Source organism: Apodemus sylvaticus, chromosome 13 (genome assembly GCF_947179515.1).
Source record: "Apodemus sylvaticus chromosome 13, mApoSyl1.1, whole genome shotgun sequence".
Classification (NCBI taxonomy): Eukaryota; Metazoa; Chordata; class Mammalia; order Rodentia; family Muridae; genus Apodemus; species Apodemus sylvaticus.
In genome coordinates, this window is record NC_067484.1 from 69,446,835 (window position 1) to 69,517,179 (window position 70,345).

General features: G+C 47.7%; 2 protein-coding genes across 2 annotated transcripts; one reads left to right on the forward strand and one right to left on the reverse strand.

Annotated features, from left to right (window-relative positions):
- Positions 1-7,459: 7,459 nt before the first annotated feature.
- On the reverse strand, positions 7,460-23,745 carry Slc4a9 (solute carrier family 4 member 9). The gene is made up of 22 exons (XM_052155913.1): positions 23,528-23,745; positions 23,126-23,286; positions 22,650-22,763; positions 21,863-21,912; positions 21,568-21,725; positions 21,240-21,327; positions 20,825-20,979; positions 20,474-20,590; positions 20,149-20,323; positions 19,866-19,999; positions 19,445-19,707; positions 18,293-18,354; positions 17,879-18,067; positions 17,632-17,745; positions 15,728-15,889; positions 15,444-15,622; positions 14,141-14,213; positions 12,607-12,675; positions 12,209-12,382; positions 11,031-11,186; positions 10,592-10,684; positions 7,460-7,686 (listed from the first exon to the last, which is right to left on the reverse strand). Exons 1-21 carry the CDS (start codon positions 23,743-23,745, stop codon positions 10,631-10,633), a joined length of 2,865 nt encoding a protein of 954 aa, XP_052011873.1. The 3' UTR covers positions 7,460-7,686; positions 10,592-10,630.
- A 12,929-nt stretch (positions 23,746-36,674) lies between these two features.
- Positions 36,675-46,731, forward strand: Hbegf (heparin binding EGF like growth factor). The gene is made up of 6 exons (XM_052155817.1): positions 36,675-37,001; positions 37,210-37,383; positions 39,858-40,035; positions 44,823-44,978; positions 45,737-45,827; positions 46,170-46,731. Exons 1-5 carry the CDS (start codon positions 36,956-36,958, stop codon positions 45,807-45,809), a joined length of 627 nt encoding a protein of 208 aa, XP_052011777.1. The 5' UTR covers positions 36,675-36,955; the 3' UTR covers positions 45,810-45,827; positions 46,170-46,731.
- The last annotated feature ends 23,614 nt before the right edge of the window (positions 46,732-70,345 follow it).

A 70,345-nucleotide genomic window follows, 5' to 3' on the forward strand; every position in this document is an offset into this window, starting at 1 on the left:
CGCAGCAAGGCGTTCACCTGCAGGGCAAGGAGACAGTGCCGCCTACCAGGTGTTCTTCCTTAAAGAAATGGCATGGTACCTACAGGGCCCCAGGAGCACATGTATAGAAAGCCTGGTTGAGCCCTGAGTCTGATAGGAACTCCGGAAAAGAAAAATAGTCAGGGCTCTACTGTAACTTTTCATCTAAAAGGCCTGCATTGTCAATGCTAGTAGCACTGAAGGAGGGGAAAAAACAATATTGAACTTTATCAGAGATTTAGATATAAAAGTTTGTCGGTTAAAGAGAAATACTTCGCCATTACAGTGGTATACAGAACCCATCTGAGAAGTGAGCATGCTTGTCGGTGGCCTCTCAAAAATCTCTGTTGAGAAGTTGTCAGTTTTAAATCAAGACTGAGCCATACTAGAGAGTCCAAAGAAAATAGCAGTACTGTCCTATGCACCCAGCATTTCATGTGAATGTGAGGATTTCTGGAGAATGACAAAAGAACTCAGAAACATTTAAAACAAAACTGGTTAGACCACTACTTAGAGCCTTGTAATCACATGTCCAATAATTGGCCTCATACGTTCTCTAGTGTGTTCCCATGCGCCGCTAGCACCAGAGCAGACCGACAGAATCTCAGAGAGAGAGAGAGAGAGAGAGAGAGAGAGAGAGAGAGAGAGAGAGAGAGACTGAGTGAGTGAGTGAGCGCGCACAGGTGTGCCTATGGAAGTCAGTTCTCTTCCTTCTGCAGTGCTGAAGCACTGTCTATGCCACTGGGATTACAGATAATTGCTACTGCATGCAGCTTTTTATTATTCTTTCTAAGGTGGGTTGAACTCAGGACTTCAGGCGTGCACAGTGACTGACCTATCCCACTGACCCATGTTTGTGAGTTTTGTTGTTGTTGTTGTGGTGGTGGTGGTGGGTTGTTGGGTTTTTTTTGTTTTTTAGATTTATAAGTATAGATGTTTTGCCTGCATGTAATCTGTGTACCATGTGCATGCAGTGCCCACAGAGGCAAGAAGAGGGCATCAAATCCCCTGAAACAAAAGTTACAGACGTGACCTACTATGTGGGTGGTGGAGATCAGACCTGGATCCTCTGGAAGGGCAGCTAGTCCTCTTAGCAACAACACCCACATCATCTCTCCAGCCATACCCCAGATTTTTAATTTATATACCTTTTCCATTAGCAAGCCTATTTAAATTATGGGAGGAGGTGATGCAAAAATATATATGAGCCAAGGTGTTTGTGTGTGCGTGAATACATAATATTCATTCAAACTTTATTCATCCATCAGTGAGGAAATGGTAAATAAATGATGATACAACTATAATATCACCTGATTCTATATATACTTGTCTAAAACAAAAAGAAGAAATCACTAAGAAAATCTATGCTATGTGTAATGGCTATTCCTGGTTGTCAACTTGACTATATCTGGAATGAACTCTGATCTGGATCTTGGCTTGAGACATAGTGGTTATAAATCCCAGAAGATTAAGACAGGGAGATCTCTGAGTTCTAGGTCATCTGGGACAAAGCAAGTCCCAGATTCAGGCGTGGTGGCACACACCTTCTGCTGGAGACCTACATAAGGACATTGGAAGAAGGAAGAATCACGCTCTCCTTCATCTGCTTGCCTTGTGGGACTGAGCAACTGCTAGATCCGTGGACTTCCATCCACAGCTGCTGCTGACCATTGTTGGGAGTTAGACTACAGACTGTAAGTCATCACCAAATTACCTTACTATATAGAGACTACCCATAAGTTCTGTGACTCTGGAGAACCCTGACTAATACACTATGCTTCTGGAAGAGTCTGTAACCCAGGCTAGACTGGGTTCTGATCTACCACCTCCTACTTGTCTTTTCTAAAAGACAACACTTTACCTTTATATGTACTATTTTAATTTGTTTATAAAACATGGTAGTTTTATAGTAATCTCTAAAGTTACAAGGTCATCACCCCAAAATATGGAGTGCAGGGGGATTGCAGAGGTCGCTCAGTGATTAGGAGGATGCACTGTGGCTCTTTCAAAAGACCCAGTTTCAGTTTCCAGCACCCACATCAAGCAACTCACAGCCACATGTAACACTATTTCCAGGGACTCTGATGCGCTCTCTCTCTCTCTCTCTCTCTCTCTCTCTCTCTCTCTTTTCTTCTGGCCTCCAAGGGTACTTGTATGTACATGTACACATACTAACAAACATAAATTAAAACTTAAAATCTTTAAAAATAATATCCCAGCATGCTGGAGGTAAAGGCAGGTAGGTCTCTGAATTCAAGGCCAATCTGGTCTATAGACCAAGTTCCAGGTTAACCACGGCTATACAAAAAAATCCTCTGTAGTGGTTTGAATAAGTTTGGCCTAGGAAGTGGCACTATTTGGAGGTGTGGCATTGAGGTAGGTGTGTCACTGTGGGTGTGGGCTTTAAGACCCTCTTCCTAGCTGCCTGGATGCTAGTCTTCTAGCGGCCTTTAGATGAAGATGTAGAAGTCTCAGCTCTGCGTGCACCTTGCCTATCTGGATGCTGCCATGTTCCTGCCTTAATGATAATGGACTGAACCTCTGAACCTGTAAGCCAACCCCAATTAAATGCTGTCCTTATAAGAGCTGCCTCAGTCATGATGTCTGTTCACAGCAGTAAAACCCTAACTAAGACACCATCTCTCGAGGGGAAAAAAAAAAACAGTAACAAAAAAAAAATGTAGCTCAGGTTAGTTAGCCTCGAACTCACTGTTTTCATGGATGTCCTTGAACTCCCGATCCTCCTAACTTTAACTCAGATATCTGCTACCACTTCCCATTTTATGTGGTGCTGGGATCAAACCCAGGGCCTTGTGTATGCTAAGCAAGCACTGTACATCTGTAGCCCCCCTAATTTTCTTAGCAATATTGGAATTGACCCTGTGAGCACCAAGTATGGAAAAGCAAGCCCTATACCAACAAAGTGCACCCTAAACCTAAAGAAACCTCACATAGATGCCCAGAGGGTCTTAAAAGTGACATCTTCCTGCCTCAACCCTAGGGTAGCTGAGGACCGACAGACGCACACCACCAGACACCTGACAGGAAGTAATCCTACTACCTCTTCTGTAACGACTCCTATTCCACTGTTTGTTCGTTTGTTACAGGATCTCACTCGACAGCCTGGGCAACTTGGGACTCACTGTGTGACCCAGGCTGGCCTCAGACAAGCAGCAATCCTCCTGCCTTTCAAGTGCTGGATTTACAAGCTTGGGCCACATGCCCAACCCTCAAATCTACAAAATACACCTAACTTAGAAAAGTGGGAACTTACAGAAGTTTGATAAAAATGCGCAGTTTTATCCCCATGATTCTCAAAAGTATGATCTGTGTATGTCCAGAGGTCTGAAGGCCTTCGAGGGAGCCCGTGAGGTAGTGAGGCCAGGCATAGTGCTGCATACCTGTAATCCCAACGCTTGGGAAACTGAAGTAGGCTAGTCTGAGGTACCTTGAAACCTTGGCACAAGGAGAAGGAGCGGAGAGAAGAAAGAAAGGGAGGGAGGGAGGGAGGGAGGAAGGGAGGGAAGGAAAGAAGGAGACATTTAATCAGAAGATGCATAAATGGACTAGAAGCATAAAAGACCTTCATCATTATTAAGTATTATGAAAATTAAAATAAAAACCATAATGAGATATCACTTAAGCTCAATAACAAAAAGGGACAGATACTAGCTAGTCTACCACTAAGGGAAGCCAGGGCTGGAACTGAAGGTGGGAACCAGAAAGCAAGAACTGAAACACCACAGAGGAGCGCTGCCTACCAGCTCCTCCTCCTGAGCCAGCCTGCTTTATCACACTTCACACAACTGCTCAGGGGCAGCACCATCCACAAGGACAACAATTATTGAGACATAACTCCCACAGACTTGCCAACAGGCCAATCTTATTCAGGTGTTGTCTCAATTAATATTCCCTCTTCCGGGCTGGAGAGCTGTCTCAGCGGTTAAGAGCACTGACTGATTGCTCTTCCAGAGGTCCTGAGTTCAGTTCCCAGCAGCCACATGATGCCTCACAACCATCTGTAATGGGATCTAATACTCTCTGAAGACAGCTACAATGTGCTCATATAAATGAAATAAATAAATCTTTAAAAGAAAAAAATAAAGATTCCCTCTTCCAAGTCCAGTGTGGTAGCACATGACTTTAATCCCAGCACTCAGAGGCAGAGGCAGTGGATCTGAGTTCGAAGCCAGCCTGGTCTATAGAGCAAAGCACCGGGACAGCTAGGGCTATCAGATATGTCTAAGTGTGCATCAAGTTGAGAGAAACAAAAACAAAAAAACAACCAGCACATTCAAGTACACTCATCCTTTTCCAAAGGGGGAAAAAATGTTAAGTATCAAGAAGAATGAGGCACTAGACAAAAGGACAGGAAAAAAAAAAAAACTAAGAATTTAGAACCTGGGGGTAAATCAGAACCACAGGAGAGGCCAGGGATTCACATGGCAACTCTGGATTTTAATGCCCACAAAAGTTTGGGAACCATTATTCCACAGGTTCAGACTGGAGACAAGAAGTCTTAAATGGCTGATATGAAGGGTTTCCCTGGGAGCTTGGGAGGCCCTAATAACTCTATATATAGTTGCAGGTCTTTCATCTGAAGATTTCAAACAATGTTATAGGCATTCATTAATTTTTGCAGCACACAAGACTAAAATTCCATGCTCTTGGCCCTGTTTTATTGACAGAAAATGGTAGTTTCTGTCGTACAATTCTTTGGCTAAGAATGATGTGGGAGTGGAGGCTGGTCCTGAGTGTGTGAAGTGCTGAGTGAATGTGGTGGTTACCATGAGCCCTAGCCTCAGACTCAGAGGGAAACAGCCAAGCCTCTTTCTGCCCTACTGGGGCGAGGCCCAGAGAAATGCCTTCCTAGTGGACCCAAGGTTAGACAGCGTGTGCAGAGCCTGTCCATCATCGCTCTCTCCTTCCACATATTTTATAGCCTGCAGACTGGTCCCCTACCGAGTCCGCTCCTAAGAATATTAGCTAAATCCATCTCCCTGGTCCATCCGTATTCCATAAACATTCACTTCCTTGTCTTCTCGTTTATCTTTAGGTAATAAGCCATCTCACATTCAACTCTGTATAAGCACACTGAGCCTCTGGGATGCTGTAGTTTCTCCGTCAAGGAACCTACCCAAACCCATCTTTTCTGTGTGTCCTGTCATTGTCTTTTCTTCATACCCTAGCTGCCCCTAGTCAGACTGGTCCATCCCTGGAGCTGTACAGGGTGACGCCAACACTGACCTCAAATATCTTTCCCCCAAAGCAAAGAGTGTGTATGTGTGTACATGTATATATGTGTACAAACACCTTAGTACATATGTGGGTTGTTTGTTTTTTGTTTTGTTTGTTTTGTTTTGTTTTTTTTGAGGCAGGATTTCACACTTTACCTTTGGCTGGCTGTGAACTCCTAGTCCTCAGCTAAGTTTAAGACCAGTTTAGGCTATAACAATATGACCTTGTCTGTTTTCTTGGTTTTGTTTTTTTATTTTTAGGTAGGGTTTCTCTGTGTAACAACTCTTGCTGTCCTAGAACTCACTTTGTAGACCAGGCAGGCCTTAAACTCACAGAGATCCTATTGCTTCTGCCTTCCCAGCACTGAGATTAAAGGCATGAACCACCATACCTGGCTTCTCTTTAAAAAAAAAAAAAATGTATGTATGTTTATGGGGCTGGGGTGGGGGCAGGTCTGGAGGTATAGCTCAATGGTAGAGTGTTTGCCTAGTGTCCAAATCTCAGTCCTGTAAATCTGCCTGTATTCCTTGTAATAGTGCTTAGCTTTGGGTTTTTGTTTTTGCTTTTTCATTAAAAACAAGGAAACAAATACTTTTCAGAGGCTAGAGAGGAAGTTGGAGAAGTGGCTCAGCAGTTTACCATGTGGGTTTGAGGGATCCACTGCTTCATGGCAAGCACGGTCACCTGCTTAGCTCACTTACCTGGCCTGGTGTTGTTGTTGTTGTTGTTAATGTGTAGGTGCTTTGCTTGCAAATATGTCGGTGAACAACCATATGTCAGGTAACCTCCAAGGCCAGAAGAGGGTGTTACACTCCCTGGGTCTGGAGTTACAGTTGTCTGTAAGCTACTGGGAATCACACCCATGTCCTCTGGAAGATTGGCCAGTTGGCTGCTTTTTTTTTTTTTTTTTTTGATGTGGTTACATTTATTTAATGTGCGTGTTGGGGGGGGGTGCATGTGCATGCACAATCGTACAAAAGCACGTGTGCCAGGGGACTTGGTTCTCTCATTCTTACATATAGGTCCAGTGGATTAAACTCAGGTACCTGCCAAGCATTTGCTAACCCTTTTGAAGGTTTAGTTGGTTGGTTGGTTGGTTTTTGTATTGTTTAGTTGTTTTATTATTAATTAAGTAAAATTTTTGTCTTTTGAAACAAGATCTCTCTATAGTCCTGGATGTCCTAGCGCTCACTGTGTAGACTAGGGTGATCTCGAACTCACAGAAATCCTCCTGCTTCTGCCTCCTGAGTGCTGGGATCAAAGACTTGCACCACCACATCAACCAAGATAAGAAATCTCTTTGCCACCCTGCTCACCACCTACTAGAGAATGTCACCTGTGCCCTGTGGAGGGGGAGTGAACATGGGACGCCCATCCCTGTGATAGTCTACCATATTTCACTTCAGGGAGATTTGTATCTTGGGGAATTATCTACACAACTATCTTTCTTTCCATGAAAGAAAGCTGAGACTCTTCATCAAGAACCCTTCATCAAGAACCCTTCATCAAGAACCCTTCATCAAGGCTCTTCATCAAGAACACCCAAGAAGTCAGTGGCAGCACCAGAAGGAGAACCAGGCCTTTGCACTCCAGGGCGCACACCCAGGACAGCTCCTTAGACACAGCATGCCTTCCCCGGGCCTGACTAGAAGACCAAAGGCTGCCCCGGGTTCCTAGGCAGCTAACCTGCCATGCTCTGAGCGCCCAGGCTCAGAGGTTGAAATGAGGTCCGAGGAGCAGGTACAGTGGTCCCAGTCCTTTTTCAGTTTTTGAAACAGGGTCTTGTATGGCCCAAGCTAGTCTCGAACTCACTATGTAGATAAACTCCTAATTCTCCTGCCACTGCCTCTAGTGCTAAAATTACAGACGTGTACCACTAGCCCAAGCTTAAAAATATCTTATGTTTAACATAAAAGTATCTTGTTGTTGCTACTCTATTTGAGAAGGGCAGGAATCTCTGGGGATCATGTGTTCTCTAAGTAAGAGCTCTACCATTGAGCCACGCCCTCATCCTAGTCATTGTTACTAGCTGCTCTTCTTTGATTTGGGTGTTTTGAGTCTTGCTATGCTGCCAAGGCTAGCCAAAACCTACCCTGTGGCCTAGGCTAGCACAAACCTAAAATCCTTGTACTTCAGTCTAGGATTTCAGGTGTACATTACCATACCTAACTCATTGTCTCTTTTCCCCCTAATTATCCAAAAGTATTTTTTAAAGATTTATTTATTTTTACTTTATGCATATGAGTATTTTGCCCAGATGTATTTAAGGGTACTTTGTGCATGCCTGGTGCTCAAGGAAGATAACAGAGAGTGCTGGATCCCCTTGATGTTAGGGATGGTTCTAAGCTGCCATCTAGGTGTTGGACATCATAATTAGGTCCTCTGGAAGACTTGCAAGTGCTCTTGATTGCTTCATCATCTCTCTGGTACCTAAAAAAATACATATTCTTTAAATTCTTAAATTTGCATACAATATGATGGGTTTTATTATGATATTTTCATATACCAAACTACCTTTAATTCTACTCCTAGGTATATACACTATAGAAATTCTTGTACTTGCAGAAGATATTTTGTATACTCTTTATCTTTTTCAACTTATAAAATTATTTTTGATATGCAACTGTGGTGATTTGAATGAGAGTAGCTCATAGGCTCATATATTGAATACTCGGTTTCCAGTTGGTAGAACTGTTAGGATTAGGAGCTCTGGCCTTGTTGGAGGGGGTGTGTCACTAGGGGCAGGCTTTAAGGTTTCAAAAACCTGGGCCTCTCTCTCTCTCTCTCTCTCTCTGCTTGTGAATCAAGGTGAGCTACTGTTCCACTGCTGTGCCTTTGTGCTTGTTGCCATGCTCCCCATTGTGACAGCCATGAACTCTCTCTGAAACTGCAAATTAAATTAAATATTTCTTTTATAACTTGTTCTGATCATGGTAGTTTTTTTTTTTTTTTTGTAATCACAGCAATAGAAAAGCAACTAAGATAACAAATAATAAAAAAAATGATATAACTTGGGAGGCAGAGGCAGGCAGATTTCTGAGTTCAAGGTCAGCCTGGGGTACAGAGTGAGTCCAGGACATCCAGGGCTATACAAAGAAACCCTGTCTCAAAAAAGAAAATGATATAGCTATATATGTTGAGAAAATATCCAATAAATATTAATAGGTATGTTATGAAGCCCTATAGTATAATTCAATTTAATAAACATTTTTTTCATTGAAGTAATTCTTAATATCAAGCACAAAAGTATGGGCAGTAGTCATATCTGGTCAATTTCAATTTCAAAATTATAAATTTCTGTAATGTTTCAGTACTTTCCAGTAACATCATTTACTTTGTAATAAATAAGACAATAAAGGTTACTTCACAAGCACAAGAAACTGTCAGGTAGAGAATACCTATTCTGGAAAAAAAAAAAAGACTTTTGTATTTTTGAGACAGTGTCTTTCCACATAGTCTTGGCTATCCTGGACCTCCATGTAGACCAGGCTAGCTTTGAGCTCATAGCAACCGACTTGTCTACTGGGTCAAAGATGTGTGCCACCATGCCCACCCCCATCCCTCTTTTTTTGAGACAAAGTCTAGACCAGCCTGGAATCTGTGACTGTCTTCCTGACTAGTATGCTGGGATTACGATGTGAACCATGCACCTGATATTTTTTCCTCCCTATGACAAGTAGAAAAGGTGATCCCTACAAGCTATAAAAAAAGGATTTGTGAGTACTTAAAGTAAAAGGACTTCTTAGCTGGGCATTGGTGACGCATGCCTTTAGTCCCAGCACTCAGGAGGCAGAGGCAGGTGGATTTCTGAGTTTGAGGTCAGCCTGGTCTATTTTCAGGACAGTCAGGGCTACAACAGAGAAACCCTGTTTCCAAAAAAAGAAAAAAAGAAAAACAAAAGTCCCTTTTCTATGTAGAAACTGAGTGAATGGTGCCTGGTTTGGTCCCACTGGTTTGTCTGTCTTTCCTAAGCAGCAGCAAACCAATGGCTCCCAGCCACTTCCACCCCCAGCTCCAGAGGTAACCTAGGTCCTTGTCATCTGCCCTTCAATCCTGTCAGTATCCCACATCCCCAGCCAACGCCATCTGGTAGTGAAGCCAAAGGCTACAAAAGTTCTGCTGCCTTCCTGAATAAAACTTAACCTGTGAAGTGACAGAAGACACAGCAATACCAAAGCAAGTGCACAGGGACACAGCAGGGCAAGGAGCAGGATCTGGGAAGCCTGAGAAGGCTGTTCTGGTTAGCCAGTGGCTTGCCCGTTTTTATTTCTAGCCTCTCCCATCCATGCCCCCAAAGATGCAGAGCCAGACATCATGGAACACACTCATAATCTTGGCACTCAGGATATACAGGAGGGTGGCAAGTTGGAGAGTGGCTTGGGTTATAGAGTAATGCCCTCTCAGTTAAAACAAGAAAGAAAAGGTCCACATCATGTGATGGAGGCTCTGGAACAGGTAGAGGTGTGAAGATGTGTTCTGTTACCAAAGGAACGTTCTAGGCTCACGCACGTAATGTAGCTTCTAGTTGGAATATTTCCCCTCCATCTTATCCTGGCTCACTTCTGTTCACTCTTCAGTTTTCAAATTATGGGCTACTTTTGATGCCAACACCTCCTTACTCCTCTCCCGCCTCCATGCAAGGGATCTCTGCTCTGCTCTGCTCTGCTCTCATGGCTTGTATCTCTTCCCTATCCAGCACTCCCCTGAGGAGAGTTCCTCACCTGTCTGTCTCCCACCACAGCTGAAGCATCCTGAGATCAGAGGCTATGTTGATATGAGTCAGAAGTGTTACATGGGTAAATAAAATGAAAGGCAGAAATCCCAGCACTAGGGAGGGAGGCAGAGGCAGGTGGAGTTCGAGGCCAGCCTGGTCTACAGAGTGAGTTCCAGGACAGCCAGGGCTACACAGAGAAACACTGTCTCAAAAAAAAAAAGAAAAAAAAAAGGAAGGAAGGAAGGAAAGAAGGAAGGCAGGCAGAGAGCCAGGGACAGAAGCCTCCTCTTGTCTAGAGGAGCGTGGTTCTTACCAGGGAGGTTTCTGGGCAGAGGAAGGGAGCATGGGCTTTATTCTCCTTTCCTCCCATCTCTGCCCCTCCATCTCTTGGGGTCTGTGTGGAATAAGCTTGAACTCCCTCTGCTGGCCAAAACTCAGAACTGCCCCCTGGGAGTTCGTTCTTGCCTGTGGAAGTTCCTCCTACTCCCTCCACAGCTGTAGAGTTGGTGAGGGACCAGAATAGAAAACAAGGCTATCCTTGCAGCAAACGGGGTCTCGAGGTCTGACCCCACGCCCCTCCTCCCTCAACGCCAGCTCTGCTTACTTGCCTCAGCCCCTCACCTGTGTCTGTTTCCTGAGGTCTCCACTCTGGGACTCCAGCTAATTCACAGAGATGTTGATTTCTGGAGCCTTTGGCTGATACATCAATTCTGACTGTGGAAGAAACATCCAAAAAATGTTGGTGGGGGAGAGAGAAAGAGGGACTGACAGACAGACATAAATAAATAAATGAGACTGAGGAACTGGATCTGAATCTACATTCAAAACCAAATAGGTTTGAGAACAGCTCATGGAGCTGTGTGCCTAGCTTTGTCTCCATGAGCTCACAAACCAGAACCCTGACTGTGGAGGAGGATTCCCTTAAGCCCTTCATTCTACCTATAGTAATACAAAGACAAAGGGCCTTCAGGTTGAATGGAGATATCAGACTTTAGGGACAGCTCAGAACAAGTCTCTTAACCCCTCCCCATTCCTTAGAAGGACTCAGTTTAGAGCTTACATCTTCACTGTCGTTTCCACGGAACAAGTGCTCTGGTTCTGGCCGGTTCTCAGGGACGTTCTGCTCCTCCTCTGGCATGAGCTCATCTAGCCAGAGGAGTTCCTGTGGTGAAAAGACCCACTCCAGTGCCTTCCGGACTGCCACCAGGCCCAGTAACTGCAGGAACAGAAGCAAACCCTGGAGCTCTGAGCAGCAGCAGCTGGACGAGCAGTCTCACACTTCCTGTTATTTCACTGAGTGCTAACACATTTCTATGAAGTAGATCCCTTTTTGTTTGATATTGCTTTGTTTTGGGATGAGGTTTTATATAGCTCAGGTTATCCTTGAACTTACCTTGTGTGTGATGATAATCTTGAGCTCCTGATCTTCCACCTCTCAACTGTAAGTGCTGGGATTAAAGTGCGCACCGTCGTGCCCAAGACTGATTTGACTTTTTTTTCTGAGACATATATTCTCACTTTGTAGCTTAATGTATAGCTCTGGCTGGCTTGGAATTAGCTATGTAGACCAGGCTGAACTTGATCCCCCTGCCTTTGTCCCCCGAATGCTGAAATTACAGATGTTCACCACTACATCTGCCTTTGTTTTGATTTTTAAGACAGGATCTCACTTTGAGGTCCAAGCTGGCATCAAATACAACATGATCTGTCTCTGCTTCATAAGTTCTGGGGTTACAGACAAAAAAAAAAAAATGTATTCCTTGAGTTTGAAGCCAGCCTGGTCTACAGAGTGAGTTCCAGGACAGCCAGGGTTACACAGAGAAACCCCGTCTTGGGAAAAAAAAAGCAAACAAAAAATGTATTCCTGTTATACATTAAAGGTAATTGAAGTCTCGAAAGCTTAATAACTTCCCTGAGGCCACACACCTGGCATGTGGTAACCAGATTGGTCCTGTTCCAGTCTGTGGTTCTTAACTTTCCCCTCTGGTAAGCCTCCCTAAGTAACAAAAGTCAGCAATGCCCTTCCAGGATCTCAGTTATTTGGGGGTTTGTAGACCAGCCCCAATGAGTTAGGAGAGCTGGTGAACCGACTATCCTAGGATCAGTTAGTTCATCTCCCCCCAGGCACGTTAAGATTTCCAACCTGGCAGAGCTGAAGTGAGAAGTCAGAGGTGTTCTTCAGCCACCCTCCCAAGCTCGGAATCTCCCAGAACCACTCAACACCCGCCTCCAAGTTACCATGAGTGGGAAGACAATGGCTGCAGGGGTAGACTTGATTACCCAGAGCAGACCAAGGCAGGCCAGCTGGGTGCCTGTGAATAGGTGGACTCTGCTCAGAGGTACGTGCCGCAGGAGCAGCATGTCTGGCTGGTGTTTCCTCGGTATCAACAACAGCTGCACTCTCTTCATGAACTGAAAGAGTGTGGGGAAAGAAAGCAGGATGTTGGGTAATTTGGAGGGTGTCACTGTTAGCTATAAGTCCTGCAGCCGGGAAGGAAGACAGCTCCCTCGACCTAACCATCTAGAGCATGGCAGCATAGATTCTATGCCCAGGAGGAGCAGGGTAATGGATATGAGAGGGGCCGGCAAGTGTGGGAATGAGGACTGGGCTTGCTAGCTGCTTGTGGTGGGCTCACCTGGATGCTGCTGAGTGCCGCTACCCCCATGTACAGGAAGAGGCCATAGAGCACAGGCATCGGGATGAACTAGAAGGAAGAAGAGAGCACAGGAGCTACCTTCCGGCCTCCCAGAGGCCCCACCGCGCCTTTCTCCTCCTGTCACATTCTGTGTGCCTGACTTCATCAAGACTTTGCATGTCAATCACATGAGGTAAAATTACCATTGTCTGCATTTTACATATAAGGACATTGAGAGACAAAGTAACTTGCCCATAGCTCTACAGTTTTTGTCTCCCATCATGGTATTTAGTGCTCGTCTACAACGCTGCATTCCCCTGCTCTGGCCTCCTGGTGCCGTGATTATGATTCTGTGCCACCAGGGCTGGTCTTATTCATCACATTGCTCGCCCGCTGCTCTACGTGCTCCCGTATACTGTCCTCCCTCCATTCACAGGCTGGCATTTGTTCCTGACCCTGTCAAAGCCCTTTGCTTTACTATTCTTTCCTCCAAAAAGTTCCTCTCTCCTGGGCATGGTGGCACCCAGCTGTGATCCCAGCATTTGGGAGGCAGAGTCAGGAAGAGGGCAGTACATTTAAAGCCAGCCGGGTCTATGTAGCAAAGTCCAGGCTAGTCAGGGCTACAAAGTGAGACTCTATTTCAACCAATCAATCAATGAATCAAATACTCCAAAGGTCTTCTCTGACAGCTCGATCTGAAGTGGCCCTGGAACTGTTGGCAAAATTTTTAAATATCTATTCACTACTGTTATTCTATGTGTGCCACAGCTTGCATGTAGAGGTCAAAGGTCACCTTGTGGAGTGGGTCTTCCCCTCCACCATAGGTTCTGGGGACTGCACTCCGGCAAGTGCGTTTGCCTGCTGAGCCATCTCACCGGGCGTTCCCAGGGCTCTTCATTGCCTTGTCTGCCTTCATTTCCTCATAAATGCCATCAGCTGAAGTTAGGGTATTGCTCTAACTTTTAAAAATCTCTCTCACCAGACAGGAGGGCAGACACATGCTTATGCTGTCACTGCTGTATCTCTGTAGTTCCTGGAACAATGGCTAGTATACCATTTATGACAGTTAACCTACTCAGCAAGTGGTTAGTCCTGTCTGGCAGGCTCTCCTACTGCAATACTCTTACCCAGCCTCCATGACCTTGGCCCTGCCTAACCTCCTGTCTCCTGCCAGTAACTCTTGTCTGACATTTCCATAGCCTCCAAGACTGCTTTGCTGTCTTGGCAAGCCTCCTGCCTCAACCTCCTGGTTCTAGGATCACAGGCATAAACCACCATGCTCTGGAAGTCCGGGTATTTTGTTGTTGATGTTTTTTTATCTGAGAAATGGGTCTCTTGGTGGGCACTTATAAATTACATCTTTAACCTCCAGGTTCCTCATTTGTACGGTATGTGTGTCTCTCAGGGTTAATCAGCACAAAGATTAATGTACCCATGTGAGAAGAAACGCAATTCCTGGCACACTGTAAGTGTTCAGTCAGCATCAGTTCTATTGAAACTGCTGCTCTGGCCCCGATGCTGGCCAAGCACGTACCTTGAGCACAGGTGCCAGGAAGATGGAGACACCTGTGAGGACGAACACTACCAAGCCCGTCAGCCTCTGCTCCCTGTGGGGAGAAGGAGGAATTAGCTGGGTCGGAATGTGCTCCTGGAACACCCAGGCTGGAGACCTTACCAGGCCTGTTATACACCTGGCAGCCAGAGAAGAAGAGGGTCACCTCCATAGGTCACCTCCATAGGTTACCTGGCGAAGGGCCCTTGCCTGCTTGAGAAACTGAAAGGAAAGGCAGAGCATGCCAACCTGGAGCCCTTGGCCTCTCCATCAGTCCAGGCTCAACGTTGTTCTGTTTCAGTTTTGTTTGTTTGTTTGTTTTTTAAATATTGTATTACATCTCATTTATACGGTGTTTGTGCAAGCATGTATGGCGGCATGTGCCTGTCTTGGTGTATATGTGATGGTCGGAGGACAACTTGCAGGAATCAGTTCTTTCCTTTACCACCCAGGTCCCAGGAATGGAACTCAAGTCATGAGACACGGATGAAAGAGGCTTTGCCCACTGAGCCACCTCACTAGCCATTGGGTTTGTTTGCCTGTTCATTTGATTATTTTAGTGGTTCTGGGATTCGAACCTAGGACCTCATATATACTAGGTAAGATGGGGTTCCATCCCAGCTCCTTAGTAGTTCTTCAGGGTTTTTTTTTTTTTTTTTTTTTTTTTTTTTTTTTGGTTTTGTTTTTTGTGGGGGGCATTGTTTGTTTGCTTCTTTGATTTGTTTTGTTTTTGTAGCCCTAGCTGTCCTGGAACTTGCTCTGTAGACCAGGCTGGCCTCAAACTCACAGAGATCTGCTTCCCTCTTCCTCCCGAGTACTGGGTGAGATTAAAGGTGTGCACCACTGCGCCTAGCCTCTGTCTTTAATTTTTTTTTATTAAGATGGAAAATTAACAATTTTCAGTGCCATAAAGACCTACATTTCATAATTTACAGGGTTAGTCGACTTTATGTATTTTAGGTAGCCTGTTTCTAAGTTACAAAATTGTTTTGTCATGAATTCCTTTGTAACTCCATGATATGCTTCTACGGTGAGTGGGGACTGAAAGGTGGTATCTCCTCCCCTCCCCCACTTTAGCCCAGGCTACCTTCTCCCTTCCCTTTGGTTTATAATGCTCTTCTTGAAGCCCCTCACCCGTCACAGAGTGGAGAATCTGCCACCCACTTACCCCACTGAAGTTCTTAGGGCACACAAGCTGAGAATTCAAGCTGCCCAGATAACTCGCACATCCCATAACCATTTTGCCACATCCCTCCCACCCAAGCCTACTCCTCACAGGCTTCACCTGATGCCCAGGAAGTCGGGGGCTTCTCCAGGGACGCAGGCTTTGCTCTCTCTCCGAAGACTGTCCATGTGGGCCAAGGAGATGACAGTGGCCGAGACATACCACGGCAGCCCGAGTGCTGACGTGAACAGCATCAAAATGGCCACACAGAAGAGGTCCAGGTGGAAACCAGCGCCCTTCTGGGGGGGGGAGGGGAGGGGGGAGGGGGAGGGGCGTGGTTTTGAAGCTAGAAGTAGAGTCCGGACCCCACCGCCACCCTGGCGTTCCTTACCCAGCAGCCTTACCCGCAGTCTGTATTCTGCACGGTTGAGGATGACTGCTGTGATCTGCTGGTCCATGAAGATGAGGATAGACAGCAGCAGAGCAGGCAAGGCGGCGGCCACACTCAGCCACCAGGGGTTAGCTCCAAAAGGAGACACCAGCCAGCCACGCCCAGGGAGTGTAGGCTGAGGGGACATTCCATGGGCAGGGTAGAAATGCCTCCCAAGAGCACCTTCCCAGCACACCTCAACCACTACTGTCTGTACCTCATCCCACATCCTGCCCCCAAGACCTTGGATTCTAGGTGAGAGCACTGTCACACAGATAGAGACGTGCACACGCACATGTACACACACACACACACACACACACAACTCTCCTTCAGTGTGTCCCAGTGCCTTAAAAGAGAGCAGAAAGAAGAGCTCTGGGCAGGCTGTAGAGATGACACTGACTGCTCTTCCAGAGGTCCTGAGTTCAATTCCCAGCAACCACCACATGGTGGCTCACAATCATCTGTAATGGGATTGGATGCCCTCTTCTGGTGTGTCTGAAGACAGCTACAGTGTGCGCAATTACATTAAAGAACAAGAAAGAAAGAAAGAAAGAAAGAAAGAAAGAAAGAAAGAAAGAAAGAAAGAAAGAAAGAAAGAAAGAAAGAAAGAAGGAAGGAAGGAAGGAAGGAAGGAAGGAAGGAAGGAAGGAAAGAAGGAAAGAAGGAAAGAAGGAAAGAAGGAAAGAAGGAAAGAAGGAAAGAAGGAAAGAAGGAAAGAAGGAAAGAAGGAAAGAAGGAAAGAAAGAAAGAAGGAAAGAAAGAAAGAAGGAAAGAAAGAAGGAAAGAAGGAAGGAAAGAAGGAAGGAAAGAAAGAAGGAAAGAAGGAAGGAAAGAAGGAAGGAAGGAAGGAAGGAAGAGGAAGGAAGAAAGGGAAGGAGGGAGGGAGGAAGAAGAAGGAAGGAAGGAAGGAAGGAGCAGGCTCTGTACTTTGGTGGGTATGTGTGGGGAGATCTCTCTCTCTGTCTCTCTCTCTCTGTCTCTGTCTCTCTCTCTTCCCCCTCTCTCCCACACTGCTTTGTCCGTCTTCACAGCCTTCCTTCCTCCTTAGACTCACCTTCCCCAGCCCCCACCCCCAGAACAGGGAGGCTCAGGTTCAGACCTGCCTCAGTTTGGGGCAGGGCTAGGTGTGTCTGTGTCTGCTCTGATTTATCAGCGTCTGTGGTGGGAAGGGGGCCCACGTGGTTGGCTGGGGTTCTGCGCTCTGAAGCCACCCCGGGAGAGGGCCCTTACTGTTCTGCCCTCCACAAGGTGCTCCAGCTTCACGGTCCTTTACCCTCCTTCACAGTGAGGAGGGTAAAGGAGCGTGGGGTGCGTGGAAGAAAGTGGGGCGGGTGGCAGGGAGAAGCCGCAGCAGCCGCGTTTCCTGAGTGTGCGGTGTGTGCCAGGCACTGTAGTAACTATTACACGGCGATATGTGAACCCCAAAGCAACCTATGGGAGAACTGCTGTTGATTATTCCCTTTTATGGACTAAGATCTCCTCAGGAGAGGTATGCTGATGTGTGTCTCTAACTACAGGGCATGGGGGCTAAAGCAGGAGGATAATGAGTTCGAGGCCAGCCTCAGCTGTGTTCGGAGTTTGAGGCTAACTTGGTATACGTGAAACTCTGCCTTTTAAAAAGGAGGTGCCTGGAGCCTGCCCTCCAACACCTGCCCTAGATAATAGGTATACAGCATTCCTCATGCACCGACGTGCCTATCAAAATACCTCCTTTTATCACTCAGCGGCTCTGTGAGGCCATTGTTACTGTCTCTATCGTGAGTGAAGGAAGAAGCTCAGAGGGAAAGAAGTATAGAATTTATGAATCTTATTCCTCCAAGTTGCTGGCCCCACTCTCCACGTACTCCCCAACCCCTCACCCTCTCCGGCTCTCACCTTGAATTCCGTGGGCACCAAGAGCTTCGGCGTGGCCAGGCCCAGGAAGGCGTCAAGGCCACAGCCCAGCAGGATGGCCAGGACCGAGGAAAAGTCGCTCAGCGCCTTGCGCACCTGGCCATAGAGGGGTGCTTTAGTCTGGGCCTGCCACCCCGTTTCCGGTTTTACCTTTCCCTGTTGGCAGACAGGTCCAAGGCCAAACAAAACCCAACCTTCCGCGCAGAAAGGAAAAAAAAATGGCACTTACCACAGAGGGGAAGAAGCGGCTGTTCCTCACATGCTTGAGAACAATGGCACAGAGGAAAGAGGTAAAGAAGAGGAGAAGGGAGAAGAAGGCCATGTCGGGCGCCGTGTGACAGCTCGGGCCACGAGGGGAGCCTCCTTGCAGGATGCACTCGGATGGAGGCAGGAAGGAAGCGTTGACCAGACCTGGGCGCTGAATAGAGGAGTGGTCACCTCCGGGACCATGGGCCACAGAGGACACGTCCCACTCTCTTAGACCCACCTCAAAGGAAGGGGAGCCCACAGTGACACCAGGGACTCAGGATGGGCCATAGGCCAAACCAAAGTGACCAATGAAGCCGTCTTTCCTCTGAGGGTGGGGAGAGCCGAGAGCACTAGCTCTCTTCTCTCTCAGACATTTTGAGGACCAAGCTCTCACCACGCCTAAGACAGAGTCCTCTGTGTCTTTGAGCTTTGCGCTTGTCCATTCAGACGTGTTTCCTGGGAAGCAGAGAATTCAGGCGTAAGCCCTCCTTCCTTGGGAAACTCTTCTCCACAGGGGCCTAACTTGTTCCACTGAAACTAGAAAGGTCTTAATTCCAACCATGCTTCTGATTCTGTCACACTTAAGCGTGTCCTCGGTTACTACTTTGTACCCCCTGTGTCTGTCTCTGGTACGGAACACAAAACTGAGCATCAAACATCAAACATTGGCTACCTTTTTTTTTTTTTTTTTTTTTTTTTGGTTTTTTGGATTTGTTTTTTTCCAGACAGGGTTTCTCTGTGTAGCCCTGGCTGTCCTGGAACTCACTCTGTAGACCAGGCTGGCCTGGAACTCAGGATTCTGCCTGCCTCTGCCTCCCAGAGTGCTGGGATTACAGTGCACCACCACTGCCCGGCTCATCAGCTACATTCTTGAGCTCCCAAAACTGTATGTACCAGAGAAAGAGCTGGTCTCACTCAGGACTAGTAAAATTGGGCACACTTCAAAAAAGATGGGTTTTTAGTTAGTTAGGCACTTGGTGGCTCCTGCTTACATCCCCAACAGTTGGAGATGGAGGCCGGAGGATCAGGAGTTCAAGGTCACCTTCAGTTCCATAGTGAGTTGGAGACCATATTACGTACACTACATGAGACCTCATTTCAGCCAGGACCATCACCTCCTGCAGAGGACGCTTTCCCCCGTGCCCAGTGCTGTCCTCCGTGTGAGGCGTTACACGCCAACCCTCTCCTCGGGGTTGTCTGTTCTCAGCTATGAGTTGCAATTAGGGAACAAGCGAGGCGCACCTGGTCCCGCCCTCCCTCTCCTGTTTCTCTGGAGTCAGCTGCCTGGTTGGTGTACTTAGGTCTGCTCTTCTTGGGGGGGACACAACCAAGTCCCCCCCCAAGCCAATGCTTCCATGCTTGGTTGGGTATACCCGATTTTGGCTTCACCCTTAGGAAGCCCACTAACCCCACACTCTTCTGTCAGGGCTGTCAGAAGTACAGACAACCCCGGGCACTCCCAAAATTTGCTTTGTAACTGTTTCAGAGCCAGAAGCGAGACTGCATCTTTCTTCACCTGGCCAGGGCACCAGTTTCCCTCACCTACCTCCTGTGCCTGGGTATTGACAGAAGCAACCGTAGGCAGGAGATCCTGGCCTCTGGATTGGATTGGCACGGATCAAGTTCAGCATCTTCCCCACGGCATCATAAATGAAGATGAGGCTGATGAGGGCACAGAATCCTTCCTCTGTGAATCTGGTGAAGTAGCGTACCAGCAAGCTGGCCTCTGTAGCCACCAGTGCCAGGCAAAATGTGGCCACCCAGATGCCGACCCACAGGCGGAAGGGCAGGTAGTCCAGGCTGTAATCTCTGGGAGAGCGAGAGGCGGTCACAGCTGTCTCCTCCTTACCTAACCCCGGTCAAGTGCCCCTCAAGCCAGGGACAGTCCCACCTTCTCCCTTCACCCAGTTAGGACCAAAGGAGAATGTGCCCACCAACGGGCTGGTGAGGTGGGAGAGGTCTCCTACCTGCTGAAAGCGAAGAGTAGACGCTCAAATACCAGCACTGGCCCTGTGCTGCTGAGGATAGTGAGGGGCTGGCCCGCCATCAGGCAGAAGGCAGCTCCAGCCACCGCTGTGCCCAGGAAACTCTCCAGCACTCCCTGGCAGTGGACAGACCTCATCACAGGATCCAGGCATCCCCACATAGGAGCCGGGCTTCTGTGGAGCCTCAGCCCCCCTCCCAGTGCCAAGAGGTCAGGCAAGCGGGACACCAGAGCTTACGCCAGTCCCATCAGACAAACCCATATACCTGGGCACCTTCAGTGGCATCTCCCAGAAGACCCCCAAAAGTGATGGCGTTTGTGACTGTGGCCAGGTAAATGTAGAACACAGCTGAGAAACACTGGGGGTGTAGGGCGTCCAGGAAATCACTGGAGTACCAACATGCCTTCCGGCGCACGTCCTGAATAAGACCCCCAAAGAGCCTCCCGCCCGCGGGTCGTCAGTGATCCAGGTTTCCACACCCCACACCCCATCCTGATTTTCTCTGTATCCTCCCACACTGCCTGCACATTCTGACGCCCCGTGACTCTTCCACAGGGTCCCAGCCCTTGTCCCCACCCAGCTCCCCTCACCTGCCTGTCCTTTGCAATTCTGGGATGGGTGCGTGTGGCCCACGGCGGCGCTTGTCTTCTGCCAGGGCAGCACTCCGGCGGGAAAGGCTGGTGACCTCCTGCAGTTTCGAGGGGAGTCTGGGCAGAATGGGAACCTCAGGTGGGCTGACATCTCCAGCCAGCCTGAGATTTGACTTTAGAGGGTGTGACGCCCCGCCCCCTGGACCCTACGGAGGGGAGGTGGCGTGGCCACTGAGCCCCTTCGAACTGGTAAGAAGTTGGATCCCACCCTGTGAATGCCATGCCTGGCTGGGGGGGGGCGTGGTAGACCCATAACCAAGAAGATCAGCGTGGAATTAGGACTCCAGGTACCTTTTGTGCTGAGAGGGTAGGCATTTGGGCGGGGGAATCCGGGCTGTCGGGTCCCACCGACCTGGGGGTAGGGCTGTCACCTCCTGCAGGAAGGCATCCAGGGCTGCCAGAAGGTCATGAAGATTGCTTGCCCGACGAGCTGACCACTGGAATTGCTGCATTTAAGGCCACAGAATGGGCAGTAAATGCATATTAGGGACTCTTTTTTTGTTTGTTTATTTGTTTTGGTTTTTCAAAACAGGGTTTCTCGGTATAGCTCCGGCTGTCCTGGAACTTACTCTGTAGATCAGGCTGGCCTCGAACTCAGATATCCGCCTGCCTCTGCCTCCCAAGAGCTGGGATTAAAGGGTGCGCGCACACGCGCACACACACACACACGCACACACACACACACACACAACCCTGCCCCTCTCACCGGGTCACTGAGGAGGACAGCCGCTGCCCGTCCCATCTCATGGTAGCTCCTTCCCGGGGTGGGAGGACCCAAAAGGAGGCAGAAAAACCTGAGGAGGGAATGGGGGCGTGGCGGCGGGAGCTCCGGGCTGCCTTCTCATAGGACAGCACTGCCTGCTGCTAAGAGCAGCCTCTGACTAACTTGATGCTGCTCAAGGATTCACTAGCTCTGCAGAATGACTGCTGGAGAACATTTCCCAGACACTCTTGGGGGACCGTATCCAAAGACCCCACCCTCCTCAGCAGGGGCCCTTCTTGTGGGCCCCAGAGCCCTGACTCAGTCACCTCACCTGCTGGGCAAGATCACCTCTGTAAGAGACTCCAGCACCACCGGATCCCTCAGTCTTACGAAGGCCCCTAGTGGCTGTTCCAGGAAGCCCAATTCTCCTGCCAACACTGCCGCAGCCTCAGCTCCCGGAGGCAGCTTCCGTCTCAAGGGGTTCTGGTGCTAGATGGCAGAGGAAGAGAGGTTATGTAGGGACAGGGATATTGGCAGAAACTCAGCAACCGAGGAGCCTGGCGGAGGGTGGGTGTCTGTTAATTTCTGATCTTCCTCCTAGCTTTTCCCAAGGAAAGGCCACAAACCTTCAGCGGGGTGTCCTCATCCCAAGAAGCCTTTCTGGAAGCATTAGACCCTGCAGATCAGGAATGCATCGCGGTTAAGAGGACAAGCTTTGGGGGCAGGCCACCAGGGCTTCCTAACCCGGGGATAACTGATACAGTTCTCCATGGAAACTAAAGATTAGCCGGGCAGTGGTGGCGCATGCCTTTAATCCTAGCACTTGGGAGGCAAAGGCAGGCTGATTTCTGAGTTCGAGGCCAGCCTGGTCTATAGGGTAGGTTCCAGGACAGCCAGGGCTACACAGAAAAACCCTAAAACAAAAAACAAAAAAAACAAACAAAAAAACAAAAAAAAAGAAAGAAACTAACGATTAGATGAGAAGATACGGCATGCAGAACTAGCACAGTGCCTGCCAAGCACACCCCTTTGGAAAGCCCTTGCTGTCTTACCGCTGGCACTCTCCCCTCCCCTGTCCTCTCCCGTAACCACCAGTTTTCTCTTGCCCTGAGGATTGGGCCAAAGCTAGGCCATTCCCGGCTCAGGAAAACAGAAGATTCCTGGGACCCTCCTATCCCAGAATCTTTTTTAAAAATATTTATTTATTTTTATGTTTGTGAGTACACTGCCGCTGTCTTCAGACACACCAGAAGTGGGCATCAGATCACATTGCAGATGGTTGTGAGCCACCATGTAGTTGCTGGGAATTGAACTCAGGACCTCTGGAAGAGGAGTCAGTGTTCTTAACCGCTGAGCCATCTCTCCAGCCCCAGAATCTTGATCTTAGGCCCAAAGAGGGATCTCTCATCTCACCTCTGCAGGGCCTGATGCCCGTGGCCTGGATATGGTGCTGGGGTCTCTGCAGGAGCAAGGCCTGAAGCTGTCCTCTCAGCTCTGGGCTCAGTGACTCCCCACTGACTACCTGCTCTGAAGAACAGATACAAAGTTCAACCCCACTCCTGTCCCCCACTGACTCCCTTCCCTGCTTCTCAATCCACACGTCCTTCCTCCCACCAGACTCAGAAATGTAAGGATCAGTGAGCCCCACCCCACCCCCCAGCCCCCACACTGTTGATTCGAGACAAGGTAAACGGAGCTGCCCAATCTGCCTCCGCCTGCCACGTGCTGAGATTACAGACGCGCGCCACGGCGCCCAGCTGCCTCAGCATCACTATCTCAGAGACAGAAATGGGCAGTCCCTGGGATAAGATGGGGTGGGATGGGCTCTGGAAGATTCTAAGACTTTGGGGGGAAATTCCCAGGAAATGGAATGTTTTTCCTCAGCCTACCCACAAGCTCCAGGAGGCTCTGAGCTTGACAGTCTAGCAATACAATGCCCTCGGCCAACAGACTGCGAAGCTTCTGGAGGCTGGGTAGTGCCAGGACAGGCACGTGGGGGGCACTCCACCGGCCCGCGCCTATATCTAGCTTCTCCTCAAACAGCAGCCACCTGTGACGAGGGGACAGGCAGTGTCACTGGGAGACTCTGGTCTAGGACATAGGTAGGGCAGTGCGGCTACCGTTGACCCAGCTGGGCAGAGGCTCTCCCTCCCTGAGCAGCTACTCCTCGTTAGGTCGGGAGAACTCGAAGCCATATTGTCGAGGAAGCTGGGTCTCGTGGCCAGAACACAAAGGGAACGTCCTAATTTGAGGTAGGAAGGATGCTCTAGAACTAACCAGGACCCACTCACCTGCCTGTCTCTCGCCACTCCAGCGCCTGGGGCCAGCCCAGCAGCTCATTTAGCTGAATGAAGAGCAGAGGGTCCTTGGGTACCTGAGATTCCCCATGGTCTATGTCTGAGGGTCCATCAAGGCCAGAGCCAGGGCCTAGGCCGCTGTCCAGTTCCTCTGAGCGAACATTTTCATGAGCATCAGAGCCTTCAAAATCCTGTTGGCCTGGCAGCTTCATCTTGGAAAGCCTTGCACAAACTGTGGGAGCTGTGTGTCCTAGGGGCCCCCCGGGCTGGCTGCATTTATACCCTTCTCCACAGCATGAACAAAGCTAAGCCTGTCGGCTCCAGAAAATACCAGCCTTCTCCCCCTCTGCTTGGTCTCCGACCCCTGCTGGCCAGTTTGTAAAACTAATCTAACCTTTCCTAAACCTTTCAGAAGTACCTAACTTGTGAATATGCACAAGTCTGACCTCACTATGTTTTGTGTAAATATACAGGATTAGCCCCAGATTCTGCTGCTCTTGGTTGTCCTGTGTCAAATATTAACACCACAAATCCAGGACTGTTTGGGTGTCAACAAGCTAGCGTAGGGGCCACGGAGACACATTCGGACAAACAAGGAACTAATAACTAACTAAGCTTGTGGAAGCCAGGCAGGGAAAGGGAGACAGAAGAAGGGAGAGGCCGGCCTGTTAAAAGGACTCATTTGGAAAAGTGAAGACAGGCCATGGAGAACGCAGTACCTAGACCTTAAAAAGTCTTCTGTTCAGTGTCTGGAAACATCAATTTAGCTATGTGCCCCTTTAACTGAGACCCTCACTGAAGGTGGTAGAGATGTGTGTGTGAGAGAGACAGAGACAGAGACAGACAGAGAGAGACAGAGAAAGAGAGACAGAGAAAGAGAGAGAGAAAGACAGAGACAGAGATCCTGGAGCCAATAGAGAATGCGGCCCTTCTTCTATCACACTCCATTGAGCCTACCTTGCAGACCTACCCAGAATGCAGTCATGTTCCCCAGCTTCAGCATTACTGCTTTGATCCAAGCCACCTGAACTATTTCAGTAGCTCCCAAGGCCTTTACCATAATCTCTCTGGCTTCGATTTATCCTCCTTTTCCAAAGTTCACCTTCTATACAGCAGTCATAAAGATTTTCTTTCTTTCTTTCTTTCTTTCTTTCTTTCTTTCTTTCTTTCTTTCTTTCTTTCTTTCTTTCTTTCTTTCTTTCGAGACAGAGGCTCATCACTAAGTATCCCTGGCTGGCCTGGAATTTGTCACAAAGGCTAGGCTTGTCTTGAGTTCTTAGAGATCTGCCTGCTTCTGCCTCCTGCCTGCTAGGCTTAAAGGTATGTGCCACTACCCCTAGCTAAGGGTTTTGTTTTGTTTTGTTTTGTTTTTTTAAAGAAAAAATCTGCCTGGCAGTGGTGTCACACACCTTTAATCCCAGCACTTGGGAGGCAGAGGCAGGTGGATTTCTGAGTTTGAGGCCAGCCTGGTCTACAGAGTGAGTTCCAGGACAGCCAGGGCTACACAGAGAAACCCTGTCTCGAAAAACCAATATATATATATATGTGTGTGTGTTTAGAGAGATGGCGCGGTGGTTAAGAACGTTTACTGCTCTTTCAGAAGTCCCAGGTTGATTCCCAGCTCCCACATGGTGGCTCACAACCATCCGTGACTCTAGTTGCTAGGGATATGATGCCCCTTCCTCTGGTCTTCTCAGGTGCAAGGCACACACATGATGGACAGACATGTATGTAGGCAAAGCACTCATATAAACACACACACACACACACACACACGCACACGCACACGCACACACACACACACGCTCTCTCTCTCTCTCTCTAACCTGACCCTGGTGGTACAGGTTTGTAATCTCAGCTGCTTGGGAGGCTGGAGCACTAAATAAAGTCTCTACCTCTCCTTCTCCCTCTCCCTCTCCCTTTCCCTCCCCCCCTCCTCTCCCTCTCCTACTTCTCCCTCTCCCTCTGCCACACACACACACACACACACACACACACTAATGAGCTATACCTCGAGTCCAACCCCCTTCTGACTAGCATATAAGAGCACCCCCTTCTCCAGCTGGAAGACTACAAAAGGTCTCCTCCTCCAAGACAAAATCCATGGATAAGAAAAAGGAAGACATCAGCACACAGTCTCCCTGCATAGAGGACCTGAGTATTTAGGGGAACGCTTCAGGCTGCCTAGCTGGTATCTTTTTCTGCTGGTGACAGCACCACCTCACCTCCTGAACACATCTCCACCTTCCTCTGCTGCCTTCCTTCTAACCCCCTACCCTCTAGCTCTCAGCCCCCCTTCTATGTAATGGAAAAGGCCTGATGCCTATTGTCTGCAAGGAACTGTTCTCCCTGGGACTTCAACTCCTGGATCCTCACACCCAGGTCCCATCTCAAATATGGTTTTACTCAAGGAACCTTTCCTCTGCACTCATTCTATGACATTTTTGGTTTTTTTTTTTTTTTGGTTTTTAGAGACAGGGTTTCTCTGTATAGCCCTGGCTGTCCTGAACTCAGGCTGTAGACCAGGCTGGCCTCAAACTCAGAAATCTGCCTGCCTCTGCCTCCCAAGTGCTGGGATTACAGGCGTGCGCCACCACTGCCCGGCTCTGTTTTGTTTTCTTACCTAGCAGTTATCACTACTAGTAACCTTATTTATTTTTTGTTTATGGTTTATTGCCTGCATCACTATACACATCTGTACAACCCTTGAGGCGGTATCTTACTTGACTTGGCCCCTGAGCCTGGCACAGAGTGGCTCTCAATAAATTCTTGATCCATGAACGCATAGAAAGGAAGGGGTTGGGCCAAGAGCCGCGCTTCTTCTGGTGGCCACACGGTGGCGCTGCTCCCCACGGCCTGAATCGCTAGAGCCGCTCCCTAAGACCAAGCGGTTACGTTTTTTGTTTTGTTTTGTTTTGTTTTGTTTTGTTTTTCTGCCAGAGCTCAGGAAAAGGCAAGATGGCAGGGGGGAGTATTTGAATCTCTGCCTAGGCCTGGTCCAAGGCAGACTGGCCCCGAGGGATGACGCGTGGAGGAGCAACTAAGGACAGGAAAGGAAAGGACAATAGGGTTCGTCTGAATAGGAATTGAACCGCTTATTAGAACCAGGATTAAGGTGTCTCCTGGTTTTAGGAGGCTGGTCCAAGGCAGAGGGAGGAGTCACATGTTACCTGTGTGGAGGGGAGAGGTGGTTTCAGTCCCCAGAGGAGCAGAAACTGGCCTAAGGACTGAATCCCGGTGACCATTCCTTCAAGAATGTGTCCGAACCTTGGGGGGCAAATGACTCAAGAAAACTTGAAGGGATAGAATCATGAGTTTGGCATGAATAACCCCAGACACACATGCAGACTCCCCTCTATCACTTCTGCCAAAGGTCGGAAGGTCTGTCCTTAACCGTCTCTGTGGCCTCGATCCAAGAGTGCTTTAAAATCACTGAAGCCACCATACCTGCTCCCTGGACCTCATTTCAACCTCTGAGCCTGGGCGCTCAGAGCATGGCAGGTTAGCTGCCTAGGAACCCGGGGCAGCCTTTGGTCTTCTAGCCAGGCCCGGGGAAGGCATGCTGTGTCTAAGAAGCTGTCCTGGAGTGCAAAGGCCTGGTTCTCCTGGTGCTGCCACAGTTCTTGCATGTTCTTGATGAAGGGCCTTGCCTCATTGTCTCAGCTTTCTTTCATGGAAACAAAGCAAGATACACATCTTCTTGAGCAAGCTATGAAAGGCTGTCATAGGGAAGGGGTCCTGTGTGTGTGTGTGTGTGTGTGTGTGTGAGTGTCGTTGTCGTCCTTGTCCTAGCGTGTGTGAAGTTTTGTTTTCAATCCTCACCACTGAATAAACTGGATTGGCGGTGCATGCCTACAGTCGCAGCGTTTGGGAGCAGGAAATTTACAACTTCAAAATCATCTTTGGAGCCACCTTATAACACATGAAACCCTGTCTCAAAACAAACAAACAAATAAACAAAAAAGCCAGGCTGACCACATGCCTTTAACCCCAGGAGGCAGAGGCAGAGGCAGGAAGATTGCTATGAGTTCAAAGCCAGTCTGTTCTATAGAGCTAATTCTAGGACATTCAGGAATCTGTTACAGAGAACCTCTATCTTGAATTTTTTTTTCATACTTTATTTTTGTAAAATCTGTTAACACTCTTTTACTATCCTGGAAATGAAGTTCAAAGATAATACTCCACCTGTACATTTAGTCTCAAAACAAAATCAACACCTGGAGGCAGGCACATTGGAATCTCTCTCTCTCTCTCTCTCTCTCTCTCTCTCTCTCTCTCTCTCTCTCTTTTTCAAGACAGGGTTTCTCAATATAGCCCCAACTGTCCTGGAACTCACTCTGAATGCTAGGCTAGCCTCAAACTCAGAAATCCATCTTTTTTTCTCTTTCTTTCTTTCTTTCTTTCTTTCTTTCTTTCTTTCTTTCTTTCTTTCTTTCTTTCTTTCTCTCTCTCTCTCTCTCTCTCTCTCTCTCTCTCTCTCTCTCTCTCTCTCTCTCTCTCTTTCTTCCTTCCTTCCTTCCTTCCTTTATTTTCTACTTTTTATTTCTTTTTAGTTTTTCTAGCCCCACTTGCTCCAGCCATATTTATTTCGTATATATGGGTACGCTGTCTCTGTCTTCAGACACACCAGAAGATGGCATCAGATCCAATTACAGATGGTCATGAACCACCATGTGGTTGCTGGGAATTGAACTCAGGACTTCTGGAAGAGCAGTTGGCACTCCTAACCACTGAGCCACCTCTCCAGCCCACATTGGAACATCTTTATTTCCAGCTACCCAGAGGTAGAGGCAAAAGGAATGCTTGAGGCCAGGAGTTCAAGATCAGCCTGGGCATGATAGCAAGACACCCCTCATCTCAAAGCAAAAACCATTTCAATGTGCAAATCCTTCAGTCAAGACTATTCTAGAAATGGCATTGCATACATTCACACGGGCTTCTTAAGGAATGTGACAGCTATGAGCCCTGGCGAAGGCGAGCATCACCAACATGAACACTCCATTCTAATGTCCTTCCTGGAAAAGCTTAAGGAAAACTCTTTGTATTCTGTATACGGTAGAAATGCGTTCGAGATCAAGTAGTCAGGTTCTCATGCAAGAAGACTCCAGCTGGAGTTTAAAAGAGGAACTAAATGCACAGCAATGCAGTTATTTCCTATTTTATGCATTTTCAGAATTTTTTTTCTCTTTTTGCATGAGTATGCACTGTTCATGCAGTGCCCTTGTAGGCCAGAAGACAATACTAGATCCTCCGGCACTAGAATCATAGACAGTCGTGAGCTGCCATGTGGGTGCTGGGAATTAAACCCAGGCCTCTTGAAGAACAGCCAGTGCCCTTAACCACTGAGACATCTCTCCAGCCCTTTCTTTTTGTTTTGCTTTTGTTTGTTTGTTGGGGTGGGGTTGGTTTGGGGATTTTTTTTTTGTAATTTTTCATTCTTTGAGAATTTCCATACAATGTATTTTGCTCATATTTACTCCCCTCCCCTCTCCCTCACCTCCTTCCAGGCCTTCCCTAACATCCCCACCTACCCAACTTTCTTGTCTGTCTCTTTTTTTGAACATGTCCATTTGTGTTGATCTATTAATCACTCTGGGCTTGGGGTCTGCCCTAGATATGCCAGGTGTCACAGCATTAGAGAAAACAGACACTCCCTTTCCCAGAACCCCCCAGACACCCAAAACTCCTCAGCTACGGCCGGGACCTGGTGCCCACCTCCTCTCCTCTATGCTGGGATTTTGTCTGGCTTGAGATTACACAGGTTCTGTGTGTTCTTTCAAAATTACCAAGTTCATATATGTATGTGTCCTGTTACGTCTAGAAAACATTGTTGCCTTGAAGTCATTTATAGCCCCTGGCCCTTACCAATCTTTATGGCCCCTCTTCTGCATCGGTCCTGAGCCTTGGGGGGGACATATGCTCTAGACATCCCATTCAGGGCTGAGGGCTCCCATTTTTTGTTTGTTTGGTTGGTTGGTTAGACAGATTTCACTATGTACTCTTGCCCAGGCCGGGATTCACTGTGAAGATCAGGATGGCTTTGAACTCAACAGAGATCTGTCTGCCTCCCCCTTGCATGTGCTGAGATTACAGTATACTTGTACATCACTATACCATGGCTGTGTAGACCTGACCCCCTCTTTTTCACAGATTCCTTCTTAAAAACAAACAAACAAACAAAAAACCCCTCTCCCTTAATTTCCTAGAGTGTCCTGTAGGGGGCAGCATCTCTTCCTTCCTAAACCATTGTCTTAGACCAGCCGTTGCTGTAAATGGCTGTTAAATTGTTAAACTGCTGCCTGCCCTGTAACTGCATACCAATGAGGAACTGAACATACACACTTCTGGCACAGAGTACGGTCTGACTGCATTCTAAGGTTAAGCATTGGAAAAATTAACAAGAGTATTGACTTATTCACACGGAGCTCTGAGTTTTCCTAAGCAGCACTCCAGAAACTGTCTCCTTCCATTGTCCCAAGAACACAGTAAGCAGATTATTGTCCTCACTACTTACAAGCATAGAGGCTGATTCCCAGATGAAAGCTATCATGCCAGTCGACTGGCCACTGTACGCACTCCAGAGATTGTCTCAGCAAGTCTTTGGAAGCACCTGACAGAAAATAACACACGATGGACCTCTGTGGGCAATGCCTGGACGCGGCGTGGTTGTTTGAACCCCTCATTTTTCCTACATGAGGAATCTACTGAGGAGGGGGATGGGTTGTTTGAAGGAGGAGGAATCTTTTGCTCCCTTTCTGCCAGCAGAAAGCCATCTGTGTCAGGGAATGGCTGACAGATAAAGTCACAGAAATGCCGTCGGAAATAGAAACGGACGGGAGGGGATGGGGAATATTATAAATGTCCTTTCCTGGCTGAGCATCGTGGATTTCTGGACATGTCTACCAAAGCCTCTTTCTCCCTACCACCTCCATTTCTATCTAGCATATTCAAATCCTGGCCCCGGGTCAGATGCCAGAACACATCTATGGCCAGGTGTGTGTAGAGTACTCATTACCAGATGCCTCAGGACAGCATAAAGAGGTGCAAGGGACCCCAAAGACAGGCCAGACTCCAACATTTAAAAATTCAGAACATTCTAAAATTGCTTGACCAGCTGATTCCGATGGGATAGGAGAATCCGTGCCAAGACAGGGAACAGTGACCCTTCAGCCTGACCTTGAGTTTGAGTGATTCCAACCTCTTGACTGCTAAAGCATCCCCTAGAAGAGGTGCCCTCCGGAATCACTGTCCCCCACACTGCAGAGCCCCGGGGCTGCTTAGCATGCACTTCCAAATCCTCTGCCCACAAGCTTCTGGACAAGTGAGCGCTGAGCCAGAGCTGCTGTTCTTAGGTTGAGGTTCCCCAACCTCTCTAGATTTCCTACCTCAATATAATGCGAAGCCATCGCTGGAACTCCATCTCCGGGGAAAGGCTGGTCCAGGATAAAGTAGTATTTTCAGATTACTATTCTCGATAGTCACAGAACTGCCTCAGTAAACCTTTTTGATAGCAGCATGGCAAGATTTTTTTTTTTTTTTTTTTTAACAAAAAGCATGATTCCTCTCCCAGGCCATAGACAGGAGACTGTTTTAACCCTTTATCATTTCCAGTGAGCAACCGAGGGCTCAAAGCGAGGCAAGGCACAGGGCACGTTGAGTGAGTGGATGTGGATCAAATCCTCCCTTTGGGAAGAAAAAGGGAGGAAGAAAAGGAGGAACTGAGTTTGTTCGTAGCAGCAGCTATCTGCCTACAGTAACCACCTACTGTATGTCAGTCACCATAGTCTGTTCATATCTATACACATGATCTGATTTATTCACCACAAGAGCCCTGTGGTAGTTGCTGTCCTTGCCCTGTTTCAGATGTATACGTTACATAGAAGAAGACACTGAATGACTTGCTGCAGGTTAGAAAGGAGCGCAAAGGGGCTTGGGAGATGGCTTGTCAGGTGAGGGCGTCTGTCCGCTGCCAAACCCGATGGCCTGAGTCTGGTATCTAGGACCCACGTGGAGGAGGGAAGGACTTCACACAACTAACAAGTGAAGCAGAAAAAATAAATGTAACAAGAAAGCCGAAAACGAAACCCAAACAAACAGCAGCTACAAAGAATCGTGAAAATTTGAACTCACAACTGCCCGATTCCTGCTTGCATCCATTTCACTAGACTCTGCTGCCCTCGTCCAAGCCACCGCTCAGTTCAGCCCAGTTAGGCAGTGGCGACTATAGTCGCACTGCTCCAGGACTCCCTCAGCAAAGCTGCTGATGTTATTGTGTGTAGAGGCAAAAGGGATGGAAGCTGCTGTCTTCTCAGGTATCCTGAGCTAGATATCCTAGCCGGTTGACCTTGGGCTGTTCCGCACATCTTTGAGCTCTAACTCTTTAAAATAAGGGTAAATGATACTAGCATATTTAATGCACACGAACACATATCAGATTCCCTCTGCTCCTACCCCGGAGGTTCCAATTCCAAAGGGTTTCTGGTTTTGTTGTCTGTTTGTCTGTTGGTCGGTCTATCAGTCGGTCTTTCGGTCTGAGACAGTGTCTCACATACCCCTTGCCTTCCTCAAAATCTTGATAATTCTGTCTTGGTCTGAAGTGCTGAGATTATATGCATATATCACTATGCCTGACTTACATAACCCCTTGTTTGTTTGTTTATTTGGTTGGTTGGTGGGTTGGGTTTATAGTATGGGGTCCTGTACATGCTAGGCATGTGAACTTCCAATGAGCTACACTCCCAACCTGGAGTTTGGGTTCTTTTTTATTTGTTTGTTTTGTTTCTCAGAACAGGGTTTCTCTCTGTAGTTCTAGCTGTCCCGGAGCTCTCTCTGTAGACCGTGTTGACCTCAAACACAGATATCTACCTGCCTCTGCCTTCAAGTGATGGAACCAAAGGTGTGCACTGCCACATCTGGCTGGACCTTTTTTTTTTTTTTTTAATATTTATTTCGTGTATGTGAGTACACTGTTGCTGTTGCTGTCTTCAGACCCACCAGAAGAGGGCATCATATCCCATTACAGATGGTTGTGAGCCACCATGTGGTTGCTGGGAATTGAACTCAGGACCTCTGAAAGAGCAGTCAGTGCTTTTTTTTTTAATTAATTAATTAATTAATTTTGTTGTTGTTGTTGTTTTTGTTTTTTGGATTTGGCTTTTTCGAGATAGGTTTCTCTGTATAGCCCTGGCTGTCCTTGAACTCAGAAATACACCTGCCTCTGCCTCTCAGAGTGCTGGGATTACAGGTGTGCGCCACCACCACCTGGCTGCTCTTAACCACTGAGCCATCTCTCCAGTCCTGGCTGGGCCTTTTTATCTTTACTGTGTTTCCTGGTGATTCTGATGCACAGGCAGGTTTGGAGGAACCCATTTACAGGTATGTGTAGCAGATGCAGAGAGGAAAGGAAAGGGTCATGGAAGGTCCCTCTCCGAGTGCCCCAGCTCCCCAACCCCCACTCCTTGTAGGACTCCCCTCCCCGCTCCTTCACACTGGCGTGTGCAAGAGTTCCCTTCAAATCAAAACTGGGTGCTTTAGCAGTGAGTCAGCAGACCTCGGAGCCCGCCTTTCCAGCCGCCCAGGAACCTGGCCTGAGCTGGGAAACAGGATGCCACGGGTTCTGCTCTACATTAGCTCCGTTTGACTCACTATAGCACATGGCTAGTCAGAGCAGCCTCGGTTTGCTCATGCTCAGTCAATAGCTGAGGACAGCAGACTTGCCCATTGGAGCGCTACCTAGGAGTGAGTCCTTGGCTCGTGACAGCCAGAGCAGGTAGAGGAACACGCCATATGGACCAATCTTACACAACTCCGATTTCCCATCCTTATCTCCTTTGATTGTCCTCAGTCCTCTGCCCTCATCTTGTCCCCTGGTCGTTTTACTTGCTCCCTGTCTGGTCTTCCTGCTACCCTAGCAATAAGCTAGTTTCTACAACCTACCCTTTGCACTACCGGCGAGACTCCGAACGCTCTGCCACAAACGATCACAAATTTGCTTTCTTCTCACCCAGGCCTCCGCCTGCCCATCGTCTTTTCAGAAAAGGCTTTGTTAATCCATCATCAAGTCTAAGGTGTGAGGAGGGGCACCAGAACACATGCTCTTCTACCAGGCTCTTGAGGTCTCTCCCCACAGCACACACTTACTCTGACAGCGTAGCTGCGAGTGTCTAGGGAATAAGCCCACTAGTGGGGCCACTCGAGGATGCATTATGATTGAGATGTTCGTTTTTTTGAGATCTATCCTTAGGTAGTCCAGATAGGACTCAAAGTCAATATATTAATGAGGATAGCCTTGAACTTATGACCCTATTCCCTCTACCTTCTAGGTGCTAGGATCAAGCATAAGGATTTTCCTAACAGTGGGTCCCATTCCACAAAGATACAGACTTTCTTGTCAAGCAGCGATGGACATGCAGTCACCAGAACGTCTCTGCTGAACTGTAGACAGCCTGAGGTTCTTTCTACGAAGCTGTTGTTTCTCCCACGTCCAACGTCTAACCTACCCTCTGCTGCCGGGATTTCAATGGCCAGAAAACAAGTGCAAAGTTTCTTAGACACGCTGTTTCTTTCCTTTCTGTCCCCCCTCCCTCTTTCTCATGGTGCTGGGGTTCACATCCATGGGGACCACATGCTGAGGAAGCACTCTTATCACAGAAATACATTCTTAGCCTCAATATAGCAATTATACACATTCAATCATTTTCATTTGTAAGCAAGGGGGGGCTGATGGTGGTGGTGCTGGTGCTGATGGTGGTGATGGTGATGATTACGGTGGCGGTGGCAGTGATGGTGGTATTGGTAGTGATGGTGATGGTGCTGTTGGTGTTGGTGGTGGTGTTGGTGATGCTGCTGGTGGTGGTGATAGTTTTAATTTTTTTCTCTCTCTCTCTTATTTGAGACACTAAAGGTGGAACCCAGGGCTTTGCACATGTTAGGCAAACTCTCTACCACTCAGCCACATTCCCCAGCCAATAATTTTGTTTTCTTTTGCTTAGTCTTTCGGTCCCAGGTTCTCTGCAGTTCTGGGAAGGGAAGTGACTATCCTAAATACATTTCAGGTCTTTCACCTTTCTTTTCTCCAGGCCCTTCCTCGTAAAACCTGACACGCAGACCTGGGTAGGGCGAGGCTCCCAGGTGTGATGAAAACCAGGAGTTGCCCCGGCAAGGCTGAGCTGACGTGGTGCTGAGGCGGAAGGACCTAGCATAGGAAGGAAGAAGCAGGCTAGGACAGGAGAGCAGGGTGTGAAGGGTGGGAGGCGGGAAAGGGGAGTGATTTGGTCATGTGTCAGGAAGTGTCTCCCTCCACCCTTCCCTGAGGAGAGCCCTGACCCCTTTAAGGCTTCAGTTTTAAGATTAAACACCTGCTGGAGGAGGTGAGGTGTGGCTGGGGTGGTGGCCAAGTACCGAGGTCCGGGGCTCAATACTGAGCAACCAGAGAAATACCAACGTGGCTTTTGGCCAAATAGGTGACAAGTAAGAGTCCTGTCTGAGAGCAAGTTGACGACACAATTGGACCCTGACACCTGGCCAGCCTAGGTGCCTAGGGACGGGAGAGAAAATGGTATCCAAGGCTGGACGTCTAGTGATTACAGCAATAGCAACATTAGGCCAAACTTAGCAAGAGCTTATACCAGGACACTGCACTTTCTGCTTTATATTTGTTTCCTCATTCAGTCCCCAAAAAGCTTTCTGCACAGCAGGCACGGTTAGAATGACTACTGTTATTCCCATTAGAGAGATGTAGAAACTGAGGCTCAGTAAAATCAATTGTCTTAGGGACTAGAGATATGGCTCAGCTGTTGGGAGCACCGGCTGCTCCTCCAGAGAAGCCGGGTTTGAGTCCCTGCACCCACGCAGGGGCTCACAACCATCTGTAACTTCAGTGCCAGGGAATCTGATGCCCTCTTCTGACCTCTGTGGGCACCGGGCAGTCATGCTGGACACAGACGTACAAGCAGGCAAACACCCATACACATAAAATCAAACAAACTCACCTTCTTCCAAAAAGAAAAAAGAAAAATAGAATCAATTATCTCATCCAAGTTTCCACAGTGAGCGGTAATCCAAGTCTGTAGAGACTGCACTGCGGACACCTAGGCCTGGGAGTGAAGCTGTGGAGAATGAAGAGGGGGAAGCCAGACTGACCCCTGAGAAAGTGGGGGGTGGGGAGAAAGAGTGGGATAGACGGTGTATAAATAGTAGGCCTGTTTTTATCCCTACACATGGCTGAATCAGGCAAAGTGCTCTCTGTCTGGCACAATTTGAAGGCTCTGAATGCCAACCCAGCCCTGTGTCAAACTCCCTGCCCAGCACGTCCCTGGGAGCTGAAATACTTATTGAGGGAGTCATTATTTGAGTCGGGACATTGACTCCAGACGACCCCCCCCCCTCGTAAAAATACAACAGTTGGAAAAGAAAGACATCAATCTGGCACAGGTCGCACACACTTGTCGAGGTTTAACTGGTTGGGTCCTTTGAGAGGAGAGCTTATGTGTGAGAGAGTGGTCTTAATATCCAAGGAAAAGTATGGGACTTGTTTTATAATCTGTGTCTCTCTGATTGCAAAAGCCTGGGAACTATATCGCATAGCTCAGAAATCCTAAAGTAGACTATGTCCCCTGGGGGGAAAGCAGTGGAAACCACTCCTAACTTCCTTTGCTGTTGCTGGATAGGCATCAAATGATTCCAACTTCGTGTCTGGTCACTTTGCCCTCAGGAGACCAGCTGGCATTCGTGTTTCTAATTTTTAAACGATAAACGAACTATTATTTACTGCTTGGTTATCTTCTGAGTGCAGATACCTAGTGTGGAGCGGGGACTTGTCAAAGATGCAGGGGCAGAGGCCAGGAACAGCTCTCACATCACCTTTCGATGGGCTTCACCGAGACCCGCGTCAGAGGAAAGGTAGGATCCCGGCTTCGCCACCTGCTGGTCATTCGCCTTACGCCCACACTCCAGTCACGGTTGCTCTGGCCTGGTCCCAAAAAATGTGAGAGTCTCCCGGTCCTCCCGCCGCGACCGCCTAGTCCGGAGCAGCGCTGTCGGCGCCTCCAGCCGGGCTGGCTTCCCGGCGCGGGAGGGGGGAGGGGAGGGGGCGGCGCCGGGCGGGGCGGGGCTCCCACTCCTTCCCCGGAGCCTTATTCCTGGCTGCGCGCTGCGAGCGAGCGCTCAGTCTGCCCGGGGAGCTGCACGCGGCTGGTCGGCCTGACGGACCTTCAAGGGCTGGAGCGGACGTGCGGACCGACTCTGAACAGACAGACTAACCGCGGCCGCAAGGTTTCCAGACAGGATCTCACCCAGAAGCAGGCAGCGGACGGTGCCTAGTGGAACCTCGCTGTCCTCCGCCGCCTGGCCCCGGTGCAGGCGTCCAGCGGCCGCCGCATCCAAAGTGATCGCTGCCTCCCCGTCTCCGCCAGGCTCGGGACCATGAAGCTGCTGCCGTCGGTGATGCTGAAGCTCTTTCTGGCCGCGGGTAAGAAGCTCATGTCTCCCGAGGTCGGGGGCGGGGTGGTCGCCGTGCGGGGGACACGTGGGAAGGTCGCCGCGGCGCCCCCCACCCGCCGAGCGGGCCACTTGGTGGGGCCCGTGCGCCCTGAAGGGCGGGCGTGGATCTCGATGGCGTGGTAGAGCGGGGTCTAGGCAAAGGGTCTTATCGCGGCCTCCTCTCTTCTCTTGTCCAGTGTTGTCTGCGTTGGTGACCGGTGACAGTCTGGAGCGGCTTCGGAGAGGTCTGGCGGCAGCAACCAGCAACCCCGACCCTCCCACTGGATCCACAAACCAGCTGCTACCCACGGGAGGTGATCGTGCTCAGGAGGTCCAGGACTTGGAAGGGACAGATCTGGACCTTTTCAAAGGTGGGTGTGGAGGCTGCCTAACCTTAGATGCTGTTCGCAGCTGAAGAATACACAGGCCTAAAATGTATGCTTTTGCCCCCTACCCCCCACCCCTGGGGGGCTGAAGGGATGTTTATGGAAGACTTCAAGGGAAAGCTTATGGCCTAACTGGAGTTGGGGGTTCTGGAATACAGTGCAGTCATTCTTGTCCTTGGTCTCATCTGGTGTGTGTGTGTGTGTGGGGGGGGGGGGGTCTTACTTTATATTTTGGAGCAAACTGAAGGAGGCAGGTTGCCCTCTGAGGCAAGCTAGATGGTAGAAGGAAGGTGTTGATAGAGATGCTTTCTCTAGAGTTTCTATGCAAAACAAAACAAAACAAAAACAAAAGTTAAGAGCTATTGATGTTGATTATATATGTGATGATTATATATAAAAAGAGTTAACAGATGGGAATGTTGAAAGTGTGTGACAGCAGACTCCTTCATCCACCCAGGAGAGAGAGAGAGAGAGAGAGAGAGAGAGAGAGAGAGAGAGAGAGAGAGAGAGAAAGAGAGAGAGACAGAGAGACAGAGAGAGGGAGAGGGAGAGAGAGAGAGACAGAGAGACAGAGAGAGACAGAGAGAGGAAAAGACAGAGAGAGGAAGAGAGAGAGAGGGGGGGGAGAGAGAGAGAGACAGAGAGAGAGAGGGCAGTGAGGAACTCTAAGCTTTGGAAGATGAGGCCAGCACCCTTGCAGCTGGCTATGAATGGTGAATGTTGGGACCCCGGGAGACTGTTTTGAAATGCTGTGAGTCTGAAACTTGTAGACTCCACTGCAATCCCTAAGGAGACTCCAGGAAGAACGAGCTGTGTATCATCCTATAACCTGTATCTGGGGCTGAGCACAGGGACTGGTCAGAGTTCAGAACCCGAGGGCCTCCCTGCCTCTGGACACTTGCAGTGATTCTCAGAGGCGGAGCCAGCCCCAAGGCCTGTGGGCCCCGGAATGACTATATTTGGTTGGAAAGAGACACACCTGCTCAGCCCCACCTGCTGCTTGCCACGCCGGCTCCCTCCTCACACAAGGCTTCCCCTAGGTTCTTTCTCTGTTTTGCATAAGTCAAGAGTCCTCTCCACAGTGGCCCATTGGGGTCACCCACGTGCTCAACAGTCTGGATTCTCCTGGCTCTCTCTCTATTAGGCTGGATAGGGCTGGGCAGGGTGTGACTCACCCCCCCCACCCACCCACATGGCTGCTCCTCTTACCTCGCCGACCTGACTCACTGCTCCTCTCCTCAGCAGGAGCCTAGCTGGTCACTCTTATTCTGCATCTCTCTCTGATGGCCTTGGGTTCTGTTTTGCTCTCCTTGGAGTCCTGATAACTGGCCACCAACACCTTCTGAGCGTTTAAGGAGCCTGGAACAGGACCAGAGAGCGCTGCTCTAATTCTAATTCTGCAGTACCCTGGGGCAAGTCCCTGCCTTTTGGGATCTAACAGTTTTCATCATGAAAATGCCCTGGTGTTCTTGTGGATTCTATGTCCCTAGTGTAGCCTACCATATTCATCTTTCTGCCGGACTCGAGCTGTAGCTATGGACAGTAAGTGCCTTTTAGCTATTGGGTTCAGGGACAAGGAAGCCTGGCATCAGACTCCTGGGCCAATGGCCAGTCCCAGCTAGATGAGAAGTCACCCCCTCCCCCTATCTGCAGCCTGGAAAGAAGAGGCGGGGGTTGTCATGGTCCAGTTCCTTCTGGACAGTTCTTTGTACATATTGTAACTCCCATCCCTATCCCAGGTATAAATAGGACATTTGGGGATAAATCTAATTGGATGTTTGAAAAAGTGGATACATTGTTAAAGTGCATACATAGGGCAGGGCAGATATCTTGCCCAAATTCAAGAAAGAAAGGCCTTTTAAATCAGAGATGGCTCATTTTCTGTTTCAGAGGTAGGTTCTGCACCAAACACATCCCTGTGACCAACGGGAATCCAGAGGAGAGGTTCCCAATCTATAGATACTCTTATCTAGGAAGCTTCCTTCTCCCAAAGCATCTTTTGTCTGTGACACAGTCTTCCTGCAAGTAGGTCACTGAGTACAGGACCAGGAAATGAGGCTTAGAGCTACAATAGAATCGGGCTCGTGGGAGATCACAGACAGGGTAGAGAGCGGGCAGAGCACGTGAATGCCAGGCTGGTAGCTTTGCCCTGTGACCTGCAGTTACTCTGGCTTTCTTAGAACAAAGCCCTTCTTCCTTGGGACTTAACCCAACCTCTATTTCCTCTTAAAAGTTTCCTCTCTCTCTGGTGGTTCTTAGTTTTCCCAGGCCTCTGACTACAGGCAGGATCAAAGAGTATGTGTGTCCTCATCGGTTTTTGGGGGTACCCACCTGTAATTCCATGTTCCAGATGCTGGGGTGTGTGAAATGGAAGTCTGAATTCGGCCTGGCTTATATCTGGAGATACCTTTTCAAAGGGACAGAGTAGAAACGCTTACCGAGTATCCTTTTTCCTGCAGTGGCTTTTTCCTCCAAGCCACAAGCCCTGGCCACCCCAAGCAAAGAAAGGAATGGGAAAAAGAAGAAGAAAGGCAAGGGGTTAGGAAAGAAGAGAGACCCGTGCCTGAGGAAGTACAAGGACTACTGCATCCACGGAGAGTGCAGATACGTGAAGGATCTCCGTGCTCCCTCTTGCCTGTAAGTGCTCTATTCGCAGAAGAAATCTCATTGTCACACTGCCAGCCACACGTTCTGTTTGTCACTATTCCTTGAATTCATAATTTCACCCAGTTTCTTTTCAACCTCTGGGAAGCAGTTCAAAGGAAGGGACACAGTTTTAGTCAGCGGAAGTCCCCCGCCGCCACGACCGCCACAACCACCAAAGAGGATGTCATTTCCTGTGGCATGGGGTTGTGACTCTCCTCCATCCTTCGGGACATTTCCTCCTGCAGACCTATAAATGAGCACATGCCCACGGGAGCTGGCCCTTGTTAAGGAGGGCTTTGGCTCCTGGACACTTCTCTGGAAATGAAAGCTGATAGGAAACACAGCACGTGGGAGGGGCCTGGAGTCACGTGTTGTGCGGGTGCGTGTTCTCGAGTGTGTACTTGTGGGCGAGCGAGCAGGTGTGCCTTGATCCTAAGGCATGGCAGGACTGTACAGAGAAGAACCAGCGTGCAGTGAGTTGAAGGTCCTCCCCCCCCTTACTCTTTCACCCAGGCAAGGGGCAGAGGATGTGGGAGACATGGAGGATATCGAGCTTGTGAGGAGCAGGGGGTTGGAGAACACTTTTTTTGTGTATGTGCAAGATTATCAGTGGAACCCCACCCAGCCTGCAGCATCACTGCTCCCTGTCAAGAGTATGGATGGAGGGGTTGTGGGTTCAATATCCTCTCACAGACCAAACCCAGCAAGCGGTCACTTTGGCAACTCCTCAGGGATGATGGTAGTATACTCTCTGGCAGCAAAATGTGGCCACTGTGCCTGAAGCCAGTATCAGGCTACAGACATCCCCTCTCTTCCCTGTCAAGAGAGAGACAGGCTCTTGAAACCCTGTGACTCTTCCTAAGAGACTCTGGACAGCTCAGAATGCCTTTCCCCTCCTCCCCTGTCAAAAAAAAAAAAAAAAAAAAAGCTGTCTGTATGGTGTCTCTTCCACCTGTGACTAGCATGGGTCCTTTTTAACTTTCGTAAGTACCCTAGTTTTATCTAATCACACCCAGCAGATCTGTCCTGTATTTAGCAGTTGGTGGACAGATCTATTCCCACCTTTACAGTCAGTGTGTCCTTTCCTGTAGCATCCTAGGCAGGAGTTGAATTGGAGAGACTTGGTTAGGAATGGCAGAATCAGCCAGCTGGTGATGGCACAGACCCTCATGCTTTTAATGCCAGCATTCAGAGGCAGAGGCAGGTGGATCTCTGAGCCTGAGACCAGTCTGGTCTACAGAGCAAGTTTCAGGACAGCCAGCGGGGGTGGGGGGTGGGGGAGTGGGGAGGTAGAGTCTCAGTCTGCTCCTTTCCAATGTCCTGGGACAGGACAGGAAGTGCTTGTCTTAAATGTGTAAAATGGCATCATTAACTCAGGGTGGAGAAAGTGACTCTGAGGGTAGTCAAGAGGAAGTAGAGCCAGGAGTCTGTCTAGCCACAGTGTCTCAGGATGTTTGTGGCTCAAGTTGTTTTGGTAAATGGATTTGCAGGGATTCCATTGATGAGCCAAGCAGCAGGGCTCCCCTGACGTAAGCGCAGAGAACCCAAGAAGTGTGCTTAAGGCCACCTCTTAGCCCTAGGAATAGTGATAATAATCATATTGGTATTATTGCTATTATTTCTTTGAAGCCTTTCATTGTTAGCGTTTAAATCAAGTTCAGCCCAGCGGGCATGGTGAGCACTTACTCTGTCTGAAGGAATGAAAGGAGATGGTCTTTGGGATTTCCAAAAGCCCTCTGCTGGGAGGGCAAAAGTTTCTCTAATTGGAAAATGAGGAAACCACAGAGAGCAAGCAGGAAGTTTTTTTGCATGAGATCAACAGCTAAATAAGTTCATGGGAAGAACATGGGGTCTCACTCCTATCCCAGCATGCCTTTCATGTTCCAGGACACACTGGGTGTTGGCTTTCCTCCTCTATCCCTGCCCTTACAGAGTCCGAGCAGACTTTTATGGGGGCAGCTGTTGTCCTAGAACACTCCTTGGGATTTCGTGACTCTAAGAGCATATAGCAAGCGTCCAGAAGGCTCTGGGTCAGTGTCCTAGGCAGACTTCATGCGGTGGGTTCTGTGACATAGAGCTCCTGGTTTGGGGCAATGTGATATCTTTGCACCTACATCTGTGTCCCTCTTTGTGGCTTCTCCTCTACTTTAGACCCAGAAGCTGCCAGCCAGGGTGTGTCCAGGCTGCTGTGGCAAACGAGGCTAACCGGCCTCCTAAACCAGCCTTTGACAGCCACCAGGAACAGGAAAATCCTTCTGTGTCACCAGCCAAAAGTTGCCCTCAAAGAGCAGTTTTCTTGGGCTTCTGACTGACTGCTGACCCAGAAACTGGCTGCAGGATTTCCTGTGGCTAGAGCAAACCTAGGGGAAGAGTTGGGTAGGGAAGGACTCCTGAAGAGAGGCAAGCCTGGCGCTGCCCTGTGCATACTGCTCCTGTGCAGAGAAGCCCCTTCTCCTGACTCCATCTGGCTTGAATATCTCGTTCCTTGAGAAACAGGCTTTACCCTCTGGTTTGATTGTATAATAACTCACATAAATGGGGCCAGGGTTTTTCATGATATTCCGGAGAGGTAGGCTTTTGTTACTTCTGACTTAATACGAGGAAATCAAAGCTTAGAAAAGTAATGTGACTTGCCCAAGATCACCTGGCTAGAAATAGCAGAACCAGTCTGGAACTCACTTATTCTGATCCCCGCCCCGCCTATCAAATGATGCTCCCTTCACCCCCCTGGAGTTGATACGGAGATATATAAGATTATGTAGAAGATATCTCTGGCCTCTAGAAGGAGCTTCTGTTGCCATGCAAGTTCTGAAGTGGGTCACAGACGTGGAGAGAAGCATGTCCTAGTTTGATGGATGTGTGTGTTGGCTTGAGGCAGGACAGACACATGATCTTGCCCTGCATCCAGGGATGCCCGGAATGTGTTCAACCTGCCTTTTCCCCTGCGGAAGCCAGACTTTGAAGACGGGAGGAGGACGTCGTGTAATATTAGCACATTTACATTATTATCCTTTGACTCAGGACAGAGGTGGTGGAGGGATTATATAACTGAATTGCAGGACTCTGAGGCCAAGTTTTATTTCTACCATCTGAGTAACTACCTGTGGGGTTTGAATGATGGTTTGGAACTGCAGAACAGATTGAGCTGCCCTCCCCTGGCATAGTTGCTGAGGTCATCCAGACTGCTGGGTTAAATCCAGGCCTCTACTACTCTCTAACTTTGTAACCTTGGCACGTTATTTATTGGGAGTTAAGCCTTGGTTTCTTCAAAATGGGGATGGTAAGCTCTACTTCACAGGTGGTCTGACCTTAAATGTTAAATGATATGGAAAGGCCTGAAGTTCAAACCTCAACGCCAGAGGCAAAATAAAATAATCCTTGTGCAGCGGCTAGTGCAGGAGTACTTAGCTCATAGGCCTTTATTATTTGCTATTTATTGGTCTTGCTGCTTCCTAGCTCTGAGACTTGACAGATCTCTTTGACCCTTCATCTCTTTGACCCCTTCCTTATCTCTGTGCACACAGAGCGCTCCTAGGAGCTTCCTTTAGGTCCTGGAAGGGTAGGGATATTGTCAGTTATATTTTTTCCTGACTCCGACTCAGAGGCCAGACATACTGAAGAGGCTAGGTAAGGGACATATTCTGGCCTTTGTGGAGCTGACCCACCTTTATGCTGCTCTGCACCCAGAAGTAGGTGCCGGGCAGTCCTCAGGTAGGGAGGGACAGGGATGCAGTGCCACCCATCTTGACCCTGTGCCATTGCTAGAGTCGACAGCTCTGCTTCATGGAGCCTCCCAGGGCCCTGCCAGCAGGAAGGAGGGATTCCTCTGGGCTCTGAGGCTCCCGGTGCACACATCTTTGCAGAGAAGGTCTGATCCAGAGCAGAGGGCCACAGGTTCTCGGTACCACCTTCAGCAGATGCTAGCCTAACACCCCCAAGCTGATAAGCCTACCCCCTACCCCAGCTAGTGGGCGAGCAGATGTGGGGGTACGTGAGCAAAGTTAGAGGGTTCATGACAAAACTGCTGCCCTTCTACTGAGATCTAGGCAAGCCACGCCAGCCACTTTTCTGTTAGCACGGGGCTCCCTCTACATCAAAGGATGTCAAGGGTGCTCAAAGGAAGGGGACGTCTTCCTAAGGGCTTTAAGGAAATGCTTTGTGTTTGAAGGAGGGGGTTGTCACGTGACTTGTTTCTGGACTGAGAAGAGCTCTGGGATTGTTTCTGACATTCTTTCCCGCTGTGACAGGGTGGCTGGGCAGGAAGATGTTTTCTTGGTTTGTTTGCTTTGTGCTCTGAGATAAAGGAGACTGGGGGAGACCAGCATTCGGAGGCCGAAGGGTGTAGTTTAGCTTCCAGGTTGGGAGCGAGGAGTTAAATGAAGGAAATGGGAAAAATGATTCCTGGCAAAGGGCCAGGGCCTATTAATAGTCTGAGCAGCAGTGGGGAGGGGCTGCGTGCTGGGAGCACGGATGGGCAAGGCTGGGTTTATTTCTGGGTCAGAATGTTGAAGGGCCTCTCTAGATGGAGGGAGCGATGCTGAGTCGCCCTCCTCGCAGCCCATCAGCCCTTACGCCCAAGGCCTCTTAAGTAACTTGAGCAGAGCACCTTAGTACAGATGCAATGGATTAGGCCCACGTGGAATACATCTAAAGAGAGACCTTCACGCCTCCCTCACTTTTTCCCTGCCTGAAGCAGGACTCTGGGAGCTGGGTGGGTGGAGAGAAAGGCAGAGGGGGGTGCATACACCATTAACTCTATCTTCTTCTTGTTATTCTAGCTGCCTCCCTGGTTACCATGGACAGAGGTGTCATGGGCTGACCCTACCGGTGGAGAATCCCCTATATACATATGACCACACTACAGTCTTGGCTGTGGTGGCTGTAGTACTGTCGTCTGTCTGTCTTCTTGTCATCGTGGGACTTCTCATGTTTAGGTGAGTGTTTGGAGCCTTGCAGGCTCGGGGCTTTTTTTGTTTGTTTGTTTGTTTGTTTTTTGAGTCACTCACTTTTTTCTCTTCCTCGGACTTAGAGCCTCTCTTCATCCCTAGATGTTGGCCTCAATATCGTGTACATTCTAGAAACTATTACTTTATTTATTTATTTATTTATTTTGCCTGACATGGCATGAGACCAGGGTTTAAAGCCCAGGGTACTATTGCCGGGCCAGGCCATACAGGTTCTGTCTCTCTGTTCTCACGGGGTTCATTTCCTACCTGTGGCCTGGTCACTCACCCCCCAGAGGCACCTCTTAAGCATTTCCTTCTCCTGGCATTAATGCATGGTTTGGTAGTAAAGGCATGGATAATATTGTTGATAGTAATCTCTCCTTGATTGTACTCTATAAGGATGTTTTTAGGACCAAATAATGCTAAAGTAAATAAAGTCAGGGATGACAGGTACACACCTGCTGTGAAGCCATCCTGAGCTACATAGGAAATACTAGTCCAGTCTGGGTTATGAGGTACTGTCTCTGAACACATGATTATATATATACATACACAAATATATATCTAAATCTTCTGCTGGTAGAGGTAGGAGTCCCTCAGAGAAGCTAAATTCTGGCTAAAGACTCATGAGCCGCCATACTCTCTGGGGTTTTTCAAGAAATGGATCACCATCATGGGGGTTTCTTGAGAGGGCTGTCTGTGGGGCCTGCCCGTTGTCATTTCTTCACAGCCCTTATTTTCCTCAGGTACCACAGGCGAGGAGGTTATGACTTGGAAAGTGAAGAGAAGGTGAAGTTGGGCGTGGCCAGCTCCCACTGAGGAGGGCCTGAGCTCAAGGTAAGGCTCCATCCTTGGTCCTGGGTAGCAGGGGGAGACAGGGCCAAGGCACGGGTGGGTCTGGGGTCTGCTTCAGTGAGTGCTGAATTCTCCTGATTAGGGGTAGCTGGGGGCAGGTTACTACTGTGCGGTCTGAATTCCAAATGCAGAATTGTTTTCAGTGAGGCTTGTTCAGAGCTTGGTCTCTAGCTAAGTTACAGGATTGCTGCACCACCCCCACCACCCCCACCTCCCCCCCACCCCACCCCACCCCCCCCCCCCCCGCCCCAGCTCCCCTTCCCAATGCTCTTTGCATTTCATAAGATTGGACCTGGCTTTAAATGCCTTCCTCTGATGTTTCAGGAACCTTCAGAGGCTGCTTCTGAGACAGTGGTTCATTACAAGTTCTACAGAGGAGAAATACTTCACCAGCAGCCATGACTTCTTCATTCATTCCCAGTTGCTACTCCGACTGGGCCTCCTGTAATTGCTCTGCAAAAATCTCAGAGCCTGTAAGTGCCAAACAAACTATGCCCACTTGGATCCGGATCAGAAGAAAGCAGGAGCAAGTGAGCCCTTCAGGCCTTCCTGGTCCTCCTCACTGAACCCACTGGTTTGTTTAAACACAAAGCTTCTGGACCGAAGTGTCAGCTGGTTTCCATATGCTCCAGGATTTTTGACTGGAAAAAAGGAGAGGAAGGATGAATGGTTTATGGACTGGAAGAGCGTAACAGAGTTGAGAAGCCATGTGTTCAAGTAGCCGCAAGGGATCTGCTCTTTGGACCCTCCAGCACGCTGGATTTGATGAGCTAACTGTGAAATACTGCAAGCCCGAGAACTCTTGAGTTTTGGGACTTTTCTACCCAGAGGGGAAAAAATAACAAGTATTTTGTTGTTTTGTTGTTGTTTTTGTTTGTTTGTTTGTTTGTAAAATGCCTCTTAAATTATATATTTATTTTATTCTATGTATGTTAATATATTTAGTTTTTAACGATCTAACAATAATATTTCAAGTGCCTAGACTGTTACTTTGGCAATGTCCTGGCCCACCTCTCTGCAGCTCTGCCATCTGGCTCAATGCCACGCTGGGTCCCATTTGCTCCTGTAACCCATCGGTAGTAATTTATTGTCTGTCTACATTTCAAAAGATGTCCCTGGAGCAAAGTATCCCAGGGTGGGTTGTGTATGGTCAGAGCGCAGGGATCAATCTGGGAGGAGCCACTCTGTGAGTTGGACTGCAGTGATTGGACTACAGTTGCCTAGGTGATTTTTGTCTACCATTTGTGTTTTGAAAGCCCAAGGTGCTGATGTCAACGTGTAATAGATATTGGTGTTTGCCTGTGTCCTCTCCCGGCCAAATCTCAGAAGAGATTGGGCATCCATGCCTGCCGCTTCCTGGTCCTCCGTCACCCTGTCTCGCCCCCTTTGTGTCATGACATTTCCCGTATCCGGCCGTTCTTCTGGTGCTACTCCATGCAGGGTTGGCAGAGCACAGGACAGTTTGGAGAAGGCATTAACTAGTAAAGAAAAAGGCTGAGGAAGAACAGGAAATTTTGGAGTTGTCTGTTCTTGGTAATTGATACCGATCAATTGCTACTGAGAAGGTTGGTGGGAGGGAAGGTTTGGGGTAAGGAGACTACCAAGACTATAATGTATGCTGTCACAGTCCCCATGGAAGGTTCTAGTGCCATTTCTAAGCTGTTACAACCTATATTTCCAAAACCTGGTCATATTTATACTTTGTGATCCAAATAAATATAACCCTTACTCCATCCATGTTCTGTTTAGTATTTGGTTTGGTGTTTGTTTGTTTAGGGTCTCACTATTGAGAACACCAGCTGTCCCGGAACTCTCTATGTAGACCAGTCTGGTCTTGAACTCAGATCTGTCAACCGTTGCCTCCTGAGTGCTTGCCTCACCACACCTGGCTTGTTTTGTTTTTATGTGCATGAGGCCAGAAGTTGACTTTGGGAATACTCACTACCTCTCACACAAGGAAGACTAGAACTTTGGTATAGGAAGTTTGCTGTCTGGGCTTGTGTGTATGTTCGACGATTAAGCACTAAACTCAGGATTTAATTGAGTACTGTTCATGCAGGCAGCCATTGCTCTTGGAAGGAACAAGATCTTTTTATCCTATCTTCTCACGATCTACAGCCAACCCACCAGCCACTCTTGTTGGCTATACCTTTGGAATGCATGGATACAACCATGTATCACAATCATTCCTCAGTCCAACACACCATCCTCTCAGACCTGGACTCTGAAATGGCCTCTTGCCTTCCCATCTTGCTTCTTGGCTAGAATGATATTTTATTTAAAACATAATTTAGGGCTCGGAGTGATAGCTCAGAGTTACAACACATGCTTTGCATACAAGAAGTACAAGATATGAGTCCCCATATATGACACACACATAAATCAGACCTTGTCTATGTTGAAAGTCTTCCCTGATCATCCTATTACACATAGAACATTCCTCAGCATACAAAGTACATACAAAATATATATGTCCCCTCATAAGAGGGATGTGTGTTCCTCCACAGGTTTTTTTTTTTATTGTTTTTTTGTTTTTGTTTTTTGTTTTTTGTTTTTTGTTTTTTTGGGTTTTTTTTGAGACAGGGTTTCTCTGTGTAGCCCTGGCTGTCCTGGAACTCACTCTGTAGACCAGGCTGGCCTCGAACTCAGAAATCCGCCTGCCTCTGCTTCCCAGACTGCTGGGATTACAGGTGTGCACCACCACCACCCAACTCCTCCACAGTTCCTCATTACTACTAACACCTTCCGATTTGTTAATTGTTGATCTGCTCCCATGATGTGCTATTGTTCTAATAAAACTGAGATGCAGGTATTCAGTATTTGCTACATTCCTACATTATTGTAAGAAAACTGAGCTCTAATCCAAGACCAACAAGTAGGCAGATCCAATCTAGTGTTCCTCTAAAAGTTGTTGGGTTTACAGATATGCCTCTGTCAGGGAAGGTGGACTGCACAACAGGCTAAAGGTAAAATTAAGGAACATCATGGTGCATGGTGTCCTGGTGAGTTGGAGGCAAGGAGAGCCAACATACACATATCCTGGGTTGTAACTCCATTTCCCCATCTCTCTTTAGAGAGATGAGGCAGGCTGAAGTTTCTCTGGGAGCCCAAACAGAGGGCTTTCCTTCCATCTAAAACAAGCAAGCAAGCAAGCAAGCAAGCAAGCAAGCAAGCAAACAAACAAACAAGGTGACCAGCAGACTGAACTTATCTTTGGACTAAACTATCTTTAGTACTCAGCCCTTGCTAAAGGATACATGGCTACAAAATCAACAGCTCACTGTTTGTTTGCTTGTTTGTTTGTTTATATTGGGGAAGTACATAATATGAATGTCAGAGGACAATTTGTGGGAGTTACTGGGAGACCCAGGGATGGACCTCAGGTCATCAGGTTCAGCAGCAAGAGCCTTTGCCCACTGAATCATCTTCCTGCCTTCCCTTTTCTTCCCTTCTTCCCTTCTTTCCTCCTTTCCTTCCTTTCTCCCCTTCTCCTCTTCCTCTTGCTTGTCATCCTCCTCCTCCTCTTCCTCCTTCTCTTCTTTTTCCTCTTCTTCCTTTTCTCTTTGACAGGGTCTTTCTTTGCAGCCCAGGCTTGTCCCAGACTCTCCATCTTCCTGCCCCAGACTTCCAAGTACTAGGATTTCAAGTGATCACCACTTGAAATACCTGACCCACACAGAGATCTTGTAGTACTTTGAATATCTTTTTTAAACTCTGGTCACCAGTGTGATGGCTTAGATTGACTGTCAGCTTAGCAAGATGTAGAGTTGTAAAGGGATCAAAACTCTAGGCTTGCCCGAGAGGAGTTTCTAGATCTAGGCTAACTGAGGACGTAAGACCCACCCTAGCTGTGAGCTGCACCATCCCCAGGGCTGAATCCAGATTGAATATTAAAAAGAATGCAAACCCAGCACCACCATTTATCCCTCTGCTTCTTGACTGATGTATCTGGCTGCCTCAGGCTCTTGCTGCCATGATTCCCCTGCCACGAATCACTGTAAACTGTGAACCAAAATAAACCCTCTTTCTTCCAGTTGCTTTGTCAGATATTTTAACACAGCAGTGAAACAAGTAGCTAATCCAACCAGTAACTGCCAATGCTGCATGATTGTTCTATTACCCAAGAATTCCAGTCCTAGACCTGTATATAACAGACACAAATACCAGTCAGTGTTCATCAAATCTTAAAACATCACTCTTAGGGGGCTTGAAAGATGGCCCAGTGATTGAGAGCATGGACGGCTCCTCCAGAGGGCCCAAGTTCAATCTTCAGCACCCATAAGGCAGCTCACAATTGTATGTAACTCCACTTCCGGGTGATCTGACACCCTCAAACAGACACATGTGCAGGCAAAACACTAATGCACATGAAACTAATTGTTGAAAAAAAAATCATCTTAGTATTACTTACAATCACTAAAAACTGGAAACCGATAGGGTATCGTGGGATGCTTCAATAATTCTAGTACTTAGGAGGTGGAGGCAGGAGAATTCTTAGTTTGAGAGTAGCCTAAACAAAACAAAAACATAGGTCTTGGGGTCCGGGGGTATGAAGATCTGGGGGTCTGAAGCTCAGAGGTAAGGTGCTTTGCTAGCAAGCACAAGGTCCTGGATTTGGTTTGTAGCACAAAAATCAAAGTCAAACAAAACCCCACAAAACAACCCTATTGATAGTTGATGATGAAATGAATAAACAAACTGGAAAATTTTGACAATAAAGTACTAAACAGCAGCACAGATCAATCTTACAACGTTTATAACAGAAGGAGCCAGACAGGAGTGAGAACATTCTGTGTGGATCCAATTACATAAAACTGAAAAAACGGGGCCAATAAGATGGCTCAGCCACGCCTGCGACCAGAGTCTGATCCCCCAGATGAGAGCTGACTCCCCAAATTGCTCATCTGATCTCTATACATGAACAGTGGCATGACCCCTGTTCCCTCACAGTAATAATACATGGCACCGAAAAGAAAACTAAGTTTTAGTAAAAGAAATCAGGAAAGAGACACTGGCTGGGACCAGTAGTGACTGGAAACAGAAGGAAGACATCTGGTATTCCAATAAAGTTGCTCTGTGATCTGCTGTCTGGAACACCCTTTGAGAAAATTCAATGAATATGACTTGCACATTTTCCCCTGTGTTATACTTCACTCAAGAGATTATTTAATGTATTGTTTCTTGTGTGAGGTGGATGCCAAGGCACACGTATGAAAGTCAGGGAAGCTCTATAGAGTCAGTTCTCTTTGATATTTATGAGTTCAAAGAATCAAACTAAGGCCCCCAAGCTTGGTCCAAACACTTGGGAAATAAAGTCAGGAAGATTAGAAGTTTGTGGTCCCACCTAGTTCTAGAGATAGTTTGAGGTCACCCTGGGCTACATGAAACCTTATTACAAGCAAACAAAAGCAAAACAACATAAATCAACAATTTGGATAAAGAATGCTCGCTTTTGCCTCCTATCCAGTTCTGTGAAGGACCAATGTCTCACTCTGGTAGTCACAGAGAAGAGTAAAGATGGCAGAAACAACTGGAGAGGTGGTGTCCTTGCTCTCCATGAGGCTCTTTTCTCTGTCTCTAAGTTTTCAGTCTCACTGGGCAGAGCTGGGATTCCTGAGCACACTTCATTCTCCAGCTGATCCTTACTGCAGGCTTGGGCATTCTTGCCCCTCCCTTCTGACTCCTGTTGCTGATGGGAGTTCTAACTGGAGGTCTTCTGTCCTCGGCTCAGTTGATACCATGGTCTTGTGAGCTCCTGATATTTCAGGGACTTCTCAGCATCAACCATCAGGAGAAAATGGCCTCCTGAGCCTTAAAAGAATATCTTTTTTTTTTTTTCTCAACAGGATTCTCCTCCAGGTGCTTTTGAGAAAATTTTTACTGTGGTCATAGGTTAATAACATCTAGGTCCACTGGGTGCTCCCCACATGTGGCACTGGCTGTATACGCTAGGGGCACTAACTGACCTACAACTCTGTACTCTAAGAGGTAGGTGCTCTTTATCTGTGACACAGGTAGGAAGACAGACTGAATTTGGATGATATGCTTATAGTCAGGGGATAAAGTCAGGACATTGAGAAACTAAATTCTCAAGCTTAAGTTCTAAGTACTGAGTAGCATTCCTGAATTCTATCAGGCTGGATATCTCTGTCTCTGTCTGTCTGCCTGTCTGTCTGTCTGTCTCTCTCTCTCTCTCTCTCTCCCCTCTCATCTCTCTATGAAGCCCTGGTTGTCCTATAGCACTCTATGTAGACCAGGTTGGTCTCAAACTCAAAGAGCTCCTCCGGACTCTACCTCTTAAGTGCTGTGATCAAAGGCATGTACCACCATGTCTGGCCTTGGTTTCCTTTCTTTCTCTCTCTCTTTCTTTCTTTCTTTCTTTCTTTCTTTCTTTCTTTCTTTCTTTCTTTCTTTCTTCCTTCCTTCCTTCCTTCCTTCCTTCCTTTCTTTCTTTCTTTCTTTCTTTCTTTCTTTCTTTCTTTCTTTCTTTCTTTCTTTCTTTCTTAAAAGATTTATTTACTTATTTCATGTATATGGATACACTGTTGCTGTCTTCAGACACACCAGAAGAGGGCATAGGGTTCCATTTCAGATGGTTGTGAGCCACCATGTTGTTGCTGGGAATTGAACTCAGGACTTCTGGAAGAGCAGCCAGTGCTCTTAACCTCTGAGCCATCTCTCCAGCCTCCTTGGTTTTCTTATAACTAGAAATAAAGTAACAAAGAAATCATTTGAGAATCATTGAGTGACTCAGGGCTGGTAATGCATGCCTGTAATCCCAGCAATTGAGAGATAAGAGTCAAGAGGATCAAGAATTCAAGATCAGCCCCAACTACATAATGATTTTTCATTATTTGAGACCAGGTCTTGTAGCTCCCTATGTAGCCCAGGCTGGCTTCAAATTCTCTGACCTGTCCAAGGTGCTAATTTGTGGCACATCCAGAACTGAAACTCAGGCTTTTGCCTGACCTTCACGTTTTCTTTAAAGCCCAATGATACTTTTCAGTCAAGGTCTCACATTGCAATGTCAAAGAGACTCTCATGAGTATTGGGGGACCTAAGCAGCCATGGGACTCCAATTCTGTCCAAACATGTCATTTCGACTCAACGGGTCTGAAGTTCCTCACTTTGTCAACAGTGCTTGAAAGTCAAGCATCTGCAGGAGATGCTAATTCCCGAGAACAGCCCCCCCCCCCGCCCCCCGCGACATTCCTTACTGCTGTAATTCACTTTAGCCTCATTCATTCAGCAAATATTTGTGGAGGCCTCCCTACCACTTTCCAAATGAGACTAGACGTCTAATCTAAAGGAGAAGGCATTTGAGTCAGTGGCAGGAGGGTGCATTTTGGAGCAAGGACACTTGTTAATTCATTTTTTTTTTTAAATGGGCATTTAAGGAATGTCAAGCCCTATTTTTTGTCCCCGGAGAATCAATCACTTATCTATGAATAATGGTAACACAAGAGCCGACAATATGTTCATAAAGAAATGAAATAGTTTCAGAAATGTGTACTTTTGGAATAAGTGATACTCCTGGCATTAGTGGGGACAGAATTAATTTATGTGGGGTGCCGCAGAAGGAGTGATTATCTGAAAAGTTAACCTCTGGCCTGAGAGAAGAAGGAGCAGTTATGTGAAGCCTGAGCTAAAAATAGTAAGAGCAGACAGGGATTTAGTATGTGTAAGAGGCAGAAAGGGCGCCTGAAGCTGCAGCACTGTCGTTAGAGCTGAGCTGGGCGAGGCTGGCACATAGAACCTCCCTTAGAGGCTGCGGGAAACAGCTTGGAAGCCGAGGATCTGGTTGACCCAGGGAATGATGTGACTCGGTTTATGTTTTAGAAATAGGACTGATGCAGGGAATGGGCTCCACGGGACACAAATGTAAGAAGCAGGAGCTACAAGTTAGTAAGTTAGTGAGAAGCCAGGAGGTGACCATACCGGACTGGGCAAGAGGCAGTGACGTTCAGGATCGGGATGGTACCCTAGGGAGGCAGTGAAGAATTCTCAGATGCAGGATGCATTTTGGGGGGAGCACCAAGCTAAGCTGTGCTGATTGGCTGGGATGGATCTGGGGCTTGGAATTCCCCAGTACCAGGATTACAGATGTCTATCACAACACCCAGTTCAAGCCCTATTCTTGGTACAGCGTTTTCTCTATGGGGTTTTACTAGATCCTCATCCACAGGGACCTGGCAGTAGTTTTAAGCCCAGATTAATGATTGACAGCCCTGGGCTTTGGAGGGGTGAAGTAATCACACTTGGCTGCTATTAGCTAATGTAATTTTGCCCAATGCTGACCTTGTCTAGGGGGCCCAACCTTCTCAATGGCCATGACTCATCCTGGCCACTATTCCCTAGAGAGAAGAGGACAAGGCTCTACCATTTCCTCCTTGATGCAGTAAGGTGCATGACCCAGGCTAAGCTTCTAGAAAATGGGACAGGATAGTTGCTTGGAAGCCAACCTCCTCCAAGGGCTGAAAAAGAACTTAGAGCTACCCCTTGCCACGATTAGTCTCCCAATTGTCCGGCCACCACCAAATTAATATAGTTTGATGGCTGTTTGCCAGTTGGTTTTTCTTTTTGAACTTTTTAAAATCGCACATTTTCTTGCTTGCCCCTTGATTGATGGATTAGCTCATTGACACCCACACAACTAAGGAGGAAGCCAACTGCCCTCTTGCTTTTCAAAGCCTGTCCCCTCCCCTTGCCTTTCTTCCCTCCCTTTTCCCCTCCCTCTCTCTCTTTATTTTTCCCTCCCAGTATTTTGCCCATTACTAACCAGCAGGGAATCTCAGGAAAAGGTCTCCATTCAGGACTGGAGAGCTGTAGTTGGTGGGTCAGAGTCTGCGTGGGAGGTTGCCCAAAGACATATTGTGGGTGTAGGAACCAGACAGACAGGAGGAATTAAGTCACCCCTTTCCCCACCCCTCATTTCCTCACCCAACCTATAAGTCACTGCATTGCTTTCTTTATAGTGTAGGCCTGACTTCATCTTAACTCTTTCCCAGTGTTGACAGTGAGCAGGCTTTCCTGGTTATATGGCAGAAGAGAAAGGTATCAGCCTGTCTTGTTTGTTTGTTTGTTTGTTTGTTTTTGTGCCTCGTATAGGGAGCAGTTTAAATCTATATAAACCACAGTTGCTCAAGGTGAGGAAGACAGGCACAGAGGAGAGTTTAAGACAGGACAGCACTTGGTGTGATTTGTGTATACCCTTTCTTCTAGTAATTCATTTGGCAACCTAAGCCCTTGATCTGCACCTTAAGCATACACATCCCTCTTTGAATGGTGCACCTAGCAACCTGAAACCCCCATCTCCACCAAGCTGTAGACACACTGCTTTCTGAACAATGGGGTAAGTTTTCCCTTCTCTTACTGACCATGAAACTTTGACAGTTTCTATTGAGAGGCATTCCTGATACAGTCTGGTATAGGGCAGAGGTCCATTCAGCCTGACATGGTTTTGGGTGCATGTTCATAAGGCAAAACTGTTACTCAAGTAAACATTTAGGAAGAACCTCTTATATAGCATCTTATGCTTATGCATAATTAGGTGTATAATTAAAACCAAATGGCTTACGGGAAGAGATGTATAAAGAGACAAATAATTATATGACCTAATAAATCAAAACAGAGAACCACCCTCACTACAGCCTTCAGTAGCTGCTCTAGCTAGCTTTCTATTGCTATGATAAAGACCATGACCAAAAGGGACTTGTAAAACTGGGTTTATTTAGCTTACATATCTTAAGACACACTCTGTTGAGGGAAGCCACGGTAGGTATCTAGAAGTCAGAAATTGAAAGAGAGTCCATTAAGGAATGATGCTTCCTGGCTTGCTTATTCTACTGTTTGTTTATTTGCTTGTTTGTTTGTTTGTTTGCAGTGCACAGGATTTCTCTGTGTAACCCTAGCTGTCCTGGAGCTAGCCTTGAACTCCAGCCACCTCTTCTAAGTGTTGGAATTAAAACCATGCACCTTCACAGCCTGGCGCTTACACAACCGAGGACCATGGGCCCAGAAATAGCATTGACCATAATGGCCTGGGCCCTTCCATGTCAATTATTAATCAAGAAAACTCTCTACTTACTTGCCTACAACCTAATTTGATGGAAGAATTTTTTTTCTCTCAGTTGAAGTTTCTCTTTCCAGATAACTCTAGCTTATATCAAGTTGACAAAAACCTAATCATGACATCATGACAGTAACTAACACCCTCCCCCTCTTGAACCCTATAATGATAATCAGATTCCTTGAATATCTTCTCTCATGTGGTCTGCTATGCATTTGTAGTGTTCTGATCTTCTTTTATGACTTATTTTATGTGTACATGTGAATGTCTGTGTGTGTACCACATGTGTGTCTTGTATTCACATAGACCAGAATTGATGGTCAGATCCCCTAGAATGGGAATTACAGATGGTTGTGAAGTACCATTGGGTGCTGGGAACTGGATCCAAGTCTTCTGTAAGAGAAGCCAAGCAGGCTTAATCATTGGCTCTGTATTCTGATATTCTCTTTCTTTCTTTCTTTCTTTCTTTCTTTCTTTCTTTCTTTCTCTCTCTCTTTTTTTTCTTTTTTTTTCTTTTCTTTTTTCTTTTGGTTTTTCGAGACAGGGTTTCTCTGTGTAGCTCTGGCTGTCCTGGAACTTACTCTGTAGACCAGGCTGGCTTCAAACTCAGAAATCCACCTGCCTCTGCCTCCCAGACTGCTGGGATTAAAGGCATGCACCACCACTGCCTGGCCCCAATGTTTTCTATTGCTTTGCTTTACATAGAATTTCTTTGCTACTGTTTGGTGGCCTTTTATTTCAGTTCCTTGACTAAGAAACCAAGAGCCTGGCGTCACCTGATCCTGATTCACTGGTAATAAAGGCTCTATGAAGGTTGGCCTTCTTTCTGTTCCTTGAGTGGGTAAAAAAAGCTATATGCTCGAAAATCAGGGAGGGACCTAATCAAACCAGTTCGGGGATATGTGCTGATGTAAGAGCCTGACTCAAGTTCAACTTGCAGACAGACTCCTCTTCCAGGTGTGTTTCTGGGCACACGGAGAAAGTATGTGAATGATCCACAGCTGAGCTGGTCATCCTTCCAGCTGTTCCCACATCACCTAGCTTCGGACAACGCATGAAAAACTGGTCCTCTTCCCACAGCAGCTTTGCTGTGTCTCTTGCATGCCTCTCATCCCGCTGTGCCCTGTCATTCCCTGCTTGCCCATTTATTTCTCCCACGGGGAACGCTGGCAGGCTGTGAGTTTTATGGTAACTTGACACAAGTTAGAGTCATCTGAGAGGCAGGAACCTCGACTGAAAAAAAAATGCCGCCAAAAGATCAGGCTGCAGGCAAGCCTCTTAGGCATTTTTAAATTAGTGATTTATGTGGGAGGGCCCAGCCCATTGTGGGTGGGGCCACCCTGGGCTGGTGATCCTGGGTTCTATAATAAGCAGACTGAGCAAACCAAGGGGAGCAAGCCAGTAAGCAGCACTCCTCCATGGCCTCTCATCAGCTCCTGCCTCCAGGATCCCGCCCTGCTTGAGTTCCTGTCCTGACTTCTTTCAGTGATGAACAGTGATGTAGAAGCAAAAGCCAGCTAAACCCTTTCCTCTCCAGGCTGCTTTTGATCGTGGTATCTTATCACACTCATAGAAGTCCCAAGACAGAGGCTGTGGAGCCTGTCCTTTTGCAGGTCTGCTCTGCCTCACTCAGTTCAGTCTGTAGCACATTACAGACACTGAACTTTTGGTTTATACACAAGTGAATGGATAATTGAGTGACTAAATGAATACATGAATTAGTGAAGAGAAAGTAGAACCCAGGTTCCAGCTGGCTGTGCTGGATCTTGATGTGATATCAGCACTGGAAAGGCTGATGTAGGATCGTTGCTAGTTCAAGTCAGTCTGGGAGTATTAAGGTGGCTCACCTGGTAAAAGCACGTGCCACAAAGCCTGAGGACCTGAGTTCAATCCCCAGGACCCACAGAAAGGAAGAGCACAACTCTTGAGAATCTTTTGACCTCTACAGTGATAAAAACTCTGTGTGTGTATGTGTGTGTGTGTGTATGTGTGTGTGTGTGTGAAACCTAGCTTTAGCTTTCTTTTCCTCTTTATTTTTTGAAACAGGATCTCACTGTGTATGGCCTCCAACTCATTATGTAGACCAGGTGGGCCTCAAACTCAGATCCACTTCCAAGTGCTGGCATTTAAGGCGTGCACCATCTTCCTTGTTCTTGGTAGGTTTTCTCGGGCAACTGCAGTGTACGTGCAGTGTTTATCACCCCATGGATGGGTAAGTAAGTACTCATGCATGGTAGCGCTTATGATCCTTTCTCGTTCTCACCCTCATGTTGGGTCTTATTTTCACTTCCTCTTCTGGATTCATGGCCCAGCTGGTTCTTTCCAGACTCCAGGTTTGGCCTATAGGGCTGTTCCAGTAGGTGCAAGTTGAGGTCAGGCCGTGAAAGCATGGGTGCCACCTGGGCTTTGCTGAGGAGAAGACATTGTGACAGTGGCTTGTTTAATGCCAGGCAAGCAGGTCAGCTGCCACCCCCATTGTTTCAGGCCTTTTTTGCTGGCGGCATCCTTAGGAAAACAGAAACAGTACTGCATTTAAGGTGCCCAGATGACAGCCACATCAAATATGTGACCTTTTCCTAGGAAGCCCGGTTTCCATGGTGATCGAGGCCTCACTCTGTTTCTCAAGTCATGCTCTATGGCTCTCAGACTGCCATGGAATGTGATGGCAGTGGCCCCGGCAGCTGGGTGGGGACATCTGCCCAGGGTCTGCCCCCTCCAACATCTCCACGGTGGGGGAGGGGCAGGGCTACCCCAGACGGTCTGATGCCCACAGTAGCCTCTCAACTGGGAAAGTCTTGCGCTCTAGCCCTGACGCCCCTTTCAATCCCATTCTGTTCACACCCATTGAATGGCTCATGGCCAACTGGGTGTCAGGCTGAGCAGGAAGAAGGGGTCTCTTTCTGTGCTCCCTCATGCCAGGCGAGAAGCCTTGACCCTTTCTGTCTCATCTTGGCAGCCTGGGCTGAGAGAGTGCCTGCCTCCAGGCCCTTGGCAGCGAGTGTGCTCAACCAGCCTCTGCAGCTGCCAGAACAGGAGCTGAATGCCCCGTGCATCTGCCAAAGCTTGCTAACTTCTTTCTTTCTCTGAGCTATGCAAACGGAGGCGCGGAGGAATGCTGTAGCAACCAATTTTCCTGCCTCTGGCCTCCCTCCTCCCAGGGCTCGTGCTCCCCCAACCCCCAGGCTGGAGTCACACCAGAAAAATGTAGGGGAAGAAAGAAATCCCCCAATGTGTCATGACATTATGTTTCTGCCTGGTGCCTAGAAACAAGGAACGTAGGTGGAGGACCAGGATGTCTTTCGGCCGGCCAGCCAGAGGTGACAGGTTCACGTCACTGCTTCCTGGGGCAAATCACCTGCTCCTTTGAAACTCTTTCTTCATGAATACGTGGGCGTGAGCCAGGTAGGCACAGTGATACAAACCTATGTGCAGGGGGTGGAGGCAGGAGATGGAGTTCAAGGTCATACATAACAGGCTGTGTCCCACTGAGCTACATAAGACTTAAAAACAAACAAACAACATAAAGTTGTTAGGTGGTGGTGGCACATGCCTTTAGTCCCAGCACTAGGGAGGCAGAGACTGGCCTGAGTTCTGCGTTTTGAATTTGAGACCAGCCTGGTCTACAGAGTGAGTTTCAGTACAGCTAAGACTACACAGAGAAAGCCTGTCTTAAAAACTAACCAAGAGCTGGGTGTGGTGGTGCACTCCTGTAATCCTAGCACTTAGGAGGCAGAGGCAGGTGGATTTCTGAGTTTGAGGCCAGCCTGGTCTACAGAGTGAGTTCCAAGACAGCCAGGACTACACAGAGAAACCCTGTCTCAAAACAAAACAAAACAAAACAAAAACCCAAACAAACAAAAAAAGTAGATCTAGTCATCTTGACTCGGACCACAATGAAATGGAGAATTTACCATTCAGTGTCACCAAGAACACTGAGATTCCCAAGAGTCACCAGCATGGTAACTTTATTTTTATTAATTTGTGTTTTTGTGTTTTTTAGTCAAGGTCTTACTCTGTAGCCCTGGCTGGCCTCGAACTCACTATACAGATGAAGCTTGCCTCAAACTCAGAGAGATCTACCTGCTTCTGCCCAAGTGCTAGGAGTGAAGCAAGCATCCCCGGGCCTGGCTAACACGGCAACTTTAAACTGTTGGATGCTATTCTGTGCTATTCTATGTTCACAAGGAGGCATTTAATAGGCAGTCTGACTCCTGCTTTGCCTTAGAGACTAAGATCACAGGCTGTATCCAGCATCCAGATTCTCTTTTAACCGGAAAGACAGTCAAGACAGTCAAATGAGTCACAAGGACCAAGAGAGTTGGGGTGGGAAGCAGGATATAGCAGATCAGAAGTCAGAGGGCACTTCTCTGAGAAACTGAAATTGAAGCTGAGATACAAAGGGGCAGATGAAGAGGAAGGCTGGGTACTTAGGGCAGAGGAGGCAGAATGAGGAACTGAAAGGAACTTGGTTTAATGCCTGCAGTTAGGGGTCAGGGTCAGAATGGCAGGAGGGGGCAGGATCATTCAGGGCCCTCAAGGCTCTGCTGAAGAGTCTGGATGGATTGACAGGGTGATGGGGAACTGGCCTGAGATATTTAAATGACTGTGGGTGGAGAGGGGCTGGTGTGAGCAGATCCACTTCCAAGATGATTCAGGCCGAAGCACTGGAGGAGAGTAGCACATGAACTCAAAATACGTGGAGGCTGAGAGACCAGGAAGGAGAGTGGATAATGACCTCCAGTCTGAGGCTTGTGTCCTTGGGTGAAAAGTGGTGTCATCTACTGAGAAGGGCTACACAGCTGGGGTGGGGGAGGGGGAAGGATGGGGGGGGGCTTCCACTGAACTAGAGAGCAAGAGCAGCTTTAGCCACTTAAAGTCACAAGTGGTGACTGCCTTATAGGTTGGGATGTCCAGGGCACAGCTGTCAGGTTATAAAAGCTCTGTCCAGAGCCTGGAGGGGAGGCTTCTGGGATGGACAGGGGTCATTAGCCTGCAGAACAAGGTAGGGTATAATTCAGATAATACCAGCAGTCCTCAGTGAACTCCCAGCTGCAGAGGCCCATCAGAAAACGCTCCCACCCAGGTAACGTCTAGAACAGGTGCTTCAGCCAGGTGCAGTGATGCACATCTTTAATCCCAGCAATTGGGAGCCAGAGGCAGGTGAATCTCTGTGAGTTAGAGGTCAGCCTGGTCTAAGAACGATTTTTCAGGACAGTCAGAGAGCTACGTAATAGAGAGACCTTGCCTCAAAAAATCAATAAAAAAAAAAATCCCATTACAAGTCAAATGCTCTTTTCTGAGGAGAGGCTCAGGGACCCAGGTCCTTTCAGGTCCTTCTCTGCCATTTCTGTCTCTGTGACTTGAAGTGTTGGCTGACAGGGAAAGAGTGTGGGTAACACACCAAAGGTCACGCCTTCGTACAGAAGGAATGAGAAACTGCAGTTATCGGGGTGGCCCTGAGAGAGAAGCTGTGGCTTTGCCAGTCCAGTCCCTTCCCTCTGGAATAAGAAGGTCCAGGGACACATGAGCTCTGGGGTTTGCACGTACATTTAGGCAGAAAGAAGGAAAGATAAATTCCTTTTCTCCTTCCTCCTTCCCCCACCTGCTTTAAGCCTCAAAAGGAGAGAGGTCCTCAGAGGTCCCAAACCTTTTCCCTGTGCTCTGTGAATGGAGCAGCTGCTCAAGATGGACCCATTTCACCGAGTGGGCTTCGCTATTGGCCAACCTTTGCTCTCCAGAGACTGCTGGCCATTCACGCTCCCTGCACGTCCTTTCTCCCTAAGCTGTATCTGTGACATGTTGGGTACAGTGTTCTAGAAAGGAGCCTTCCCGATACTAATTAATTTGTTAATTGTCTCCCTTACCCCAATAGTAGTTTCAAAAGTATAGTCTGGAGGCTGTGGGTCTGTCTCAGTGGGTGGTGGATTGCTTGCCTAGCATGCACAGGGCCCAGGGATCGGTTCCCAGCACTGAAAGAAAAAAATGTTTGGAAAGATTTGGGACTGCACTGCAAATGTAGCTCAGTTGGTGAGTGCTGGGGCGGTAAGATGGTTCAGCATGGGAAGGTGCTTGCCAGTGAGCCTGAGGACCTGGGTTCGATCCCCAGAACCCACATGCTGGAAGGAGAGAACCTATTCCCACAAGTTGTATTCTGATTCCATGTGTGCACCATGCTATGAGCCCCTCCCTCCAAATAAATAAAGCAGGAATGATATCATACACTGTAATCCCGGCGCTCGGGAGTTGAAGGCAGAAGGACCAAGAGTGAAGGTCATCTTCAGCTACACAGCAAGTTCAAGGGTAGCCTGGGCTACAGGAAACTCTGTCTCAAATAGTAGAATCCATGTCTTATCTTACCTAAGACTGTATCCCTAGAGCCACAATCAGTGCCTACCATCCTGGAGGAATTTTAGAAAAAAAAAAAAGAAAGTCAGATAAATGGATAGTTGAATGAGGGCCATTGTGGGCCTTCACGTCTGTAATGAGTGCTGATGGCCAGTGACTTCAGGAGGCCAATGACTGTCTTCCCGGGGGAGAGACTCTATGCTTAGAGTTTCAGGTAACACAGGAGATGGAAGAGCATATTCAGAGGCCAAGTACAAAGCAATGCAAGGTGAGCTGGGCAGGTTGGCACACGACTGCAATCCCAGCACTGAGGAGGCTGAGGGGAGAAGATTGGATTTGAGCTATCCTGGGCTACACTGAGAGACCTTGCCTTTAAAAAAAAAAAAAAAAAAAAAAAAAAAAAGGACAAGGAACAAAGAAAGTTCAGCATGCTGGTGCTTAGAGGGCCTGGGGGAGTGCAGCTGCTCTGTAGCTGTATTGCTCAAAGCTTCTTTCACACTTAGCCAGCCAGCATAGAGGAAAGACTTGACCCTCCCCCAATTACTCCACTCTCCTCCAGTGACTCTCATCTAATTATCTCCGCGCATCTGAACTGAGGTCAGAATTATAGCTCTCCTCTGCCAATTCTACTTTCCAAGCAAAGACTAAAGTTTGGCATGGGTGACTATCATCCCAACGTTTGGGAAGAGGCGGCAAGGGGATCGCCAAGAGTTTTCGAGTTTGAAGCCAGCTTGGGTTGCAGTGAATGAGCACTCAAATAAGCAAACAGGAAGACTAAGGGATGATCCAGTCACCGAGCGCTCAGCCTGCAAGTGTGAAGACGCGGAACCCAGTCTAGAACACGTGAACATGATAGGTTAGTCTTCAGCGTCTGCGTCGCGTGGCTCACGGCTACCTGTAACTCAAGTTCTAGGGGACTGGATAACCTCTTCTGGTCTCTACGGTAGGCAGTCAAATGATATGCACTTGATTTGGCCTCCCAAATACTAGGTGTCTCTCTGAGTGTGACTCAATCCTGGTCTACATAGTGAGTTCCAGGAGACCTAGGGTTACACAGCCTTGTTTATTTGTGTAGAGTAGAAAAGCAACCAGGTGTAGTGGTGCATGCTTGTAAATCCCAGTGATGGGGAGGTAACGGCGAGAAGACCTGTGAGGCTCAACAGCTGGTCGGTCGGCTTAGCCTAGGTGAGCTCCAGGCCACCAAGAGATCCTGAGTCAAAGGAGATAAAGGGTGGTCCTGAGGATGACACCTGAGGTTGTCTTCAAACTTCCGCATGAACACAAACATGTGCATGGAAGAAGAAGAGGAGGAGGAGGAGGAGGAAGAAGAAGAAGAAAAGGAGGAGGAGAAAGAGGAGGTGCAAAAAGAAGAAAAGGAGGAGAAAGAGGAGGAGGAAAAAGAAGAGAGGAGAAGGAGAAGGAAGAAGAAGAAGAAGAAGAAGAAGAAGAAGAAGAAGAAGAAGAAGAAGAAGGCGGCGGCCTAGTGGCACACACCTGGACACCCAGCACTTGGGAGGCAGAACCAGCTCATCCTCTGTGGGACTGGCGAGATAGTTCAGTCAGCAAAGGTGCTTCTCACAGAAGTCTGACAACCTGAGTTCAACCCTCGGAGCCACATAAATGTGGAGGGAGAGCGCTGACTCCATAGAGTTGCCCTCTGACCTCCATATGTACACCATGGCACACGTATGTATTATACACTCACACATGTAAGAATAAACATGAGTTCAGGGCCAGTCGGAGTCACTTGAGTCCCTGTCTCAAAAGAACAAATAGGGTCCCGAGAGATGGCAGTTAAGAGTCCTGGATGCTCTCCCAGAGGTTCTGGGTTCAATCCCCAGATCCTACATAGCCCCTAACCAAGGTCCCAGTTCCAGGGCATTAGACGCCCTCTTCTGGCCATGGAGGACACTGCACGCAAGTGGTGCACAGACACCACCGTGCTAAACACTCAAATACTTAAGATACAAAATCTCAAAATAAATTGTGTTTGTTTGTTTGTTTGAGACACTGTTTCTCTGTGTAGTCCTAGCGGTCCTGAAACTTTTTCTGTAGACTGGGCTAGCCTCAAACTCAGAGATCCACCTGGACTAATAGTGTTGGTCGTCATGCTTGCCCCGACCCCCAATGGCAAACAAATAAAACAGATAGACTAGGGCTAACTGAATTTTTCTGCTTGGAAAGATCATCACTATAAGCAAGGAAATCGAATGCTAAAAGAAATGAGGATTGAGAGTGTAGTGGTTTGAACAGGGACGGCCCTTACAGGCTCGAATGTTTGAATGCTTGGTCATTAGGGAGGGGTGAAACTTGACAGAGACTGAGAGGTGTGGCCTTGGACTTTGAACACTCTCATGCTCAGTGAGCACTTTACCTCTGAACTGTATCCCCGGTCTTCCTTCTACTTTTAGGTGTTCTTTTTTAACTTAAAAGTCTTTAAAATATTTATTTATCTATTATTTATTTATGCTCGTGAGTGTTTTCTTTGTGTATCATGTGCTTGCCTTTATTCCTTTTTTTTTTAAAGCCAGTAATGGAGGAAGGAGACACGGTTCAGTAGGTACAGGCGCCTGATGGCCAACCCTGGAGAGAAGCAGCTCCTACAAACAACTCCTTCTAAATATGCACAGGGACATGCGCGCACACATGTAAGTGTAATAAAAATAAAATAAATAAAGCATAAAATGAACTGAACAGGGCTGGAGAGATGGCTCAGTGGGTTAAGAGCACCGCCTGCTCTTCCAGAGGTCCTGAGTTCTAATCCTGGCAACCACATGGTGGCTCACAACCGTCTGTAATGAGATCTGATGCCCTCTTCTGGAGTGTCTGAAGACAGCTACAGTGTGCTTATATAATAATAAATAAATCTTTAAAAAAATGAAGTGAACAGATAAAAATTTAAAGATTACGCAGTTGGGCGTGGCAGTGCAGACCTTTGACCCCACCCCTGGGGAGGTGGAAGCTGCTGGGTCTCTGTAAATGAGAAGCCAGTCTGGTCCACAGCGTGAATCCCAGGACAGCCAAGGCAACAAAGTTCCTGTCAAAAAAAAAAAAAAAGAATAAAAGTTGGAGAGATGGGTCAATGACTGCTCTGCCAGAGGACACAGGTTCAATTCCCAGCACCTACATGGTGACCACAACCATGCATAACTTTAATCCCAGAGAATCCAACATTTTCTTCTGGTCTCCAATCTTCCTCCATGCATGTGGTACACAGATATGCATGCAATTAAAACACCTACACACGTAAAATATTAAAAACAAATAAAAACAACCGCACAAAGATGCTATTGAAAACAGTAATTGTAGGGGCAGAAGAGATGGCCCATTATTTAAGACATTTAACTGTTCTTTCATAGGACCCAAGTTCAATTCCCAGCACTTATCTATAACTCCAGTTCCCCAGAAACCTGATACCCTCTTCCAACTTCTGTGGGCATTAGGCATGTATGGTATACAGACATACATGTAGGCAAAACACTCAACCACATCAAACAAACAAACCATCAAACATGAAACCTCACTAGTGATAGAGCTGGGCCTGTAGCTCAGTTGTACTTGACTGGAGCTGAGTATGTTTGAGGTCCTGGGCTCCATCTCTGCTTTTGCATTAACCAAGTGTGTTGGCGTGTGCCTGTGATGCCAGGGCTTGGGAAAGGAAGCAGGTGGAACAATAGCTCAAAGACTATCCTTGGACACATTATGAGTTCAAGACCAGCCTAGGCTACATGAAGTCCTGTCCTCCACCAAATATATATAATGAAGAAAAACTATAATGTGTTTTTCAAGAAGGCAATTCAGCCAAAGTTCCTTCAAGAAAAGCCCACTGAGTTGAGATCAACAGGTTGTCAGTGACCAGGCCAGATGCAGGATTATTCTAGAAAAGGATTCAACATATAGAAAACCTAGACTTACAGGGCAGTGGTGACAAATGCCTTTAATCCCAGCACTCCGGATGCAGAGACAGATGGATATCTGAGTTTGAGGTCAGCCTCGTCTACAGAGTGAGTTCCAGGACAGCTAGGGCTACACAGAGAAACCCTATCTTGAAAAACAAACACGAAAGATAGAGAAAGAAATGAAGGAAGACCAGATGGACAGAACGAAGGGAGGGAGGGAGGGAGGGGGGAGGGGAAAGGAGGAAAGAAACCTGAAGTCAAGAAGCTGCTTGACGTGTTCCAGGAATCCAAGGGGAAATATATAAAGGAAAAGATGTTCACGACTGCTTTCTATGAATGAGCCTGCACCTGTGTGCCTGTGCCCATGACGGACAGCAAGACAACAGGAAACTTAAGAGACACTATCTTGTTCACTGCTTGGGTAGTCCTAGCATCCTGTAGACACAAATTTTTGTTGCATGCATAAATAAGCAATTTTAGTGTTCTGAATGGGTTTTTGTTTAGATACCAAAATTGCCAAGAAGTAATGGGTTTGCAGTAACGCTCTACTGCCCACGGCTTGAAGATCTGCAGTCTCTTCGGTGTGAGCTAAGCAAGTCAGTGGGAAGCCGATTTGCCCAGCTGCTAGCTGTGCTCACAAAGCAGATTCATAGGCCCTGACTGCCTTTTGAATTCTTCTGTTTCCTCTATGACTTCTCTCTCCATGAATTCTAACCTTCTGCCTGTCACAAACACCGGAAGCATTTACATCAGAATGAGTTTCAAGTGCCAAGCTCTGAGATGATTTTTAATTCTTCCTTCTAAGAAAGCACCTCTGTTACTATTCTCTTCTAGTAATGCAACTCCCAAGCCAGGTGTCACTGCGCATATTTAATCCCATCCCTCAGGTGGCAGAGGCAGGAGGATCTCTTTGAGTTCAAGGCCAGGCTGGTGTATCCAGTGAGTTCCAGGCCAACGAGGGGTGCTGAACAAGAACTTATCTCAAAACAAATAAACAAAAGGCAGATTTTCTGGTTCCTGCACCCCTGTGCAGACCCAGGAGGAGGGGCTCGGGGTTTCCCACCTTTCAAACTCCTGGTCCTTCAGACGAGGCTTCCTAGTCTGCCACAGTGTAAGGAACCTCTGCCATGTGTTCTTCCTTCTAGGAAGTCCACCATGTATTCCTGCCTGAATGAATGGACTGTTCTCTCTGAGACTGTAATTCCAAACCAACCTTTCCCCACTTAGAAATAAAATAAAATAGAGCTTCTGAGTCAGCAAGATGACTCAGCAGATAAGCTACGTGCCTGTTAGGCCTGACCTGAATTCTATGCCCCTGAAGGTGGAAAGTGGAAAGAGAGAAACCACTCTACAAACGTAACCTCTGATCCACACACACACACACACACACACACACACACACACTGTGGCACACAGATTGCACCCCGGTCTTATCTTTTTGGTGCTCAGGATTCAGGGTCCTGTTCAAGATCCACCCATCTAAGTGCCACCAAGGATGATTGGTTGCAAGGATCCACCCATCTAAGTGTAGTCAAGGATGATTGGTTGCAAGGATCCACCCATCCAAGTGCAGTCTAGGACGATTGGCTGCAAGGATCCACCCATCTAAATGCACTCAAGGATGATTGGCTGAGAGTAGGCTGTAGACCCAAGAAAAACAGACTTCCAACCAAACTATTTTTTCCATTGAGACAGCTGCTCATCAAAACTCCCCCAAGCAAGGGGGAAGAACTCTGGGAAAGAACTTGAGGGTCTTGGGCTCCAGTCCTGACCCGGACATCAGTCGCTCTCTCTTGAGCGAGAGTTTCCTCACTCTGTAAATCCAAGCTGGCTTACAATTCGCTCTGTAAATAGCCCAAGCTGGCCTTGATTTTGACAATCCTCCTGTCTTGATCTTCTGAGGGACAGGATCATGGGCATAAGTTATCCAGTTCAACCCTCCCAGTTGTTCTAATCCAGCATTCTTTCCCAGAAATGTTACGCAGAGCCCTATACTTCAAAAAGCAGAACACAATCGAGGTTCATGGCCTGGTCTGACATGGTGCCTCGGAGAATTTTCCTCGTGGTTCTGCACTGCTTTCTGTAAGGCTTCTGAGGTCACCGAGGGTATTCTCCACAGCCAGCCAAGCTTACCATCTTCTCAAACCCACATAGGCCTTTGACCTTAGTTTTGGGGACAGAAGGAAGTGGAAACTTCCACCACCCCTCAGCAATGGCTGCCTCTATCTATATATCTGTATCTATGCGTACTGGTTTTGCTCTTTTGGTTTTTTTTTTTTTTTTAAAAAACAAGTCTTTCCTATGTAGGCCAGGCCAGTTTCAAACTCAAAGCAATCTTCCTGCCTCAGTCTTCCTAAGAGCTGAGATTACAGGCAAGTGTCAGCACATCCAGCCACAACTTGTCTTTAATGAAACAGAGACACAGTGCTCGACATCTCTGAGCTAGAGGAGCTGAAGACTTCAGTTGTGGCTCCAGTGGCTCCGGTCCTTTCCAGTGGGACACTTGCCTGGTGATCCAGGGACTCCACTCCACAGCCAGGCGATTTCACCAAGGTCCCAAACCACTGCTACCTGGGGCTACATGAAAGCCAGCAGCACATGCGTCATGTGCCCAGTGAGACAGAGTGGCTCTCCTGGCAAAGAGCGACAGTGGGAAAGTGGAAATGTTGGTAGCCTGAGGTATAGGGACATCTGTTTTTTGTTCTTCATGACAGACATGTAGCCTCTCTTCCTCGATAGGTATCCTTTACCCTTCTGGTAAAAAGTTAACTCTCTTTTACCCTCACTTAATGTACTTTTTCTTTTCGTCTTATATTTCCTTTATTTGCTAACTCGTTTTGACACAGTCTCCTGCATGCTTGAACCCCCCATGTAGCTGAAGATGACCGTGTACCTCTGATTATTTCGCGTCTGCTTCCTGAGTGCTGGGAAAACAGGCGTGTGTTACCATGCCCAGTTTATGTTGTCCTGAGCATGGATCCCAGGAGTTTGTGATTAGGCACAAGCATTCTACTAACTGAGTTATATACCAAGCCTCCCATGTAAAAGTGACACCCCTGTGACCTTCACCTGACCAATTAGAGCATCCCATGCCTCTGGCCACTGTACTTGGTTTAGAAATAAAAGTGGAGACCAAGGCAGGGCAGGCTGTTCTACTACTGAGACTCTTCGTGGAACCAAAAAGGAAGATGCATTGTCTCTCTCTTTTATTTTATATTTTTAGATTTAGTTATTTATTTTTTATGTATACGAGTATACTGTAGCTATACAGATGGTTGTGAGCCATCACATGGTTGCTAGGAATTGAACTCAGGACCTCTGCTCATTCCAACCCAAAGATTTATGTATTGTTATATGTAAGTATACTGCAGTTGTCTTCAGATACACCAGAAGTGGGCTCAAGACCTTCAGAAGAGCAGTCAGTGCTCTTAACCGCTGAGCCATCTGACCAGCCCGAGACACTATCTCTTTGGCCTCACTTTCCAGCAGAGGCTGAAGTTTTCCAGTGTTTACCTGCACTCACTAGTGGTCACATAGAAGAATGAATAACAGGTCTGGTGGTGGTACAGACCTTTAATCCCAGCACTCTATGAGTTTGAGGCCAGTCAAGTGAGTTCTAGGACAGCCAAGGCTACACTAAGAAACCCTATCTTCAACAAACAAACAAACAAAGAATTAACAGAATTGATTGGACTGGGGTCTATTTTATCTAAGTTATTTCCTTTATTACTAGATATTATAGTCATCCCCCTCCTTTATTTAGCTCCTTCCAATTTTAAATACCTTTATGTAAACACTTACAAATGGGGCTAGCAGGTGTCTAAGTGCTAGAGTTCTAGTCTGACATGCGGAAGGCCCCAGGTCGAATCACAGCACTGCAAAACCAAAACAAGGGCAGCAACGAAAAGTTTGAGGTGGATACGCGCATGCTCTGAGGGAAAGCATCACCCGTCCTAGATCCGGTCTCAGGAGTGGAAGCATAGGTCTCTGTGCTGGTGTGTCTGTGCTGGTGCCTACTGATGAAGGACGTGTAAGTGCAGGTTTGTCCAGATTTCACCATGGTAACTAACTCATGTCCTTTGCTTGCTGTGACAGACCAAAGACTTCCTGCTGGGTACCCTGGCGCGAAGCAGGTACGGCTTCAGGATCCCTGGTTTATTCCTCTCCTCTGTTATTGATTCTCACCT

Excerpts from the sequence above, each read along its gene's own strand:
- Slc4a9 (XM_052155913.1), bottom strand. The coding sequence starts at position 23,745 with ATGAAGCTGCCAGGCCAACAGGATTTTGAAGGCTCTGATGCTCATGAA. Across the intron at positions 20,591-20,824 it reads CTACCCTCTCAGCACAAAAG|ACTCCCCTCGAAACTGCAGG; the intron begins GTACCTGGAGTC and ends CATTCTGCCCAG. Across the intron at positions 20,000-20,148 it reads ATGCCACTGAAGGTGCCCAG|GGAGTGCTGGAGAGTTTCCT; the intron begins GTATATGGGTTT and ends GTCCACTGCCAG.
- Hbegf (XM_052155817.1), top strand. The coding sequence starts at position 36,956 with ATGAAGCTGCTGCCGTCGGTGATGCTGAAGCTCTTTCTGGCCGCGG. Across the intron at positions 37,002-37,209 it reads GAAGCTCTTTCTGGCCGCGG|TGTTGTCTGCGTTGGTGACC; the intron begins GTAAGAAGCTCA and ends TCTCTTGTCCAG. Across the intron at positions 40,036-44,822 it reads CTCCGTGCTCCCTCTTGCCT|CTGCCTCCCTGGTTACCATG; the intron begins GTAAGTGCTCTA and ends TTGTTATTCTAG.